The sequence below is a fragment of the Lactuca serriola genome, chromosome 1, assembly GCF_051521515.1.
Source record: "Lactuca serriola cultivar US96UC23 chromosome 1, Lser_US96UC23_V15, whole genome shotgun sequence".
Lineage (NCBI taxonomy): Eukaryota > Viridiplantae > Streptophyta > Magnoliopsida > Asterales > Asteraceae > Lactuca > Lactuca serriola.
In genome coordinates, this window is record NC_136408.1 from 79,678,994 (window position 1) to 79,751,082 (window position 72,089).

Consider the following 72,089-nt stretch of genomic DNA (forward strand, 5'->3'; position numbering starts at 1 on the left):
GAGGGATCTACTGAGTCGGGGTCAAGCCTTGCTACGTTGGGCGTAGCCAGAAGTACGTGGGGCGCCAGATCCCGAAAACCGCTCCAAAATGTCTTAATCATGATGACATGTAATCCAAACATAGATATGACCTCCATAGAACGTCTTAAACAATAAAGTCCATAACTTTAAGCCTTTGCATGGACGAAAAGAGCTTAAACATTAACACCCTAACTTAATCCATACTCAACACCACCAAACTTTTGCATGGCTGGAAAGAGACTATCAAACAATCATTTTTATGAATCTACAAAACCTAAAACGCATGAAAGGACGGCTATTATGCTCTAGAGTACTCCATACTCACAAAGGTCCATGCTTTGGGACAAAAAGCTCATAAAAACTCATCTATGGAGATCTAGAAAGAAACACATCAATGTATAAACTTTATACCTTCAAAAGATGCACAAAGTGACGTCGTTTCTAGATCCACAGGTTTGCAACAAACACCACCTTCTTCACTAGTCTTCTTCTTCAACAAAAGAGCATCAAAAATCACTAACAAACTTCAAATCTTCACACACAAGGCTTAGGCTCGAGATTGTGGTTTGTAAGGAGTGGATGCTGATAAGGAATGCCCAAGGGAGGCATAAGGTGGATTAATTAGGGGGCAAACCCTTAAATCTAGGGTTTTGGAAGCTGAGCTAGTACGCCCCACGTACCAGATGTACGCATCGCATACTAGCATGCATCCCGCAATTCCAGGTCTCTCACAAGTACACTGTGTTTACCTCATGTACGCCCAACATACGGGCTGAAGTAGGAATCTTTTAGCAACAAGGCAGCAATAATGCAAACTTTAAATAGGACAAGGGCTAAAATGAAAATACTTAAAAATCGGATGTTAAAGTTATATATATATATATATATATATATATATATATATATATATATATATATATATATATATATTGTCTAAATAGTATGTTAAATTCTAAACTACAAACTGAAAAAACAATTGTGTGATCGGACAAAAAAAACAAAGACTATGAAAATTCAAAGTACACTTAAAATTCTTCAACCATGTTGAATCAGATGACTTAACTTCAATACTCCCCATTCAGAGATTGTATTTCATTGAATTTACAACCAAAAAATGCATGTAAACTGTCTAAACAGTAGCTTAAACTGTGAACTACAAGATGGAAAAAAAAATCAGGTCTATTGAACAAATAACAAAGACTCTATGGCAGATTAAAATTGACCTAAAATTATGTAAACATGTTGAAAATTTTAAAAAACAAAGCAACAAAATGTAATATGGAATTACCTTAAACTTTAAACTTGTCAAAAACCTTCTCCAGTGGAATGGAATATGGAATTACCTTAAACTTCAAGCTTCAAACTTATTGGATTCCACTTTAAGTTCTTTCATACATTCTTTGAACCTTTGAATCTGTTGTGTGGAGTTCCTAATGTATCTTATGATCCTTTGAATGCATTTAATACTACTTTGGTGTTGATCCAACCCATCCCTAACAATAAGTTTAAAGATGTGGTCCATATACCTGATGTGTAATTGTCCCCCCCCCCAATCGTTCAAGTCTGGTAGTTTTATCATGAGAAATTTGATGACTTTCTTGTTTAAACTAGTATCGTCTACAGTTATCGTTATTACATTATCGATACATCATCCTTGATGACAAGTCAAAAACGTGTGTCCAATGGCTTTTTGCTTATGACTATCTAATGGTTTGAATTTGATAATTCTTTTGTGTATGACCCAATATTCATCAATAAAGTGGGTTATGACCACCATAGAACTCGTGCTTTGATACGAGCTTTCCTAAGTATCGTTGGTCAAGGGATTACTAAAGAATTTAGTAAAGTTAGTATTTTCTTCAAGAAAGTCATCAGCTACTCCTTTTGAATAAATGGTTCTACATGGAAATGTAGGTTCTATACGTTCACATAATACATAAATAATGAATGATTGAAAGCTAGAACATAACACATTGAAACAATAAAAATATGAGTGGTACATTAACATAACACATTGATAGATTAACAATTTTAATATAACACATTGAATTTGATATAATAGAATAGTTGTGTACTTTTATACATCAACATAACACCTTCAAAAAGTAACATAACAAATTAAAAGAATAGCATTTGAGTAGTAGATTAACATTATAAATTCATAGTTAAGCAAAATCGTAAACAATTAACATAGTGGTGCTTAAATTATTTTCTTAGTTGGAGCCCAATTATCCATGATTGATCTTTAATGTCGTTACTTGAAATGAATCATTGGTGGTGAATAGGGGGTGATTGTTGGATTAATCGACCGAGAAGAGATTGACCTAAGGAGAGATCGAGTACATAAGGATTTTTTGTGTTATGTATGTGATAGATCAATTAGGCGTGAACTCATATGATGTGTGTAACGAACTTAGACGAGGAATGAAATACCCAAAAACCTGTTAGGTCCATTATACAAAACCGAAAATTGAACTATATATGCTTATTCAGTCATAACCAGTTCCTGTCTGGTGTCCGGTCCAAACACTAAACCCTAGGACGACTAGCACTCAAATTAATATATATTCATGATAAGTTATTTATATACATTCACATTTTTATATATATTTAATTTTTATATTAACTTTTAACTTTCAGTCTAATATAAGTCAAAAAATTAACTTAAATACATTATGAAATGTAAAATCTTTTAATTTTAATGATACAAATGTTGAGTTGTTAATCCACTATATTTAATTTATTAATTTAAATTTGATTAGATTCATAAATAAACTTGAATTTTTTCTGAACATATTAGTCAGTAAACTCGTTTTAATAATTATAGTTTTCTTTTAAAAGGTAGCTTAATTTATTTTATTTAATTTATCAATAATAATAGTTGAAAAAATAATTAAATTAAAAAATATATCACTTTACATTTTAAAATTTTGGTTAATTTTTTTTTCATAATTAAAAATTTTGGTTGATTTATGACATAATTATAATGATCAAAATTAAAAAATAAAAAGTAAAAAAAAATTGGTTACATGAGTTATTATTTAGATTAACTATTATAATAACTAAATTAACATTAAATATATAAAAGATTTACAATTAATATTATAAAAACGCAATCCGAAGGTTAATGTGGTTAGGATCATTTGATTCTAGTATGTCTTTCTGAAAGTCTAAATTAACTAGTTAATGATTATAATAATTAAAAATAGAGAAAATGGCCATAATAGTAATTTTTAAAACATTTTATCACTAAATAGCCAAAAAAAAATGAAAAATAACTCAAACTGCCACAATTTTCGCAATAACCATCTGTCATTTTTTTTGGTCGTTCACTACTAAAAAGTGCCATTTGACTTCTAAGAAAAACATAAGCATGTATTGTCTTAGTCGCAGAAGAGTATCTGGGAAACAGTTCAACACACCACTAGTCGACTACTAAGTGAAGTTGATTTTATGTCAAAATAACATGCTACATATTTACATATTTTCTGATTTTTTTTCACAAACTCAACAGTTTAAAACGCATAACTAATGAGAACGAAATTAAGTTTCTTTCTATATACGTCTCAGTAAAAATGTGATCGACTTATTACCGTTTCTCATTCAAGAGGTAGAAGATTTCTTTGAATTACAGCTTGGTAGAAGGGTTTACGTGGCACAAGAAACTCAACAAGAAACAAGACTATATATGTTCATCTGCTCATGAAAGGGTATACTTTATCATTTGACACCAAGGGTATAGATTATGGTAAATAAGTGATATACCAGAGAACATCACTGAAAATGGAGCTTTCTTTGCAGACCATCGTTCCTGTTGCTTCATTGTCTATGCAAAGATCATAACCCTTATCAAATCTCTCTCTCAGACCCATAAAATTATGATTCTTTTTTACTTCTTCCCCATTTTTTAACCTTGTTTTTCAGCAAATATACAAATTCATCATCATTTTGTGTTTGCATACGAATTCTTACTACTTTGTTATACTATCTCTTTACTGCAACTGGAATCTGATTTCTTTTTATGTGGAAGTTAAGGCTATATCTACTCTCAAAGTCTCGAAGAGGGATTAAGATTTATCTTTCTTCTCTCTCATATGCTAATTTTTGATGAAACTGAGATTATAATAATATAAAATGACTGTTACCCTCATTGAATTAACCCGCAAAACTGAAATTAATTGAGGAGGTCATCAACCGTTTTAACTCAAAATTAGGCTCCATATACCCGGAATATTTTTCCTGGCTCTCTGGGAACCGAGGAGCTTGGACACTGGGGTCATTTTTTTTGTCTTTTCCTTGTCATGGCAAAGCTGTTAACTTAATAAGGAAGCTTCGTATAACACTAAAAAAGTAATGAATTTAGTCGTCTTTTTGGGATTGATTGCATGTGACATAGGGACGAATAGCACTCCACTGATTTAAAATATGAACACTTCTTATGAAATTGGCCTAACATCACAGCAACACAATACCAAATTGATTGCGACATTCTTTTTCAAGGTTTGTTTAAGAAAATACCCAACAATTTTTGTAGGTTTTTATTTAAATTGAGATGTGGACATGAGAGGGGGGATTCATATTTGGAGGCATAAACAATTATTTCCCACTCTTTAAAATTTTGTTAACAAGCATTTTCATAAACTTTAATAAACCCCCACCCCAACACACCCACACACAAAAAATAAATAAATAAATAAATTCTAAACATAGCACTTTAAATATATGTGGAGTCCAATATAGTCTCTCCAAAAAAGTTTTATGGAGAGAAAAGGGACTCCAACATATATACTCATTTATATTAACATATCACACCGATGTGAGATACACTAACACGCACTTGTTGTCACAAGTTTTTTACCGCTACCATTAGATCAACCATTAATAATGTCGCAAAGACACCTTATGTTGATCCCTCTTAGAGGCGATTTATCCATCGGATCGGGAAAAATATGTCTTTCTACCATTTAAATGTGAGTTGTCTTCCTATTATAAAACCTAAGTTCGCATACAACCTAAAGGATCTATGTTCTCACTATAATATATAAACTACAATTTTTATTTAAGAAGCCTAAAGTATATTGCTATTTTCGATTTAGGAGGAGTGATAATAGAAAACATACCATTTAGTTTACTTTTGTAAATAAACTACTAATCCTTCTTTGTAGAAGGTATAATTTTCGGCTTTACGGGTTTCTTAGAAGAGTGAATTTCAAAATCCCTAAGCCATGGGTGTTTATAGGGCTTAAGGAGGTGCATAAAAGATCGTTTTCCTTTTGGCTGACTCTAACCGTTTCCTTTCCCCCAAGCAATCCTAAGCTTCCTAGAAGTAAAGCTCCATTGACCGCTCTAGAATTTTTCCCTCTCCTATGGAGGTTTTAGAATCAGTCAATGTTCAACTTTTGGACATTGATGCTTTTAGTCCGTCTGCTTTTAATTAATCTGATTAATCCCATAATTAATTTCAATTAATTTCTGATTAATTCTTAATTAAATAATATAAATTCTAATTAATATATTTTTCTCAAAACATATTAATAAGTTATTTATTTTGATTTCTAATTAATTTATTAATTATATAATAAATTAACAAATCATCTTTTTCTCTAAAAGACATTCCAGTCAATTACTAGGTTTAAGGGCAACCCAAAAAGACTTTTCTGATTATTCAAATTTATAATAATTTAGTTAATGACTTAGACACCTAATCCAATAGTATCCTCCTTGGATCAGTCTATAACTAAATTACAACTTCCAAATTAAATAGCAAAATGTGCTTTCTAAAACAACTTTCGAACTTTGATCTAATCAAACATTGGTCCTATGATAAGTGATCAAATATTCCTCCGTTCAACTAGATATCGTATCGACATGAGATATGGATTAGAATCAATCTCATTGTCGAAAATATTGTTTCATGATTTCTAATTTGTAATGTCGACATAAGACTTCTAATTAAACACATCAATTTACTCCTGGTTGGACCCAACACTATAAGTCAGCACCAAATCACCGAGGGTCCCAAATATATATCTTTTCCCGTTAAGGAAAAAGGAACGAATAAACTTTGATTTATAACATCAAGCTACTAATGTGTTTTCGCAACACCAATGCACAACCGATTTGTAAATTACAACTCATATATCTCTGTTTCAAGATTAGAAGATATTATCGTCTCAAAATTACTTATGATATAATCCATGAACTAATTCTCTAAGCATGGGTTTATCCAATACTTAAATCTCCATTTATAATTACTAATGAATGTCGTAGCAATACAATTGCTATGTCTAACTCCCTTAGACAATCTACAATCCAATTCATGAGAGTCTTAATTCACTACTTACTTCCCAAAGTATGAGTGACTGTGGAATTTGAATAATTAAATTATTCAGGAAGTAAAACATGCAAAACGAAACACAATAATAAACAATTGACAAAGGTAGTAACAGACTCAAAAATAATCTTTATTATTTAATCACCAAAAATCAATTACATTTATTTAGTTACAAGTTACAAACTACTCATTTAACTACTAAAAACTAATATCATCTCTCAAACCAATGCTTCTAGCATGTCGATTATGCTTGACCCTACTTAGAGCCTTCATCAAAGGATTTGCAGGATTCTCTTCTGATGATACCCTCTTCGCAATGAGGTAACCTTCCTCTACTCTATGTCTGATATAAAGGTACTTTATGTCGATATGTATTGACTTGCCATGGCCTCTTGGTTCTTTAGTGAAATCAACTGAACCTTATTATCGAAGAAAAGTTCCATTGGCTCTTGAATGGTTGGAATTACTCGAAGATCTCCGATAAATTTTTTCAACCAATCCGCTTCCTTTGATGCTTCACTTGCTGCTATGTACTCTGATTCGCAAGTAGAATCAACCAATGTATATTGCTTGGAACTTTTCCATGTAACCGCTCCACCATTTAATATGAACACCCACCCAGATTGAGAACGAAAGTTGTCTCTATCTATTTGAAATTTGGCATCACTATACCTAGTAACTCTCAACGTATCACTGCCTCCAAATACTAGAATCATATCCTTTGTCCTTCACAGATACTTGAGAATGTTCTTTTTTGTTGTACAGTGAGCTCTTTCGGTATTTCTGTGATAGCGACTAACCATTTTTAAAGCAAAGGACACATCAAGGCGAGTACATGTCATAGCGTACATGATCGATCCTACAGCCGAAGCATAAGGTACTCAACTCAATCAGCTATCTCTTCATCTGTACTGGAGCTTTGAGTCTTACTCAATTTGGCATTGCTCTAAATAGGTAGCTCTCCTTTCTTGGAATTTCCCATACTAAACCTTTTTAGTACATTGTCCAAGTATGCACTTTGACTAAGTCCAATTACTCATTTCTTTCTATCTCTCTAAATTCTTATCTCGAGAATATAGACAACTTCTCCTAAATCCTTCATAGCGAAACACTTTTCAACCTAAGATTTTACTTCTTGCAAGGTTGGAACGTAGTTTCCTATAAGTGGTATGTCATCAACATACAATACTAGAAAAGTTACTATACTCCCATTATCCTCGACATATATACATGACTCATCTTCACTTCTAATGAAACCAAACTCTTTTACTTTCTCATGGAAGCAAAGATTCCAGGCGCGAGATGCTTGTTTCAATCCATAGATGGATGTCTCAATCTTATACACACTATTGGGAAACTTTGCATCAACAAAACCCTCTGACTGACACATATAAACATCTTCAACCAACTTCCCATTAAGGAAAGCGGTTTTGACATCCATTGGCCAAATATCATAATCATGAAAGGAAGCTATGGAAAGCATTATCCTAATAGATTTTACCTCACCACTGGTGAGAAGGTCTCGTCATAGTCAATCCTTGGGGTTTGAGTAAAGCCCTTCGCAATCAGTCGTGCCTTGAATGTGTGCACATTTCCATCCATGTTGCTCTTTTCTTGAAGATCCATTTTCAACCAACAGTCTTTCGACTAGGTTCTTGATCTAAGAAATTCCAAACTTGTTTGTCATACATGGACTTGATATCGATGTCCATTTCCTCTTTCCACTTTGAAGCCACATGTCCTGCCATCACTTCCTTGTAGTTAGCAGACTCATTCAAATTTACCAGCGTTTGATCACTGATAAACATACCACCATATGACGTTATATGGAAACCATAGAACGTTGGTGGCATGCTAACTCTACTATAACGACAAAGAGGTAATGAATTGTCAACTAACTAAACTATAATTTCTTCCTCTGTTTGAGTGCTAGTGTTATCTAAGGCTCCTTCATTGGTTGACTCTTGAATCTCTTCAGACTAATTGTGCTCCCACTGTCCTCTTTACATATGACCTCTCTCTCACAAAAGACTCCTCTTCATGCTACAAAGACCACGTTTTCACTAGGTCTATAGAACAAGTATTCAAAAGACTTTTGTGGGTAGCCAATGAAAATACACTTCTCACTTCTGGCTTCTAGCTTGTCATGATTCTCTCATCTAACAAAAGCCTCACAACCCCAGACTTTAATATGTTCTAACGAGGGAACTTTCTGTGTCTACATCTCGTGAGGTGTTTTGGCAACCTTCTTAGTAGGGACTAGACTGAGGATATGGGCGGTTGTGTCTAAGGAACACCCTCAGAAGGAGATGGGAATAGTGGCTCGAATCATCATGTAACAAACCATGTCCAACAAGGTTTGATTGCGTCTCTCAGCCACACCATTAAGTTGTAGTGTCCTTGGAGGAGTCAATCATGAAACTATTCAACATTCCTTCAAGTAGTCGTGGAACTTGATACTAAGATACTCTCCCCCCCCTCTATTAGATTAGAGCATGCTGATATTCCTGCCTAATTGATTCTCTACTACATGTTTAAACTCTTTGAACTTTTCAAAGGTTTCTTATTTATGTTTGATCAAGTAGATGTAGCCATGTCTACTATAATCATCTGTAAATGTTAGAAAATATCGATAAGCATCTTTTGTGGTGGATCGGAAGGGTCCAAACACATCTGTGTGTATGAGGTCCAACAATCCTTCACCTCTTTCACAAGATCCAGTGAAAGGTGATTTTGTTATCTAGCCCAAAAGACAAGATTCACATTCATCATCTAGCCTTAGGTCAAATAATTCTAACACTCCATCCTTTTGGAGTTAGGAAATGCGTTTCTAGTTAATATGCCCAAGATGACAATGCTACAAGCATGCCTTGTCTAAGCCATTAGATGAATCAATATGAAATACACTATAGCCTAAGCTCTCAACACAATTCATTGTTTCATACACACCATTTCAAGGTAAAGATTCAAATATAAATACACCATTTTTATAAACTAAAATTAAACTAGTCAAATCATTAAACAAATAAAGAAAAACTTGTCAGAACAATGCATGAAATGAAATAATGTAACACTGCAAATTTTCAAATAAAATTTTCATTTAAAATCGCATATAATCTCATACTGTATTTCACATAATCTCATTGATTTAATTTACAAAATCACAACTCCATAATTGTTTGATTAAAATCCAGGATCTTCAAAACATAACTCTTTCACTGTTGTGTGTACAAACAAGCCGGTGCCTTCCCGTGATCCTGAGAAAACCTGAAACACATAAAAAATAACATGGTAAGCATGAAGCTTAGTGAGTTCCCCAATGTACCACATACACATACTAGCCACCTTAGGCTACAAGACCTTCCGATCACTATGTCTTAGTGGGATCTTCTGATCCCATAATCCTGGTAGACCTTATGGTCCTACCATACTGACCTTCCGGTCCAACTCATACAACATATACACATCATATCAAATCATATAACTCATACAAGCACATAACACCCCCCCCCCCCGGTCACACATAGTTACCATTCCAGGTAAAGTATAGTGAGAAGATTCACCTAATGGCTAGTAAGTAATAGACAGCACTCGAAAATCCTGGACTAGCCTCCGCCTACACATTAGACAAGCATCTTGATCATTATTCACCTTATTACTCATTTACTCCTTAAGTCCTATTTTCCCCTTTTTACCCTTGGGATGGGAAAAAGTCTATTTTACCCCTTTGTGGTCCCTCCTGCCCCTTATTGACTCACCCAGGAAATCAAAAGAAAGCCAGACCGAGTCAACATCCAAGATTGACCTGATTCGCCGAGTGCACACCTGTCACTCGCCGAGTCCACTCGTGTTCTCCGCGTTCTTCCTAGGGTTCACTCAACTCACTGAGTTGAATCCCAACTCGATGAGTTAACACTGGGTCAAGGCTACAAGCTCAAACCTGTTGGATAAGGTGTCTAAGTCCATAACTTTATTTGGTATATACTTGACCCGACCCGGCATGGTCCATTTGGGTTGCACTTCACCCGAACTATTAATGGTTAAACGTTTGAAAATTGTATGTTTATGATTTGTTAATATATTATAAGTTATAATATGTTAATATGAAATCATATTATTTAATTAGTATTGATCATAAATTAATTTAGAATTAATTTGGTGATAAAAAAGGTGACTAATTAAATATGGGCTCTTGTATTTATATAAGTGTGGGCTAATACTCATTTGGAATGGGCTTGGCATGCATGGGAGTCCCTGGAGCTTTTAACCCATGGATCCTTGGAAAGGAAGAGTCATGGGTATTAGGGTTTACATGGATTTAACCCTAATCCTCAACACTATATAAAGGAGCATGTGATGCTTGAAATGGAACTAGTTGTGTGTGAAAAAGGTGGTGTCCGATTTCCATAAGAAAACATACACTCTTATAAGGTTTTTCCAAGTTTGTGGTGATTTGTGATTTCCATTTGAGGCATCCACATTATTGGTGCTAGGCTCTCAAACTCCAAGGAATGAACTCACAATTGAAAGACATGTAATTCTTCTAGCCATTATGCTTAATGTTCCCCATGCCATGTTAGATATTGTATGAACCTTGGAAAAACAAAGTTACATGTATTCATAGTAAAACATAGATCCAAGGTTTTAGGGTTGCATGAAAACCTTAGGAGTGTTAGATTGCTCAAAACCCAACAGCGGTATCAGAGCCTAGGATTGTTTTCTTGAATACTTGATGCAAACTGTTGAAAAGTCACAAGATTGAGCTGTATGGGTAGTGGACTCGCCGAGTCCATGGGGGAACTCGATGAGTCTAAGCACAAATTCATCCTACTCGTCGAGTAGGTTCGTGCACTCGATGAGTAGGAGACACAGAATGCATTTTTTCGACTTTTGCTATTGGAAATGGACTAGAAACATTACCCTAAACGGTTTTGATGTTTTAAAACCTGCTTTAAATGGTTTAATGGTTGTTCTAATCCATTTAAAATGACTAATATCAAAATTCCATGTTTATATGTGTTCATATGTTCTTGAAATTTTTATTTGAGGATTCATGTTGTTATGAGTTATTGTTAGATCATAGGAATTACTTGCTAAATTGTTTAATGATTAATTCTTGATCAATTATGTGTTTTAATGGAATCCATAATTTGTCCTCAAGTTATGGATTTCCAAAGGTCACCCTTTTAATGAACATTTAAACACATAAGTTACATAAAAATGAAGATTCTTCACTGTTATAACCCTTCACTCATAAGTTATGAAATGAAAAGTTTTGAAGAGTTTCAAAACTTGCCCTCAAGTTTTGGAATTTGTAAAGACACACACACTTTAAATTCCAACCCTTAAGATTTTAAAAGTTAAAATTCAACCCTTATACTATTATAAGATTAATGGTTAATATTTATATATATGTATAAGATCAAGTCGTTTTACCGTTAGTAGGCCTCATTCACGAAGTCGGTCTATAAGGGGGGTATAAGGTTACTGCCTATAAAATGGCAACTTAATGGGTGTCTACTCTCACCCACCGCTTCCTTGATCAGTGGAGGGTTGTTTGCCGAACGGGTAGGACAATGACTTTAGTTCTCATTAAAAGTATAATGATTATTAACTAAATGTTTTAGTAATTCCCAATCTTAGTTACTTTAGGAAAATATGAAAATGGTGCTAACCCATGAAATTCACACTTTGTACCTTACCAAGTCGTTGGTGGAGCGTGTGTGGTTAACCGGAACACTAACTTGGACTAGTAAGGACAACAAAGGGTGACTTAATGTTTATCATAGATTTGTGGAGCATGTGTGGTTAACTGGCACATCGATTAGGTAATAATATTAAGGGTACCAAGTGAATTTGCATGGTTATTCACACCTTGTTTTGTGATCCTCGGCATTCTAGTCACAAAACTTGAAGGGCACACTTGAGATTGAAACATGCCATTGAAAACTTCAATGAATCTCAAAAGAATCTAGGAATTTCAAACCAATTAAACCTAATAATTCATTTCGTTTTTCATGGTGGAAATTGGTGAATCTTCATTCACCTACCTTCAAATATGTTATAGCTTAGATTATGGCATACCTCTTAGAAGTTATAATATATTGCGTTGGGTCCTAGCCTTAATATTACATTTGGGTGTCTTATTAAGGACTCTAAATATCTAATCTAAACTTGTCTTTCTTCTTTTCAGATGTCTTCCAACAATGCTTCGGGTTCTAACCATACTAGCTCCTTCTCTCTCATGAACCATTGTGGGAGAGTCATCTTTGATGGTTCCAACTTTATTGATTGGATCCAGAACATCAGGATGGTCACTCGTTTCAAGTACAAGGAATATGTCCTCGACAAGGAGCTTAAGGATATTGAGCCGACTGCAATTCCTGAGGAGGTCGCTGCATATGAGGCATATAAAAGAGATGCTACAAAAGTGGCATGCATCATGATGGTCACTATGAAAACCGAGCTCCAAAAGTCCTACAAGGACTACTATCCTTTTGAGATGCACCAGGATTTGATGGACCGCTACCATCAGAGTGCTCGTCAAGAACGATATGAAATTATCTCCTCCATGATAACAACCCAAATGAAGGATGGTGAACCCATCACGGGCCACATGCAGAAAATGCAAAGGTATGTGGACCGTTTGCAGAAATTGAATGTGAACTTCCCTGACAAGTTGTCAGTTGACATCATTTTGCACTCCTTACCTTAGTGTTATGGTCAATTATGCATGACATACCACATGAACAAGGAAGAAGTCACACTCAGCAAGCTTCAAGGACTTCTAAAGACTGTCGAAAGTGGTCTTAAAGGTATGTCGGTTGTTACTACTCCTACTCCTAAAGCTACCCCTGTTTTGGCTATTGGGCAAGGCAAAGGGAAGAAGAGGAAGACCCGTTCGAAGGGTACCAAGGGAAAGTCTCTTGATGGCTCCTCATTGAGTGGAACCAAAGGTGGTTCTACTACTCCTTCTGCCATCCCTAAGGATGTTGAATGCTACTATTGCCAGAATGAGGGGCACTGGAAGCGAAACTACCCAATGTACTTGCAGGATGTCAAGGATGGGAAAGTGAAACCATCCCATGCAGGTATTTACACTATATTGTCTAATAACTCACCATATTATAATTCTTGGGTTCTTGATACAGGTTGTGGTATTCACATATGTTGTGCTTTGTAGGGCCTAAGAAGAAGTGAGGGTGTGGAACACGGAAAGATAAACTTAATCATGGGGAATAAGAAGGTTTCATCTGTTACCAAGATTGGAGTTTATACTGTGTTGCTAGATAGTGGGATAAAGTTAGATTTGAATAAATGTGTTTACTCTTCTGAAATAGCAAGGAATATTATTTCTTTTCATGGTTTGTACAAACAAGGGTTTACCTTTTCTTTTGATAATGAAATTGGTAGTATTAATGCTTTCTTTAATAATGTTCTTTATTTTAAAGCATTACATTGTGATGGTGTGTATGGAACTGTGACGGTTGTAGATAACCTAGGAAATAATGTGCTGTGTATTGATTCTTCTAGTAGCTTGGATAAAGCATCATTGTGGTATTGTCGTCTTGGACATGTAAACAAGAAACACATAAGCCAGCTCTAAAAGCATGGAGTTTTGGAGTCATTTAACCTAAAGTCAGATGATAGTTGTGAATCTTGTTTGCTTGGAAAAATGATAAATCACCCTTCACTGGTTCTTGTGAAAGGGGTGAGGGTTTGCTGGACCTTATACATACTGATGTATATGGACCCTTCAAAACCGCCACAAGGGATGCTAATCGCTACTACCTGACTTTTACTGATGATTATAGTAGATATGGTTATGTCTACTTAATCAAACATAAGTCAGAAACTTTTGATAGGTTTAAAGAGTTTAAACAGGAAGTAGAAAATCAATTGGGCAGGAACGTTATGATGCTTCGATCCGATCGAGGTGGTGAGTATCTTAGCACAGAGTTCATCGACTATCTTAAGGAGTGTGGGATTGTCTCACAATTGACACCTCCCAGGACACCACAACTGAATGGTGTGGCTGAGAGGTGTAATCGGACTTTGTTGGACATGGTTCACTCTATGATGAGTCGAGCTTCGCTACCAATCTCTTTTTGGGGGTATGCCTTAGAGACTTCGCCCATATCCTTAATCTAGTCCCTACAAAGAAGGTTGCCAAAACACCTCATGAGATGTGGACTGGGAAAGTTCCCAACTTGGACCACATCAAGATTTGGGGTTGCAAGGCTTTTGTGAGATGCGAGACTCATGATAAGCTCGAACCTCGAAGTGAGAGGTGTATTTTCATCGGCAACCCACAGAAATGCTTTTGTTACCTCTTCTATAGACCCAGTGAGAATGTGGTCTTTATAGCAAGGAGAGGAGTCTTTTGTGAAAGAGAGTTCATGAGCCAAGGAAACAGTGGGAGGAAAATTGACCTTGAAGAACTTCAAGATTCAAGTGGTGAAGGAACCTCAAATCCTAGCAATCTACCTGAGGAGGAAACTCCTGTTGATTCGACTGACGAGTCTGTACCTCTGAGGCGTTCCACGAGAGTTAGGAATGCACATTAGCATTACTATGGTTTCCATATTACTGCGGAAGGTGATACACTTATCAGTGATAGTACATTGATAAATATGGATGATCCTAACAGCTACATGGAAGCCATGGCAGGCCGTGAGGTTGCTAAATGGAAGGAGGCTATGGACAATAAGATACAGTCCATGTATGGCAATCAAGTTTGGAACTTGGTTGACAATGTACCAAGTCGTAAGACAATTGGGTGCAAATGGATCTTCAAGAAGAAGACCGACATGGATGATAATTTACACACTTATAAGGCACGACTGGTTGCAAAGGGTTTTTCTCAAACTCCGGGAGTTGATTATGATGAGACCTTTTCACCGGTAGCAAAGATTAAATCTATTAGGGTGATGTTATCCATTGTTGCCTTTCATGACTATGAAATATGGAAAATGGATGTCAAAACCGCTTTCCTTAATGGGAAGTTGGCTGAGGATGTTTACATGAGTCAGCCAGAGGGTTTTGTCAATACAAATCACCCGAATAGAGTGTGTAAGCCTGAGAAATCCATCTATGGATTGAAACAAGCAACTTGTAGATGGAATCTATGTTTCGATGAGAAATTCAAAGAGTTTGGTTTTTCAAGAAGCGAAGATGAGTCTTGTGTTTATGTCAGAGCTAGTGGGAGTATAGTTAGCTTCTTGGTGTTGTATGTGGATGACATACTGCTCATAGGAAACGACATCCCAACTTTGCAGGAAGTGAAGTCCTTGCTTGGGAAGTGTTTTTCTATGAAGGACCTTGGAGACGCTGCCTATATCCTAGGGATAAGGATATTAAGAGACAGGAGTAAAAACACTAATTGGAATTAGTCAGAATACCTACTTGGATAAGGTGTTGAAAAGGTTCAACATGCAGAATTCCAAGAAAGGAGAATTACCGATCCAAAGCAATGCCAAACTGAGCAAGACTCAGAGCCCGAGTACACAGGCTGAGATAGTTGAGATGAGTTGATTGCCATATGCTTCTGCTGTTGGATCGATCATGTTTGCTATGACTTGTACCCGTCCTGATGTGGCCTTTGCTTTGTGCATGGTCAGCAGATATCAGGGGAACCCTGGCAAGGCTCATTGGACTGTGGTAAAGAATATTCTCAAGTACCTACGAAGGACTAAGGATTGGATTCTTACCCTTGGTGGGAGTGATGACTTGAGAGTAGTAGGGTATAGTGATGCTAGTTTCCAGACTGATAGGGATAACTTCCGCTCTCAGTCGGGCTGGGTCTTTACCCTTAATGGAGGGGCAACTAATTGGAAGAGTTACAAGCAGGAGACGGTAGCTAATTCGACTTGTGAATCAGAGTACATAGCAGCGAGTGAAGCGGCAAAGGAGGCGATATGGCTGAAGAACTTCATCGGAGACCTTGGAGTTGTACCAGCTACTAAGGAGCCTATGGAGATTTTCTGTGACAGCAATAGTGCGGTTGCCGTATCCAAGAAACCGAGAGATCATGGCAGATCTACACATATTGACAAAATATATCACTTCAGAAGACACAAGATAGAAGAAGGACTCCTCGTGAAAAAGAGGGTATCGTCAGAAGAGAATCTTGTAGATCCCCTTACAAAGGGACTGACGAGGGTTAGACACTTACAGCATGCGAAACATATAGGGCTGAAGGATGATATTAGTTTTATGGATTAGATAGCTATTTATGAAAGTTGTAAAATGTAATCGACATTTGATGATGAATGAAAGGTGTATTTATTTATGAGTAAGGAGTTACTGTCTTTTTCAATTATTTACTATTGCTTCAGCTTTGCATCTTTTGACTTGCAGAATAAATTACTTTATTCAAACTTCCACAGTCGGTCATACGTCGGAAGTAGGTATGAATTAAGACTGTCATGAATTGGGCTTGTAGATGACTAAAGGTGTTTAGCCATAGCAATGGTTGCAACAACATTCATGAGTGCTCATAAGTTATTAGTATTGGAATAAACCCACGCTCACTTGCATCACTTCATGGAATTTATCTCGAGTGATCGTGAGACGGTAATATCATATAAGTCTTCAAACCTAGAGATATGACTTGTTGCCTATGAGTTGGTTATACATTGATTGTACGTAAACGCATTGGTAACTCGATGTTATAAAACGTTCCTTTGTGTATAATTCAACAAGTAGTAGAACGAGCATATGAGTCGAAGTTTATCTGTTCCTTCTTGGATTAGAAGAGATATCTGGGCCCCTCGATAATTTTGTATTGACCCTTGTACTGGGCCTGGTCAGAACTAAGTTGATGTGTTCAATTAAGTTCTATGTTAAACAAATTGGGAAATTGAGAAACAAATTGCTGGACAATAAGTAATACATTGTTCCATGTATTTGTCCAGCTGATATCTAGAACAGAGGATTACATGATCACTTATCTAAAATGGCGCTTCATAATTCAACAGAGTTTTGAGAGCTACGATTGTCAGTTGGTTCCTGAAGTAATATAGGCAAATATAGTTATTAGAATTGTCGGTTGGTTCCTGAAGTAATCTAGGTTTCACTAATTGAACATGCAATAATTCCAAGACTTTCATGGCTAGATCTAAGAACAAAACATATGAAAAGAGATCTAGAATAATACCTTGAGTTACTTGCTTGAAACCTTCTTCTTCTTGGAGCTAAGAGTCACAAATGTCACTCCTCTAATGACTTACAAACACCAACTAGCAAGAAGGTGACTTGAGAGATATGAGGAAGAGGGAAATTGGCTCTAGGGTTTCTCCAATCACAATGGTGGAAGATTTCCTCAACCCTATGGGTCTATTTATACTGTGAGCTCCTAGGGTTTCACCCTTAAACCCTAATTGGATAACTTAGCCTCAAAGCAATCCAAATCTCTTCCTGGATAAGCCCTTGGACAATTTCTAGGTGATTGATATCCCTAAAATCGTCCAACCCTATATCCATAAGGATTATCAGCTCAAAATACAACTTTCATACATTTGACAGTTTATACCCCTTTATTCAATTAATCTCTTTAAGTCACCAAATTAATTCCTAATTAATTTATGACTTATATTAATTAAATAATATTATTCTTTTAATATATTATTCTTATAATATATTAATCATAATATCTCTTCTCTCTAAATCACCCTGTCAAGTTGCTATGGTGAAGGCAACCCAAAAGGACCATGCACAATCAGGTCAAGTACTTACCAAATATAGTTACAGCCTTAGACACTAATCCAACAGTCTCCTACTTGGATAAGTCTAGTAACTATAAACGCAAACACAATCCAATTAGCAATCGTAGCTCTCAAAGACGTTGTCAGCTCTGATCTTATCAGTAACCTGTCCTATAGATAAGGGATCGTACAGCCCTCTATTTTGATATCGTGCAGACGATTTCATGAGACATAGTCATTCTCATCATCCAACAACTTTTTCTTGATCTCAGATTTATTTGACATAGAACTTAATTGAACACATCAATTCAGTCCTGATCGGGCCCGGCACATAAGTCAAATCAAATCAACAAGCGGCCGTGATATCGCTTTTACCTTCTTAAATAAAACTAACAGATAAACTTCGACTTATATGCATTTACTTATCAACTAACCAACTATACACAACAATGCGTTTTATGACATCAATTTACTGATGCGGTTTCGCATTATCAATGTACAACCAATTAGTAAATAATAAACCATATATCTAGGTTTTAAGACCATATGATATTATCGTCTTGCGATCACTCCAAAGTGATTCCACCAAGCGTGGGTTTATTCCAATGCTCAAAACTTATTCATAAGCACTCATGAACGTTGCAGCAACCCTTTGCTATGTCTAATACCATTTAGACAATCTACACACCAATTCATGACAATCTTCATTCATACCTACTTCCAACATATGAACGATTGTGGACTGTTTGAATAATTCGATTATTCTTAATAAACTTAATTATTTTGGAAGTCAAAACATGCAAAGTGAAACAATAGCTAAACAATTAACATAAGACAGTAACAATACTTATAAATAACACTCCTTTATTTAATCATCAAATGTCAATTACATTTATGTATTACACGTTTCTAATACTATCTAATCTAAACTAATATCATCCTTCAGCCCAATACTCCTAGCATGCTACAAGTGTTTAACCCTGCTCAGTCCCTACGTAAGCGGATCTGCTGGGTTATCTTCTGATGATATCCTCTTAACCACGAGGTGTCCTTCTTCTACTCGATGCCTAATAAAGTGATATTTTCTATCGATATGCCGAGATCTACCATGATCCCTCGGTTCCTTGGTCAAGGCAACCGCTCCTTCATTATCACAAAAAATCTCCATGGGCTCCTTAATGGCTGGCACAACTCCAAGATCGCCAATGAAGTTCTTGAACCATATTGCCTCCTTTGACGCTTCGCTCGCTGCAATATACTCTGATTCGCACGTTGAATCAGCTACAGTTTCCTGTTTGGAACTTTTCCAAGTTACCGCTCCTCCATTAAGGGTAAAGACCCATCCCGACTGCGAACGGTAGTTGTCCCTGTCGGTCTAGAAACTAGCGTCACTGTACCCTCGCACCTTTAACTCATCACTCCCTCCGAGGACTAGAAACAATTCCTTGGTCCTCCGAAGGTACTTAAGGATGTTCTTGACCGCAATCCAATGCGCTCTACCAGGATTCCCTTGATATCTACTGACCATGCTCCAAGCGAAGGCCAAATCAGGTCGAGTACAAGTCATAGCATACATGATCGAGCCAACTGCGGAAGCGTAAGGTACTCGGCTCATCTCAACTATCTCAGATTCGATACTCGGACTTTGAGTCTTAGGTTGTGTTTGTTTTTTTAAAAAATCCTCTTCTAACCTCTTAGTGTTGCGCGGCGCAGCACACGCGCAGCACTTTTAAATTCGCAGCAGTTTGATTTTTAGAAGGCTTCGGGCTTAAAAACCTCTTCCCGTCCTCTTCCCCACGCAGCATTGGGCTTACCTCTTCTCAACACTTCTAAACCTAATAACAAAAAAAAAGAAACGGACAAAACCACAGCCGCAAGTCGTTCATTCTTTCTTGGCGTCGAACGTGTTGAAGACCGGAAGAATTTTGCTCGCCGTCGCTGGTCGCCATCGCTGCTGCTGCTAGTCGCCGTCGCTGTTGCTGCTGCTCGCCGCTCCCTGCTGCTGGTGGTCGCCGATTTCACTGCCCATCCTCCATCTGCCTTCGTCTTCAACATCACATCACACAGGTTTGTTTTTTTTTTATTTTTTTGTCCAGATTTCTTAATTGACTTTGAAAGTGTGAAATAAAATTGAAGCTGTGAAATATGATTGAAGAAAGAAGCTGTGAAATAAGCTTTGAAGCTGTGAAATAAAGATGATAATCTCATGATTTTAATGGTTTCATAAGGGCATAATTGACCTTTTTTTTATAGATCCACCATAGAGAGAAGTTTTTGTTTTGTTATAATTCTAGCAGTTAGAGATATTGCAAGCATAAATTGAGTTAAAATTCTGCTTTAGTGCTTTGTTATAATTCTAGGAGTTTGTGTTTTGTTCTTTAATTAGAGCCATGATTTATGTTTAGGTTCATGAATTTTTGTGTTGAATTGTTATGAATGTTGGGTACAATCATAATCCTTGCTGAAATCATATACTTATATTGTGAAATCATAAACTCGTATATTAGTTTATATGCTGAAATCATTAGCTCAAATGGTTTTTTTTAACTTATTTGTTGAATTGTTATCACTTGTATTTCTTGAATGGAGATCAAGTTTATGCTTCTTTTCAAGTTTGTGCTTAAATTGTTGAATATGCTAAACGTATTTGTTGATTATGTTGAAATATGATTAATCTTTTTTGCTAAAGTATGTATTCTATATTTTTTTTGTTATTAGCGATGGGAGATAAACATACATGGACCAATGAGCAAACAAAATGCTTATTGCTCACTTGTATTGAAGAAGTGCAAACCGTGGGTAGAAAAGGTTTGAGTTTGCACAAACAATCATGGTACAAGTTAGGAACAACCATTAAGGAAAAATATGGCGTGGATTTGAGTCAACGACAATTAAAAAACGCCTATGATAACTTTAAAGCCAAATACACAGGATGGTTGTACTTAAAAAATAAAACTGGAAACCTTTACAATCCCCAAACAAATATTTTTAATTTAACAAATGAGGAGTGGGAGGACTTTAAAAAGGTATATATACACACACATATTTATATGTATTTTGTTTATATAGTTGCCAATTCTTATATTACTTTTGTTACATTGATTGCGTTTAGGGACATCCGAAAGCCGCTTCTTTGAAAACCGTCCCATTATTGTTTCCAGAGCTTTGTGCAGAACTCTTTGATGGAAACAGTGCATCCGGTAATCTCAGTTATGCCACATCCCAAACACCATCGGGACATGGATCATCTTCTTTCCATGTCGCACCACTACATCTTATGGACGCCCCTTCTATTAACATAGATGAGGATGATTTCTTTTCCAATCATACTAGTGAGCATTTTACTCAGCATTCACCTTCTGCTGCTTCACCTTCTGCTGCTTCACCTTCTGGTAACCCCAACAAAAGGGCCAAACCCTCAACTCCTAGACCTAGAGCTCCTAGTGCCTCACCTGATCCACCTTCTTCTGCCTCGCCTAAAGCTTCTATTACTGCTGATGATTTAGCATTGGAGATGCAAAAAGCTCTACGTCATTTGACTCAAGGGCCAACAATTCCCCAATGTTTAGAGAAGCTTGAGTTGCTCGAGTTAGACCCAATAGACCCTCTACGATTTGCTGCGTATCACATTTTTGGAGGGACCATGAGTATGAGAGAGATGTGGGTAAATTTGCCTAATGATCCACGAATATTAAGAGGATGGATCGAGATGACAACTACAAGTTTGGGAGTTTTAAAGGATGGAAAGATCGTTCGTTGACTTTATATGTTTGAGTTGTTTAGGTTTTAATTGCATGTTTTGGAACTATATGGTTATGTTTTTTGGTTATTTCTACTTGAATGTTATTTTTAGTATTTGGTACTTGAGATTTATGTTATGTTATTTGGTACTTGAAATTTATGTTATGTTTTTTGGTACTTGAAATTTATGTTATGTTTTTTGGCACTTGAAATTTATTTTATATTTTTTTGTACTTGAGATTTATGTTATGTTTTTATCTTATGTTATGTTATGTTTTGTTGATTAATAGGTTTGTAATGGATCACGACAAAAAGATATTACTCATAATTCTTATGTACTTGTACGTCCGCTACTTTTGGAAGAGAGGTGTCAAACGAGTGCGGGACAACGATTCGGAAATGACGGGACATGAATTTACGTTAGAGTTACTTCACCGTAATCCTCTACAATGTCTTGAAGTGCTACGTATGTCCCGTGAATCATTTGTTCGGCTATGTGCTCATTTTAGAGTACACTACGCGTTAAAGGATAGCAAACATGTGTCGGTTGAGGAGAAGATGGCTATGTTTTTGATGATGATCGGTCATAACCAACGTTATGTGATTATCAAGCGGAGATTTCAACACTCAAAGCAAACAATTCATAAGTTTTTTCATGAAGTGTTGGACAAAATGTTGCTTTTCGCACATGACATTATAGTGCCAACTTCTTTTAATCCGAATCCAAATATTCCGGGACATAATAGGAGGCTACGACGGGTGTTCAAGGGAGCAGTTGGTGCACTTGATGGCACTTTGATACATGCTGTTGTCCCTGCAAACAAACGGGATTTATATAGAAGTAGGGGAAAAGGCGATTGTTACCAAAACGTATTGGCAATATGTGACTTCAACATGATGTTTACGTTTGTTGTGGCCGGTTGGGAAGGGATAGCACACGATTCTAGAATTTTATCAGAAGCATTAGCAAATCCACATGCACCATTCCCGCTCCCACCACCAGGTAAATTTATGGTTATTTAAATAGTTTTATCTTAGCTTGAAAAATAAATGACTTTTTTTTTTTTGCTTTTTTACAGATAAATATTATCTTTGTGATGCCGCCTATGCAAACATTCGAGGTTTTATGGCACCGTACCGTAATGTAAGGTATTGGCTTGGAGATTTCCGTCGAAGACGTGCATTAACGAATAAAGAAAAATTTAACCATGCACATGCAAAACTTCGGAATGTCATTGAGCGGGCTTTTGGTGTCTTGAAAGCACGATTCCCTATATTGAAGAGGATGGCACCATTCTCGTTGGTTACACAACGAAACATAACCCTAGCATGTTTTGCGCTTCATAATTTTATAAGAAGAGAGGGACTACGTGATGAGTTTTTTGCACGATATGATGAACCAAATGTCTCGGTTCGGAATAACAATGCAGTCGTTGATAATGATGAAGATGAGATTCCAACACATGGTACTGCAGCGGACCGTGAATATATGACCCAGTTACGGGATGAAATTGCCGAGCAATTGATGCAAAATATGGAATGAAAATTATTAAAGTTTGGTTCTATGAATTTTATTTAAAAATGTTATTATAAGACTAATTTGGTTGTTTGAATTTTATTTCAATGTTTTAAAACTACTATTATTAAATTTTTGGTATTAAAAAACTATCTTCGGTTTATTAAATTAGTTTATTTTAAATTTTTTAATATCTGCAGCAGTCTGCAGATGTTAAAAAAACAAACATGCTTCTCATTACAGTCTGCAGCACTTTGGTCCACCTCTTCTGCTGCAGAGGACCGCAGAGGTGGTCCGCAGACTTCAGACAGTTTCACTTCGGAAAAACAAACAACACCTTACTAATTTGATATTACTCTGTATCGGTAGTTCTCCCTTCTTCGAGTTTTCCATACTAAAACATTTTAGTACTTTATCTAAGTAAGTATTCTGATTAAGTCCTATTAGTCTTTTACTTCTTTCTCTCACTATCCTTATTCCCAAAATATAGGAAGCCTCTCTGAGGTCCTTCATAGCGAAACACTTCTCGAGCCAGGACTTAACCTCCTGCAGAGTCGGGACGTCGTTTCCTATGAGCAGTATGTCGTCTACATACAAAACGAGAAAGCTAACTATGCTCCCACTGGCTTTGGCATATACACATGATTCATCTTCGCTTCGTACAAATCCAAACTCCTTGACTTTCTCATCAAAGCAAAGATTCCATCTGCGAGACGCTTGATTAAGTCCATAGATGGACTTCTCAAGCTTGCACACTCTATTCGGATGCTTCAGATCGACAAAACCCTCTGGCTGAGCCATGTAAACATCCTCAGCCAACTTCCCATTAAGGAAATCAGTCTTGACATTCATTTGCCATATCTCATAATCATGAAATGCGGCAATAGCTAGCATCACTCTAATAGACTTTATCTTCGCAACTGGTGAGAAGGTCTCATCGTAGTCAACTCCGGGAGTTTGAGTAAAGCCCTTCGCAACCAATCGCGCCTTGTACGTGTGCACATTCCCATCCACGTCGGTCTTCTTCTTGAATATCCATTTGCACCCAACCGTCTTACGTCCGGGCACATTGTCAACCAAATTCCAAACTTGGTTGTCATACATGGACTGAATCTCGCTGTCCATCGCCTCTTTCCACTTCGCAGACTCCGGGCATGCCATGGCTTCCTTATAGCAATTAGGTTCATCTAGATTTATTAGTGTACCATCACTAATATACGTGTCCCCTTCAGTAGTAATATGAAAACCATAAAACCGGGGTTGAACTCTAACTCTTTCGGAACGTCTAAGAGGTAATGACTCGTCAATTGGTTCAACCGGAATTCCTCCTCGGGTTGAGCGCCAGCGGTAGAGGTTCCTTCATCACTTAACTCTTGAATCTCTTCGAGATCAATTTACCTCCTACTGTCTCCTTGGCTTATGAGTTCTCTCTCTCGGAAAACCCCTCTCCTCGCAACGAAGACAACACTGTCACTCGGTCAATAGAAGAGATATCCAAAGGATTTCTGCGGGTAGCCGATGAAAATACATCACTCACTATGAGGTTCGAGCTTGTCATGAGTTTCTCGTCTTACGAAAACTTCACAACCCCAAACTTTGATATGTGCCAACGAGGGAGCTTTCCCTGTCCACATCTCGTGAAGTGTTTTGGCAACATTCTTAGTAGGGACTCGGTTAAGGATATGGGCGGCAGTCTCTAAGGCATACCCCCAAAATAAGATAGGTAGTGAAGCACGAATCATCATAGAACGAACCATGTCCAACAAGGTTCGATTGCGCCTTTCTGCCACACCATTTAACTGCAGTGTCCTAGGTGGCGTCAATTGCGAAGCTATTCCACATTCCTTGAGATAGTCGTGGAATTCAAGACTTAGGTACTCTCCTCCTCGATCGGATCGAAGCATCTTTATCTTCCTGCCCAATTGATTCTCCACTTCATTCTTGAACTCTTTGAACTTTTCAAATGTTTCAGACTTATGCTTGATTAAGTAAGTATACTCATATCTACTATAATCATCGGTGAAAGTCACGTAGAAGCGGTTTTCATCCTTTGTGGTGGATCTAAAGGGCCCACATACATCGGTATGTATGAGATCCAAAAAACCCTCACCCCTATCACAAGTGCCAGTGAAGGGTGACTTGGTTATCTTTCCAAGTAAACAAGATTCGCACGTGTCATCTACCCTACGGTCGAACGACTCCAACACTCCATCCTTTTGGAGTTGGGCTATGCGCTTCTTGTTGACATGTCCAAGACGACAATGCCACAAAGATGCCTTATCCACACTATTGGAAGAATCTATACACAACACATCATTTCCTAGGTTATCTACAACCATAACAGTCTCATAAATTCCATTACAAGTCATTGCTTCAAAGTGTAAAACACCATTTAGATAAGCATAAATAGAACCATTCATATTATTAAATGAATTTCTAAATCCTTGTCTAAACAAACCATGAAATGAAATGATGTTTCTTGCCATATCAGGCGAGTAGCAACAGTTATTTAAATCTAGACCTAATCCATTACTAAGCACTAAAGAATACACTCCAATCTTGGTGACAGGCGATGATCTTCTGTTTCCCATGATTAGATTTATTCTTCCTTGCTCCACATCTCTATTTCTTCTTAGTACCTGCAAATCAGAACAAATGTGGTAACCACATCCTGTATCAAGAACCCAAGAAATAGTGTGAGATGAATTACTAGATTTAATTGTGTATATACCTGCAAAAGATGGCTTGATCTTTCCCTCCTTGATGGCTTGCAGGTCTTCCGGGCAGCTTCTCTTCCAATGCCCTATCTTGTGGTAATGATGGCACTCTGCCTCCTTTGGGTTAGGGTTGGGCTTAGTAGGATCAACTTTGGTCCCACTAGAGGAGGAACCACCTTGGGATTTTCCCTTGCGGTGGCTCTTTGACGGAGCCTTCCTCTTCTTGCCCCTTCCCTGCCCTATAGCCAAAACAGGGGCAGTGGTTGGTGTGGGAGATGGTGCAACAGACTTGTCCTTTAGGTTGCTCTCAGCAGTCCTAAGGAGTCCTTGGAGCTTTCTTAGGGTGACCTCTTCCTTGTTCATGTGGTAGGTCATCCTAAATTGGTTGTAGCATGAAGGCAAGGAATGAAGAACGATGTCGATGGCCAAATCCTCCCCAAAGTTAACATTTAACTTGCGAAGACGATCAACATATCGTTGCATCTTTTGCAAGTGCACAGTCAACGATTCTCCATTTCCCATCTTAGCAGTGATCATATTAGTGATGATATTGTAGCGCTCTTGCCTCGCGCTTTGATGGTACCTCTCCATCAAGTCTTGATGCATTTCATACGGATACATGTCCTCATAGGAGTTTTGGAATTCTTGTTTCATAGTGGCTATCATGATGCAATATACTTTCGTTGCATCACGTTCGTGTGTCTCAAAGACAACCATTTCTTCGGGAGTAGCGATTTCCGGGTTGACCTCCTTGAGCTTTTCGTCGAGGACATACTCTTTGTCCTCATAGCGTGCAATGGTGCGAATGTATCTTATCCATTTGCTAAAGTTGGTACCATCGAAGGTCACCTTTTGGGAAAGACTCATTAAGGTGAATGAGTTGGCAGCAGCGTTGTTTGCGTTCCACATCTACAAATAGAAAGGACAAAGTTTGATTAGAATTTTGGATCCCTAATTAAACACCCAAAATGAAAAATTAGGGCTAGGACCCAACAACACTATTCACATATTAGAAAAGGGATGCCGTAATCTAATCATGCAAATAATTTGGAGGTAAGTGAATGACGATTCACCAATTCTTCACCACGAAAACATAACTTTAAGTTTTATTGAGAATTCCTAGATTTTTAGAGATTCATTGAACCTTTCAATGGCATGTTTAAATCTCGATACGCCCCTCTAGTTTGCGACTGGGATACCGAGTATCAGAAAGCGGGTGTGAATTACCATGCAAATCTACAAGGTGCCTTCAGTGTTACAATCATCTATTCGATGTGCCGGTAAACCACACACGCTCTATCGAAATATGATAAACAATGAATCACCCTTTGCCACCTTTTCTTAGAACCAATTAGTGTGCCGGTAAACCACACACGCTCCATTTACTTCTTAGCAAGGGTGCAAAGTGCAATTTCATGGGATTGCATCAATTCACTTTTCCTAAAGTAACTAAGATTGGGAATTTTATAAAATAGTTTAGTTACTTTATAGATTCATTATACTTATTAATGAGGAGAGATAGTTGCCTTATCCTACCCGTTCGGCTAACGACCCTCCACCGATCAAGCAAGCGGTGGGTGTGAGTGTACACCCATTAAGCGCCATTTTATAGGCAGCAACCTTATACCCACCTTATAGACCGGCTTCGTGAATGAGGCCTACTAACGGTAAGACTAGCATTTTAATCTTACTTATATATTTATTAAGCTTCTAATAATATAATAGTATAGGGTTGAATTTTAAACTTGTAAAACTCTAGGGGGTTGAAATTTAAATTCTTCTAAATTAAACTATTAATCACAAAATTCAAATTTCAAAACTTCGGGATAGAAATTGAACTTTTCAAACAATATGGATCAAATAACAAATAATTCAAATTAAACAATTAATTTCATAATTATCCATATTTGACCTAATCCAATTTTAGCCATTAGATAATTACCAAATATTCTTAAATAGTCCAATATTTATCATATAAATAATCAATATTTAAAAGATTTGAAATTATCTTTATTTATGTCGAGGATAATCATTAAATTAAGTTAAAATTCGGATTTTTACATAATAAAACGATTTAGGTATCAATCCAAGACAAAACAAAAACAAAATCCCGAATTATCCTCTGTCTGACACTCGGACTCGCCAAGTCCAGCTTTGGGACTCGCCGAGTCCAAAAACTGACTCGCCGAGTTGAGTCGACAGAGGGCAAGAAAAAACGATTATCAGCAAGTAAAATAGCTAAGCATCATATTCAATTGAAACCAATCATGGCTCTGATACCACTAATGGGTTTTGGACATAAGAACTTTACCTATGTGCCCATACAACCCTATAGCTTGGATCTAGGTTTCACTAATTGAACATGCAATAATTCCAAGACTTTCACGGCTAGATTTAAGAACAAAACATATGAAAAGAGATCTAGAATAATACCTTCAGTTATTTGCTTGAAACCTTCTTCTTCGAGCTAAGAGTCACAAATGTCACTCCTCTAATGGCTTACAAATACCAACTAGCAAGAAGGTGACTTGAGAGATATGAGGAAGAGGGAAATCGGCTCTAGGGTTTCTCCAATCACAATGGTGGCCGATTTCCTCAACCCTATGGGTCTATTTATACTGTGAGCTCCTAGGGTTTCACCCTTAAACCCTAATTGGATAACTTAGCCTCAAAGCAATCCAAATCTCTTCCTGGATAAGCCCTTGGATGATTTCTAGGTGATCCATATCCCTAAAATCGTCCAACCCTATATCCATAAGGATTATTAGCTCAAAATACAACTTTCATACATTTGACAGTTTATACCCTTTTATTCAATTAATCTCTTTAAGTCATCAAATGAATTCCTAATTAATTTATGACTTATATTAATCAAATAATATTATTCTTTTAATATATTATTGTTATAATATATTAATTATAATATCTCTTCTCTCTAAATCACCCTGTCAAGTTGCTATGGTGAAGGCAACCCAAAAGGACCATGCACAATCGGTCAAGTACTTATCAAATATAGTTATAGCCTTAGACACTAATCCAACAAACTGTTGGATAAGGTGTGTCTAAGTCCATACTTTATTTGGTATATACTTGACCCGACTCGACTGTTCCATTTGGGTTGCACTTCACCCGAACTAGTAATGGTTAAACCTTTGAGAATTGTATGTTTATGATTTGTTAATATGTTATAAGTTATAATATGTTAATAAGAAATCATATTATTTAATTAGTATTGATCATAAATAAATTTGATAATTAATTTGGTGATAAAAAAGGTGAGTAATTAAATATGGGCTCTTGTATTTATATAAGTGTGGGCTAATACTCATTTTGAATGGGCTTGTTATGCATGGGAGTCCATGGATAGTGCATGGAGCTTTTAACCCATGGATCCTTGGAAAGGAAGAGTCATGGGTATTAGGGTTTACATGGATGTAACCCTAATCCTCCACACTATATAAAGGAGCTTGTGATGCTTGAAATGGCACTAGTTGTGTGCGAAAAAGGTGGTTGCCGATTCCCATAAGCAAGCATACACTCTCATAAGGTTTTTCCAAGTTTGTGGTGATTTGTGATTTCCATTTGAGGCATCCACATTACTGGTGCTAGTCTGTTAAACTCCAAGGAAACAACTCACAGTTGAAAGGTATGTAATTCTTCTAGCCATTATGTTTAATGTTCCCCATGCCATTCTAGATAGGTTATGAACCTTGGAAAATCAAAGTTGCATGTATTCATAGTAAAACATAGATCCAAGGTTTTAGGGTTGCGTGAATAACTTAGGAGTGTTAGATTGCTCAAAACCCAACAAAACCCGCTATGACTCGTCGAGTCACCCCATGGACTCGACAAGTTGGCTCCATCGGGATTCTCATTCAGTCGCCTGAGGTTAGATCTGTAACTCTAACTCATAGATCCAACCTCCTAATACTCAAAAGTCATGTAAAGGTCCGATCTTGATATCAATGCATTGTATAGTACGCTCTATATGCCATTTAGACTCCATTAAAACTTCATTGCTTCAAAACCCCATGGTTGCACAACAATGGCTTCCTACTTTTTGACTCTCTGGACCTTACAAGGTCCGGATCTATGGCATACTCAGAAGAGGGGGGTTTGATGCACCCAAAACCCCACAAAAAAGATATGAGCCCTAACTTCTTATACTCAAGGGATATATTCAATAAATCAGAAAAGGTAAGGACTTCATACCTAAATCTGATGCTGAAGATGGAGATGAAGTAGATCCACATGCTCTCTTCTTGATCCTTGTAACACCCCTGATATTCTTCCCAAGGAATGACCTCAAATGAGCCCTTTTCCCTCTCTTGCTCACCAATGCCTCTAGGGTTTCTCCCAAGTGATGAATGGCCCTGATGGGAGGAAAATATGGAGGCTATAAGTGCCTTTAAATAGGCCCAGGCTCGAGAAAATTAGGGTTTCTTCCAACAGTGCTGACTCGGCGAGTCATCCCTCTGACTCGTCGGGTCCATTCATTTTCCATATCACCCAGTCACGACCCTGCTCGACGAGTTGAGGCACCAACTCGTCGAGTCACCCAAGCAAACTCCTATTTACATATAGAAATGTTATACCTCAAAAATCAGGATGTTACTATTCTCCCCCACTAGAATTAGATTTCGCCCTCGAAATTGCTCCTTAATTACACAAGGAGTGAATCCAATAACCGGAAAGGCACTACCAAATGGATCTCATACCACACTGATATCTTTTTCCATGGACACCTGAATCCACACAGAAATTCCCAAGTCCGTAACAAAACCAACCCTTTTGCCACTAAGATACCCCTTTCTGACATTCCAAAAATCTAGAACTCTAGTGGCCTGACCCGCTGCCAGACCACCCACCCAAGCTATCACCATGTTATTCGCTCCTCGAATCATCAAACCCTGATAACACACTGCTCCTCTGATTCTCATAAGACAAAATCCACAACCAACTACTGATTACTCATACCAACGTATAAAACGATTCGAATCACGCCCCAAGGAATGAAAGGGTTCACCTCCCACCAAGGCTCATCCACTGAACTACCATCTGAACCCATCCGAACAATAAACTTTCAACACCCTGTTCTCCAATACAAGAACAAAAATGATCATACTCGCTCGAAAGTCCTCAAACATCTAAAAATCATAAGCTCCAACTTCTTCCCCAATATTCCATTCAATACTTGAGCACATGGTCAACTCTCGACCCATCAGTTGAACCTCCAAAGTTTACCCAAAGCATGCCCCAGAACGTCTCGCCGACTTCCTTCTCACAACAACTATCTCGGCCCGTTGTGACACACAAGTCACGAAGTTCTCTTTACCCAAAGCGAATGCTACAATCCCAACCGAAGGTCGACTCACCCCCGACCCCTATCGTCTACTGCTCATTAGTTTCATGCGCCTCGAGGTACCACCTGTACCAAAGCACCGACCTACACAGGTCTAAGACATCAACGACAACCAATACCCCTCAACTTGGAACCCGTCTCTGAATCTGGAATATCATCTCGCCTACCCAACGCACCACCAGAGCCAAACTCAAACCTGAGAGTCTAGTCCGCCCCAAAATTGGAACCACTCGTCCCAATGAACCACTCAGCTCATGACCTATGACCCGCAACCCATACGTACATCACTTATCCAATTCCTTCTAACTTGTAATACTGACATCTTATTCAGAATAATACGATTCCCAATCACTGAGGAGACCCCGGTCTTGCCCTTGGTCCGACCACCAGGCCTCCAAAAAACTCAAATATTAGGGCTACTCAAGCCTAAAACTCTTCTGCATCATGCTCTGACTAGTGTATAATACGGCTCCCCATGGTATCATAACATTCCATCTCACTAACTAGTGAATACTATGGCTCCCCGCAGTATCACAACACTCTCTCGCTGCCTAGTGAGTAATACGGATCCGCGTAGCTTGACAACATCCTCTCTCTGACTAGTGAGTACTACGGCTCCCCATAGGATCACAACAACCTCGAGCTGACTAGTGAGTACTACGGCTCTCCGTAGCATCACAACAACCTCTCGCTGACTAGTGAGTACTGCGGCTCCCCACTGCATCACAACAACTTCTCGCTGACTAGTGAGTACTACGGCTCCCCGTAGCATCACAACAACCTCTCGCTGACTAGTGAGTACTACGGCTCCCCATAGCATCACAACAACATCTCGCTGACTAGTGAGTACTGTGGATCCCCGTAGCATCACAACAACCTCTCGCTGTAATCCATTTTCTTAAATAATCTCACTTGATGCCATTAGCCAAAGGGCTCCCACTGGTACCATAGACACTTGATACCCCACTTGCCATCTCAAACTCAAGACCCAAAATAATATGAAATTCAAGGCATTAATCCTGGATGCCTCGGTACACCATCACAGAACCTCACGGTATCTTGCCTCAGCCACTGATCTCCTATTTACAACATCATACTCTGAGACACAACGCATCTTGGCAGAATTCCTTTCAGAATCTCATAACTAATCTTCCTCTAGAACAACTCATAACTTCGGAATGTTCCAACTCTCAATGGAAACCCAGAGGAATTTTCAATGGCTCAGAACACGTTGATGACCATCTGAAACTCCTTCCTCTATTTCTCAAAACCCATGCAAAAAAATACAAATACCGACCCTGAAGTTGGTTGCCCAATCAACTTCTACCCCCTTCCCAGAGTGCACATAACAACCCATACCTTGAACCAGAAATCCTCAACCGCCGAACTATCCTTACGAGCCACCCATCTAGAAATAACCATTACAACCTCGAAGAGTTCCTAACCACCACAAGGTCCTCGAGCAATCGAACACATGCCGTGGAGGCACTCATCATTTCCTAAACACGTACAACCTGTATTATCTCGCTCTGCACCTCGCCTTGACCACCAATAATCCTGGTCTCATGTATCCGCACCGTAGATCACTATATCCAGCCCTCTAACCGCTCATTAAACAAATATCTGATATTCTCAATAAAATACGCGGTTCTCCCCCACTCAGGGCTCGAACCATCACCATTTGGAACACCGTCAATCTATTCCACAGACTGCTCCACCAGGTACGTCATGCTTACTTCTGGAAAGTACCACATAACACCCGATGATCTTCCCGATAGAGGCAAAGCAACTCCAAACATCCTGACTCTCAGATAAAATCCTCAAAAAACTTCCCAACGTGTCATCCAAAATCTCACACTGATACACTACCGGACATCTCAACTGTCCCGTAATAGCCATGAATCATAGTCTGAAAATGATGAACTATCATACTCTTCATGTTCGACTCCCCAACCAATGTCCCATCATGAGAATTATCATGAGAGCAGAGACCTCCCTCCACACTTGATATCCATCATAGAAAATGAGAGCCACCGCCCCCAAAATACACCTCTTGACCACCCGACACTTTTGCTAACATATACCCTACTATTGTCAGATAGGGTATATCCTTGTCCTTGACCATCTCAGTCATCACTGATGACCCACTCATACTATAATATTACCTTGCAGCCGACATACTGCCTAAATACTCATGTGAAAGATCGCAACCCACGCTACCCAACAAGGTTTACCTCCAAACTCAGAAACCGAAATCTTAATACCTCTTTTGTTCCTTACAGGAAATAGAAATAGCACAACTCTTGGTCACAGAAAGTGACATCTCCACTAGCGGTTGATTGCTCAACTCAGACCGCGATCCTCCATAAATGCCATCTCTACTCATCCTTGAGTCTTGCGACTTCGTCTGACATCTCACTCAAAATACCCTGGAATCATCTTGACTTCCCTCGCAAGGGAGGCTTCGTGGAAAATCGTTCAACATGGCCCTCTGACCTCATACTCTATCGCATCCGATCTCCACCTAATCAATCACTACGGAATAACTAGAAAAACATAAGCATTATCTGTTACGAAGCATAGTACTCGAACCACTACATCACTTCTCAATCTGCTACTTAGCATGGTACTTCAACCATGACTTTGCTTCTCAATGTGCTACTTAGCATGGTACTCGAACCATGACATCACTTCTCAATCTGCTACATAGAACCTCCGAAATACCCCTTGTTTCGAGTATGGGTCCTCACCCTTCGGTAGTACGGGCCCATACTACTTGCCACATCTACCCATACTTTCTACACAGACTATCCTAGAGTTTCTAAGTAGCTGCTCATCCTTCTCCGCCACCAATCCCGTCACACGTACTCGCTTCTCAACAAAATGTTCTACTCTGCTAGCGTACTCATCTGACTAAGGTCACTCCCTAGGCTCTTCCTAGGTTCTCACACTTCTCCGCCATCAACTGCTGAGAAACTCATATGATGCCAGTCATCTACCTCTTAAATATCATCACATTCACTTGGTAGCTGAGTCCCATCATCGGGAGTTCTACAAAGCACGAAGCAAGCAACATTCAGGCATCGAATAAACACATAAAACCCACTCTAGGTTACAAATCTATTGCTCTACTCATACTCAATAGGTGTCACCAAACTCAGGAAACTCTACCCCACGCGGGCATCTAGCTACTCTCTCAGTAGGCTCCTCCAATGCTAATCTAGGTGTATCTCCAAGATTACTCCTCTACTTGAAACTTTATCTCTGTAATATTCCTGTTGGATACTCTTACTCAGCACATACAGAAGCACATCACATATAACAACAACTCCTAGGCTAAGGCATCACAAATCAGGCCACTCTACTCCTAAAATATGAAATACGTAGCCCATTCTCTAGCATGCAGAATATCACAAAATATCTCATAGCACAAAATTAGGTATTTTGGGAAACCACCGTTCGGGCTCTGGCTAATTGGAAACACTGCTCCTTCTCGTTTTCTCTTAGAACTCTTGCTTGTTTTAGAAAAATTGTTTCTTTTGAAATTTTTTCTCAAATCCTCAGTTTAAGTCCAGATATACCCGAAGGTGCATCCAAATCCCTCGAACCAAGGCTCTGATACCAACTTGTAACACCGTAAATTTTCAAATAAAATTTTCATTTAAAATCGCATATATTCTCATAACGTATTTCACATAATCTCATTTATTCAATTTACAAAATCACAACTCCATAATTGTTTGATAAAAATCCAGGGTCTTCAAAACATAACTCTTTCACTGGTGTGTATACAATCAAGTCGGTGCCTTCTCGCGATCCTGAGAAAACCTGAAACACATAACACATAACACGGTAAGCATGAAGCTTAGTGAGTTCCCCAAAAATACCACATACACATACTAGACACCTTAGGCTACAAGAGCTTACGGTCACTGTGTCTCAGTGGGATCTTCCAATCCCATAACCCTAGTAGATCTTCCGGTCCTACCATACTAACCTTCCGGTCCTAACCCTATTGACCTTCCAGTCCAATCCTGCTTGACCTGCTGGTCCAACCCTGCTTGACCTTCCAGTCCAACTCATACAACATATACACATCATATCAAATCATATAACTCATACAAGCACATAAGACCCTATGGCCACACATAGTTACCATTCCAGGTAAAGTATAGTGAGATGACTCACCTGATGGCTAGTAGGTAATAGACAGCACTCGAAAATCCCGGACTAGCCTCCGCTTACACATTAGACAAGCATCTCGATCATTATTCACCTTATTACTCATTTACTCCTTAAGTCCTCTTTTCCCCTTTTTACCCTTGGAATGGGTAAAAGTCTATTTTACCCCTCCTTGGTCCCTCGTGCCCCCTTATTGACTTACCCAGGAAGTTAATAGAAAGCCAGACCGAGTCAACAGCTAAGATTGACCTGACTCACCGAGTGCACACCTGTCACTCGCCGAGTCCACTCGTGTTCTCCGCGTTCTTCCTATGGTTCACTCAGCTCACTAAGTTGACTCCCAACTCGATGAGTTAACACTGGGTCAAGGCTACGAGGTCAAACCCGCTATGACTCGTCGAGTCACCCCATGGACTCAGCAAGTTGGATCCATTGGGTTTCTGATTCAGTAACTTGAGGTCAGATCTGTAACTCTAACTCATAGATCTAACCTCCTAATACTCAAAACTCATGTAAATATCCGCTCTTAATATCTATGCATGCTATATTACGCTCTATATGCCATTTAGACTCCATTAAAGCTTCATAGCTTCAAAACCCCATGGTTGTACAACAATGGCTTCCTACTTTCTGACTCTCTGGATTTTATAAGGTCTGGATCTATGGCATACTCAGAAGAGGGGGGTCTGATGCACCCAAAACCCCACAAAAAAGATATGAGCCCTAACTTCTTATACTCAAGGGATCTATTCAATAAATCAGAAAATGTAAGGACTTCATACCTAAATCTGATGTTGAAGATGGAGATGAAGTAGATCCACAGGCTCTCTTCTTGATCCTCGCAACACCCTTGATCTTCTTCCCAAGGAATGAACTCAAATGAGCCCCTTTCCCTCTCTTGATCACCAATGCCTCTAGGGTTTCTCTCAAGTGACGAATGGCACTGATGGGAGGAAAATATGGAGGCTATAAGTGCCTTTAAATAGGCCCAGGCCTAAGAAAATTAGGGTTTCTGCAAATAGTGTTGACTCGGCGAGTCATCCCTTCAAATCGTCGAGTCCATTCTTTTTCCATGTCACCTAGTCGCGACCCTACTCGACGAGTTGAGGCACCACATCGTCGAGTCACCCAAGGAAACTGCTACTTACATATAGAAATGTTATACCTCGAAAATCAGGATGTTACAAATAATGTTTCGTGTCATTTCTAACGAATAGAAACAATTAAACAAATCTAAACTAACATCACTACTAACCATAAGATGATAAGTCCCAATCTTCGTAACAGGAGAAGATTGCATATTTCCCATGATTAGATTCATCCTTCCATGCTTCAGCTCTTCAATTTCTCTTAGTCCTTACAAATCAGAACAAATGTGAAAACCACATCCTATATCAGGGACCCAAGAACAAGTAGATGGTGAGTTATTAGTTTGAATAGTGTATATACCTGTTGATTTTGGCTTCACCTTTCCATCCTTGATATCATTCAGGTACTTGGGGCATTTCCTCTTCCATTGGCCCTTGTCAATACAATAATAAAAAATGGCATCTTTGGGTCACTAACAACTGGAATATCTGAACTAGGCTTTGCCTTTGGGCCATTTCTAGATGAACCAACATACGCCTTGCCCTTCCATTTAGCTTTGGGATCAACCTTTTGTTTTCTTCTCTTTGCTTTGCCCAATGGCGAGAACAGGTGCATGTTGGATTCTTTCCCTTCATTCTCGATTCAAAAGTCTATAACAAGTTGTGGAGTTGGGCCAATTTGGTTTCTGTGTTGTTCAAATGATAGGCCAAAATGAACTGGTCATAACAACTTAGTAAGGAGTTCAAGACCATGTCAATGTCTAACTCCTCATCGAACTACACATTGAGCCTAACAAGTCGTTCTGCGTACCTTTGCATTCTCTACACATGGTTCCACACAAAATCTCCTTCTTTTATTTTGCAAGCCATGAGAGCTTTGACCACTTCATATTTCTCTTGACGAGCTCTCTTGTGGTACTTTTGCACAAGGTTATTTTTCATCTCATAGGTCTAATTGTCCTCATAGAACCTCTGCAATTCAGGGGCCATAGTAGCTACCATGAAGCAAGCAACTTTTTTTGCATCGTTGTAGTGTTTCTTTTAGGAGGCAAGCTGTTTTGGAATAGCAATGGTTTCATCAATTTCAAAATGTTTTTCTTCAGGGACATATTCTTTGCCCTCAAATCAAACAACCATCTTGATATTATGCATCTAATCATTGTAATTGGTGCCATCAAAGGTCACCTTGGACACAATAGAGAATAGGGAGAAATCCGAGTGGTGGGTAGACGACGAAGGAGCAAAAACATCACTAGGAGTAGACATCTATAGAGAAAAGGAATAGTTTTAGATAGATGATAATATAATCCTTAATATTAAACCAATAATACATTTTTGAGGCTAGGACCAAAATATGCAATTCACAATCTACAAGAGGGATGCCATAATCTAATTGTAAATTTTATAAAGGTAGGTAAAAGCAATTTACCAATTTCAATCAAAATGACATTTCTAGATCTTTTGATATACATTGAATCTATCAATGACATGTTTAATCTCATATTATCTCTTGTATTTGTGATTGGGATACCGAGGATCACAAACATGATGTAAATAACCATAAAAATATGCTTGGCACTCTCGATGTCATTCATCATTTCCATGTAATGTGTCGGTTAACCACACACGCTCCATTAACAATGATAATTTTCGAGATGACCATTCATACTCTTTATAGTCTCTATTAGTGTGTCGGTTAACCACACATGCTCCATTAACAACATGTAAATCTTAATGTGTAATTTCATTGATTAACATACTTTTCACATTTCTCCTAAACTAACTAAGAGTAGGAATTGTTTTTTAAAAGAATGGCTTAGTTACTTTAATAAGATTATACTTTGAATGAAGTTATTTTCCTATTAGATCATCTATGCTAATGATCCTCCACCAAACAAGGAAGACGTGGGTGAGAGTGGACACCTATTCAAATACCATTTCACTGGCAGTTTCCTTATACCCCCTATTATAGTTCACCTTCATGAATGAGGCTTACTAGCGATCTAACCGACTTAATCTTGTACATATAGTAATTAACTTTTAATATTATATATAAGGTGTATTTTAAAACCTTTTCTAAAATACAAGGTTTAATTGCAAATTCGAAATTTACAAAAAATTAATTCAATTTAAATTAAACCAATAAGTATTAAAGAATTTAGTTTCCATTAAACAATTAATCAAATAAATTTTAATCCTAATCCGATACCCTCTAATTTTGAAATTAGGGTTTGGGTTTTACCAAATAATAATTATCCAATTTCAAGGCACTTAAAACTAATAGTTATAAAAGCAAGGAAACCCTACCAAAACCCTAGAAATTTCAAAAATGAAGAAGGAGGCCAGGGTTTCTAAAAAACCCTTGGCCAAATTGAAAACCATCAAAAGGGTTTTTGATGTTATTCAATTTTGTGCAAGATCACAGAGAACGATCGCTCTTATACCACCAATGGGTTTTATTGGTAACAAAAATCATATTCTTTGTGGAAAACCTAAAACTCTAAGTTTGCATACACCCTAAAGGATCTATGTTCTCACTATGATATGCAAACTACAATTTGAATTTAAAAACCCTAAAGTATATTGCTATTTTAGATTTAGGAGAAAGGATAATAGAAAACATACCATTTAATTTACTTTTGTAGTTAAACTAGTAATCCTTCTTTGTAGATCTTCAGAAAGTTAGCACCTGAAATCTTGTGCCTCTGATTGCTCACACCCAAACCCTAGCAGTTGGAGGCTATTGAAGTGAGAGGAGTCAAAGGTATAATTTTTGGTTCTAATGGTTTCTTAGAAGAGTGAATTTTGAAATCCCTAAGCTTCCTAGAACTCTAACCCTTAAGTTACTGTTAGAACAAAGTTCTTTTAGGATCGTATGCTTAATGTGATAACACCTCAGAAGTGCTCGACAAAGAACTTCAATCTGTAGAGGTGTTTAGGGTTACAAGAAACAACGTAATTAATCACCGTTATGAATATACGCATACATGCATACATATATATACTATAACCCTAACAGCTAATCTAGATAACAACGAAACTAATCTAGATAGACACAGATGGACAGGCCCAATCCGGATACAAAATATATGGCCCAAGACGCAACACAAACAGACTCAACAATCTCCCCCTTTGCGTCTTTGGAGCCGAAACCTCATTCCTTTTTAACAACTGGAGGCGTCTTCACAGTTTTGAACACCTTCGGTATAATGGCTATCATATGATGGCGAAAAGTAATATACCAACGAAGCATGTCAGTAAAGTTCTTCTTATCAGCCGCTGAGTTCTGCTTGCATCGGTGTATGATATTGATGATATGCTCCAAACAGTCTGTTGAAAACAGATGCTTATCAGCTAGAGCAAACAGAAACTTGAGTCCTTCTCCTTTTGTGAACATGACAGTTAGATTTGCTGAATCTATCTGTCCCAATTTCATCATGTTTACATCACCAGGTTTAGGTGTCGGCTTCACAGTCGGCTTTTTATTCATTACCTTTGCTATTTCCTGATCCATAGTTGCAAGCTCATGGATATAGGAAGCCAACATTCCCTTAAGATGATCTAAAATCGGCTCATACTCCCTAGGATCAGAGAGCATAATGTTGTATAGCAGAATCCAATCATGAGGATTGAGGTTAGGAAGATCTGCTAAAGAGATTATAGACACCGTGTTTGCTGAACCACGAGTGATTTTGAAATTGACATTTACGAATCTCCCATCAGGTGAAGGTTTCAGTACCTTAACTTTTATAATCTTCTGTGCACTCCAAGTTAAGTACTGCAGTTGACCATACTTCAAGTAAAAATTGATCAATTCCCTGTCAACCTTCGGGTGTGGATGTGGAAACTCAACAGTCACCTCAAAGCAGTGAAACGTAAAAGCTTTTCTGGTAATAGGCATGTCAAACTGCAAGTCTTTAGATTTATCACAATCAAACGAAGCAATTGGTTCCAACCAATAAACAGAAGGAAACTCAATCGCTTGATTGATAAGTGTGTCTCTGTTCCAATCAGGAAACAAAGCCTTCTTGCATTGCAAGACATCCTCTTCTTCCTTGTTTCTCTTTTCCTGCGCCTCTGCTTCACTAACCACTTTCATCGTTTCATCAAGCTCTCTGTTTCTTTTCTTTCGTATTAGAGCATCGGCTATAGTTTCTTCAACATCATTCTCACTGTCATCATTAATCCCTTTCTGCTTTGATTGAGAACCAGAACCCGAAGCTAAATTAACCTTCGGTTCTGTTGTGACTTTCGGTTGTTCATCTTCTGTCTTCACAATCGGTCTCGGTTTAACAAAATAACGAGCGCTACACTCTCCCCCTTGTTTTGGAGGTACAACCCCCTCCAAAACATCTTTCATTTCACTTAAAATGGCAATGGTAGGAAGGAGTTTGGATTGAAGATGATTCCGAATAGTCAGAGTTAAGATCGGATCATGCGCTTCAAGCAAATTAGTCAGCAAATCTTTTATATATCCTACACAACTTTTATAAACAGCCCTCTGAGTTTTCAACAAGGAAATTTCTTTCTCTGCCTGGGCCAGCTGCACTTTCTGAACATCAATTGTTGCTTGCTTTTTAGCCAAATCCTCCTTCAAGGCACTCTCTGTTGCAAGATTAGCAGCCAGAGCATCAAAACGAGAATCCACTGAGTTTAAGAAAGAAGTGGTTTCTGTTTTAAGCTCAGAGCGTACAGCCTCAAACTTAGTAGTTTCATCGTGAAGAGACTTAGAAAAGGAGTCCACAGAGTATTGATAGTGTGCTGCATGGGTATCAGCATGAGACTTTAACGACTCAAGAAAAATCTGAGTTGTATGAACAATCTCAGAAACGTCTTGGTGGCTTGCTTACAGGTGGAGGTAGACTCATTAACTGCCTTTGTAGAATTATCAATTGCTAGAGTATACTGCTCAATAGTTGTCTCCAGAAATGCTTTAAGAACAACACCACCATAGGCTTTGCTGTCGGCAAGCAAACGATCCAACTTCTCATGAATTCCCTGTATTTGTTGACTTGTGACAAGAGCATCAGTCTCATCATCGGTTGGAAGTCGGTAAGGACTGTAGTAAATCGAGTCAAATTCCTCATCTTCTCCCCAGAGAGTAGCACCAGAATCAGAGGATGGGGTTGGTGAAGGTAGTTTGGTAGCGATTGGAGTTTCAGTCACAGTAGTAGCCCCTGTATCAGATAAATTGACTTCCACGGTGGATTTGGGAATGGTAGTGGTTATTGATTCGGTTATAAGTGGAGAAGATAAGGGTATAGTAGAAATAGGAACTGAAGTAATTGGTGGTGGAGTTGTCAAAGTTGTTGCTTGAGTGGTAAGGGGTGTAGTAACAGTGGGAACAGAAAGTGGAACAGTCTGTTTCGATGATGGGGTTGGAGTTGGAACTCTGTTGTGATTTGGAGATTCTGGTGGAGTAGGAGATCGTGGAGGAGTGGGCTCTCAGGGTGAGACATGACTAACCTCTTCTTCCTCACTTCGCTCATCTGCATGATCTGTGCTTGGAGGAGTGTTCCCTTTAGGTGTGCGAGCCATCTTCTTTATCTTCTTCGGTTTCGGTTGAGAAGTATCGCCTTCACCAGACTTGCGTTTAGAGGACTTGAACTTACGTTCCTCAGGATCCTCTTTCTTTGAAACCCTCTTTCCTCTGTTGGTAGGCTTTTCTAGTGCATCCAAAGCTGTTTGCTGCTCTGGAGACAGAACTCTTGATCCGATAGGAGGAAGTTTCCTATAGTCAGCTAAGATAATGCTCTTTTCTGCAACGCCACGATACATAGTTTCAGGAATCATTCCATAATGAGGAAACCTGAGCGGATCAGAGAGAATTATCTTCTTTGTATGGAATGTGGCAATAGAAGCAAGTAGAGCATCCTGCATGATCGGAATCTCTAAAGAATTAATTGCCTTCCTTGTAATCAGGGTCCAAAAACGCCCACATGAAACTTTAGAATGCCGTGTCGATGTATTGAGACTCTGCACCACCTGAGACCAGATTATAGAGCCATAATCAAGATTGATCCCGTTGTAGAGGCTGTAAAGAATGGCGAGAAAACCCTTGCTAGTAGTATCGGAACCACCACATCGTTCTGCCAAACCCTTAATCAGTAGAGTGAGCAAGCCATTCCACTGAGAGGGTAAACAAGATTTCTTCACTTTGGTGATGGTAGTTAGCACATCGGTATACCCCATCTCGTACATCATTGAAAATAGATGATATGTGGTGATGAAGTCTAGCGAGATGACAGAAGAATCTACTGCAAGATTCAAAATCGAACAAAACTTCACCTTTGAAACGGAAGCCTTCTGGTCGTGGATGGTAAAATAGATACGATCTTTGTTTTTGTCATAAGTCGCCGTGGAATAAACCTGTGATAACAGCGACATTGGGACTGCTTCAACCTGGGTTAGGGCTAAAACCAGGGGGAATATTTTAAACATTCCACAACCTGCAGCATATATGAGTCATATAAGAACGGATTAAGTTCAATGATCATATTTTAGTTAGGTTTAATGGTGAGCAAGGATGATGATGCCGTCTGTTCATGTACTGAAGAGGAAGTCGCCATTGATGAATGAAGAAGATGATGAACACTGTTTACTCTTCGTTTGAGAGACTTGAATGTTGGTAAGTTTGAGAGAATTGAATGTTGGTAAAAGACAAATAAGATGTTCAACCCTTTATATACCATTTCCTGGAGAGAGAAAACCGTGATGATTATGAAGAGATCACTAAACGTCGCCTGAAAAAATGCGATGTGACAGGGTGGTTACTCCCAGATATACGTCAGCACGTATGGCTTTAGAAACCGTTCAAATTCACGCGCCTAAATCTTATCTTCAATCGTCGTTTAAAATTCCACAATAGCCCCTCGTTTGGTTACAATTAATAACCCAAAACTCAAACCAAACAGTAACCAGAATGTTGGAAAATAAAAATTGTCGTGCAGAAGTGTGACAAAGATAAAGAAACAAATCAAATGTGTATGGGATGTGAGTGATGTCTTATAATTAGACAGAAAGCAGAGGATTCCGGGCAAGAATCACTTCCTTCAAAGTAAAGAGAGACTTGAAGTGCTTGTGTGGTTTCCCGAAAAATACAATCAACTGTTTGTTAATAAACATTGAAAGGCTTCTTTTAATCATAGGCTTAGGGTGGCTTATCTTCAACCAAACTTCGAGTTTCAACATATAACCGAACGTTGGAAGAAGTACCTGTGAGACCGATGTGGTCTGTAGAACAGGTAGGTGGGTTTTATTGTTTTAGTGACTATAAAGAAATCAGAAATCTCAAAAAAAAAATAAACTGGATCTCTTTGGGAAGAAATGCCTTGGTAGTAGACAATTTCATAAAAGATCACACAAAAATAAAAAGAGAGATTTCTTCAGGTAACCAGTAACTTCTTGAATGTATAATTCACCGTCAATTCATTTTTGGTGTTGGATATTGCGTTTCACTCAGCACGTGGTAAACATATCTAAGATCACAAACACAAATGTTGTGTAACCATAAACCTCAGTGGTAAAGACCGAGAGTCTCAAGGGTTATGTTGGTGAACCGAAAGTAGATGGAGAATATAAGGAGGTGGCTAAAGAACCGAATGTACCTTCTACTAGATAATCATGACAAAGCAGAGAAACTCTTTACTCATATGAGAAGAGTAAGGTAGCTCTAGACCGAGTAATATAAATTAGCCTGATTTGGAAGAAACGATAGGTGTTAATTGAATCATTAAGGCTTGCTCAAGATCGTAGAGGCTTAAGACAACATGCAACAGCATGCTTCTAGGGACCCTTAACTAGTTCATTTTGAAATTGAATCTTACCATCCTTAGATCCACAGTCGATTATATGGGTATTTGTGTCACCTATGAAAAGTAAAGAAACACATCAAACAAGCCAAACAGACAAACATACGAGACAAATAAAAAATAAGAAAAATAAAACTGAAAGATAATTTTTTTTTTTTAATTGTTGAAATTTTCTGAAAAAGAATAAAAACAGAAAGAGAATATTTTTGGAATTTTTGAAATTTTATGAAAAAGAATAAAAACAGAAAGATAAAATATTTTTGGAATTTTCTAAAAAAGAATAAAAACAGAAAGATAAAATAATTAAGTTTAAATGAGTGATGCGAAATAGATCGAGCGTTCGGTTCATTTCGGTTCTAGAAAATTACGGAGCCGAGATAGACCGAGCTGTCTGTCCATTTCGGTTCCCTAAAAGTCTAGAGCCGAAATAGACCGAGTGGTCTGTCCATTTCAGTTGTCTAATTTTAATGAGAGTCTTGAGGATTCGGTACCGACTCTCCTTCCATCATGCCCAAGCCTTGTAAGATTTTGTTAAAGGTTGCTTCTGGTAAGGCTTTAGTAAAGATGTCAGCCAGTTGATCAGTAGATCGTACAAAGTGTACTTCCACGTTCCCATCTTCTACATGATCCTTGATGAAATGATACCGAAGTGTAATGTGCTTGGTTTTTGAGTGTTGTACTGGATTATGACAAATCCTAATTGCACTTTCGGAGTCGCAATAGAGAGGAATCTTCTTCATACTTAGCCCATAATCTCTTAGTTGACTTTGAATCCAAACCACTTGGGACGTGCACGATGCTGCAGCAATATATTCAGCTTCGGCTGTGGATAACGAAACACAGGTTTGTTTCTTGGACTGCCAACTAACAAGTTTCCTGTCAAGAAATTGGCATCCACCTGTAGTACTCTTTCTGTCCAGTCCACATCCTCCTAGATCAGCATCACAGAAGGCTTGGATGAAGAATCCAGATCTTGCAGGATACCAGAGACCGAGAGATGAAGTTTTCTTCAGATATCGAAAAATGTTCTTCACAGCAAGCATGTGAGGTTCTCTTGGATTGGCTTGAAACCTGGCACAGTAACAAATAGAAAAGATAATATCTGGCCTACTAGTTGTTAGATACATAAGGGACCCGATCATTTGACGATAAAGTGTTATATCCACAGCAGGTTTCTCCAAAGATGGGGTTAGCTTAGTGCCAAATGCCATAGGAACCTTCACTTTTGAGTCACCCTTCATTCCAAATTTTGCCAGTAAGTTCTTGGTGTATGCTTCCTGGTTTATAAAGATACCTTCTGGTCCCTGTCTAATATTCAAACCAAGGAAAAAGTTAATTGGACCCATTGTGCTCATTTCAAATTTAGTCTCCATCAACTTCCTGAATTCAGCTGTTAAGCTAGGATTCGTGGAGCCGAAGATGATATCATCAACATAAATCTGAACAATCATCAAATGTTCGCCTTCCTTCTTACAAAAGAAGGTTGCGTCAACCGAACCTTGTTTAAATTTTGACATTTTCAAGAAGCGAGTTAGCGTTTCATACCAGGCTCTCGGTGCTTGTTTTAGCCCATAGACAGCTTTATCCAGGACATAGCAATGATCAGGGTATTTTTCATTCACAAAACCAGGCGGTTGTTTAACATAAACGGTTTCTTCTAATTCTCCATTTAAGAAAGCATATTTGACATCCATTTGGAAAACTTCGAAGTTCTTGTGAGCAGCATATGCAAGAAAGATTCTGACAGATTCTAAGCTTGCTACTAGAGCAAAGGTTTCTTCATAATCTATCCCTTCTTCTTGACAATAACCTTTTACAACCAACCGAGCCTTGTTACGAATGACATTCCCTTCTTTGTCCAACGGGTGCATGACAGGTTGCGAGTCGCACAAAGCTGTCAGAAAAGTTATGCTGATCGGCGTCGTTCAGATCTCGAGTTTCATGTGGGGGATTTTGTATTGCTGAAGGTGTCACCATGGAAGGGTTTCATTTAGTTTCAGAAGAGGAGCAAGTTGAGGCCCCGATTTATTAGTCCGTTTAGGATTTATGCCCGAGTTGGCTGGATTGCTTATTGGTTGGATCTACTAGATGAGCTCAATAAGATCCACAACACCTTCCATGTGTCTCAGCTTCGGAAGTGTGTTGCTGATGAGGCCGCAGTCATTTCCTTGGATAATATTCAGGTTGATGGGATCCTGATTTATGTGTAGAAGTCCATTACGGTTCTGGACAGAAAAACAAAAGCCCTATGGAACAAAAAAGTGAAGCTAATAAAGGTACAGTGGTAGCACCAGAAGGGCTCATAATGGACATAAGACATCGAGGAAGAGATGAAGGAACACTACCCGGGATTGTTCAAGGCATCGGACTTCGAGGACAAAGTCTGATTCAAGTGGGGGAGATTTGTAACACTTAGTTCTGGTATGACCTTATTCCCCTAAATTGTTGATTTTTCCTGTTGCACTCGGCAAGTTGAAAGCTTCAACTCGGCGTGTTAAGTGGAGTTTGGCCGCGGGAATTAATGAAAAAAATGGGCGAGTTGAGGTGCCTCAACTTGGCGAGTCGGCGAATGGGAAGGAAACCCTAATTTTTAGGTGGTTTACCCTATTAAAGGCCTCAGGTCTCTTGGTTGGCCTCCTTACCAACCTCCTCTGTCTAGAAAACCCTAAAAGCGTGTATGATCATCCTTGTGAGTGTCTGAGCTTGTGGAGGGCCTTAAGTGTTGATATTTTGCACGCTTTTGTAGAAGCATTGAAGTTGAAGGTGTATAGCTTGGAGGGAAGACTTAGATCCATAATCTCCCCACTCATTGTAGTCTTTTTGGAGGTATCAAGTTTATATCTTGCTTTGTTATTGTTTAGATCTTTTTTGGGGTTTTATCTTGAGTTTGGGCTCATGGTTGAGTTGTCCATGAAGTTGAGTGTTCCAGGGGTTGTCATGTTAGATCTGGCCGTTTTATGACCTCATTTGGCTTAAAGTTGCAAGCTTTACTAGGTCATAGGTCCCATTTATGCAATATGTCCTTTATTAATCCCATATTGAGCCCTATGGTTTCTTTTTAGCATGCATGGACGTAAAGTTGGAAACTTTACATGATTTTTTACCCTTTGGAGGTCAGATCTACATTTTGGGACTTTGTGTTTGGAGTTTAAAGGCTTAATGGGTCAAGCCTCTCCCAAGTGAGTCTAGGGTTTGGGTTTGACTCATTTTGATGGTTCCTAAGGGTAAAGTTGGAAACTTTACCCTTCTAAACATCATTTTGAAGGAGATCTGAGAATTAGAGTTCCTAGATTCGATGGAAACAACTTAATGCATTAAGTTGTTGTATTTCTAGCTAACTCGGCAAGTTCATTAGTGAACTCGGCGAGTTGATAGGATTTTTCCCGATCCATGTAGTTAATGGATAAACGTGACGAGTTGAAGGACAACTCGGCCTGTTGGGTCAACACGGGCCGTTGACTTTGACTATCGTTCAGTATTTGAGGTGAGTCTTCTCACTACACTCATGTGTTGAAGGCACCAAGGCTGGCCCATTAATTTATATGAAATGTTTAGTCATGGAATATGTAATGGTTGCTATTGGATCTATATGTGAATTATGTGAAGACCATGGGAGGATCCCATGGCACTTGGCAAGACCATGGGAGGAGCCCATGGCTCGGGGATATAAGACACGAGGGTAGCCCATGGCATTCCAAATAAAGACCATGGAGGGTGTCCATGGCAAATTTATATGTACGTGTACATGGAATTATGGGATTATATATTTCATGTGTTTTGGGAAACTCACTAAGCGTGTGCTTATAGTTTTGTTGGATGTTTCAGGTACTTCTAGCTCTAAGGGCAAGGGTCCGACTTGATGGCGCAACGTGCACTCTCCAACATTTTTCCCCACTAGTTATTATGGACACTCTGATCCTTTTGAATAATATGTTGATTTATTGGATTTTTGGTAACAATTTATGATGGGAATTTCTAATTATTAAACATGGATAGTTAATATTTAAATGAAAATTTTTACTTGAAATTTTGGCTGTTACAAAATGAAGTAAAAATCTCTAGTGGATGGGTAATTTGAATTTGAATGGGTCGATTTCTATCCATTGGAATGAGTCCAATCACCCTTCCACCTCTCTGTTATTCTTGTATAGATAGAATACAACTTTTCAATCTCATCTTACTCTTAGCTTTTCTTCTGGAAGTTCATCGGGTATCATTAAAGATACTATCTATGTTCATTTTCTCCTTCCTAGATTTTTTTCTTCTAAAAATGGCCAAGAAAAGGAGCTCGCTCTCGTGAAAATGCCATAGCTATTCCTGATGATGACTTCAAGGACCATAAATATTATCTTACGTGGAAAATACTTTTAATGATGATGACATTGAGAAGTCGGTTGGAACTTTTCCTATCGGTACCATCTTTAGGTATTTGATGCTAGGATCCAACCTAACTTTGTCTGTCCCTCTTAGGTTTGTTTTCCCGAATATCCTTTTACCCTAGGAATTTCCTACCCCTTCTCTAGTATCATTTCTGAATTTTTTGAGATCACTAAAATCTCATATATTCAAATTATGTCAGCGGTTTGGAGGATCCTCTACTGGATCGATCATTTAAACCTCTCTAGGGATCTTGCCATCGGCTTAAATGAGCTAGCCTACGTCAATGATCTTACAAATTTTGGGAACTCTCGCTTCCTGTTGAAGGTCAAAACCAGTTAACCATCCCTTGTGTTGAAGTCCAAGCATAATGGTGGTGCTTGGAAAGGGAGATATTTCTTCGTGAAATGCGACTCGATTCCTGATGGTAATCTTTTATCACAATCTTGGATTAAAAAGGGTACGGTTTCCTTTTTTTTGAATTGAGAAACCTGAAATTCACACTTAGTATTTTGTTTAATGTTTTGTAACCTTCAAGTTTGATGAGCTAGTTCCTCCTGCTGAAGATACCGAGGATAGAATCAAGAGTTTCCTAATTCTGTTTGAGTCAGAGAGGTCATTTAGGCTTGGTCATTTCAATCATCAAGAAATTTCTTCTATAACTGTCTCCATGTCAAAGGGTAAGGATCCTTCCTCTATTTTTTGTTGAGGAACCTGACTTCTTACGACGCTTTTTATTTTGCTTAGGATTCAAAGTTACACGCTCTGGTGCTCACTTCACTCCTGTTGATCATGATTCAGCTATGTCTATTGGTCAACTGGTGGTAAAGAAGGAGAAGGCTTCATCATATTTCCCTTTCAAAAGAACCCCTATAGATCTAATGGTGAATACTCCAGGATCTAAAAAGAGAAAAACTGATGGGACCATTGAATTAAGCTTAGAGAATCTCAGGGTTAAGGACGCACTTCGGACTCTGGTTTCCTTTTCTCAGGCTGTGAGTACCAACATCATTTTTCTTTTCTTGTGTAAAGAGCAGGTAGAGAAAAATGAGGAGCACAAGTCAGAGATGGTGGAGGTGATCGTCGAGGTAAAGGCCAGCGCTGCTCTGGCTGTTTGGGAGGCCAATATCAAACTAGCCGAAGATGCGGCCTATGTAGGATCCTAGAATCTGGCTGGGTGGCGAGTGGTTTTATCCAAATTAAAGGGTGATCTTGCCAACATCAATGAGGATCCTGAAGGGCTGCAACCAAAGGCGAATAAGGAGGAGAACACCCCAGGCGATGATGACCAAACTACGGTCTAGGCATGTTAGATAAGAATATTTTGCATGATTTTATATAATACAATGTTTGTATCTTATGGAATCGATGTACCACTTCTTTGCTTATGTACAGTTGTTTCGTACTTTTCTTCTTGCATGGTTATTTTTTCTTGATATGATTGTAGGATTTTTGAGGATCCTTACATAGTCAGGATGCTGAAAACTTCAAACTTTTCTAGATCCGATTGGTCTGAAACGATTAGTCATCAAATTGGGATTTTGAAATAATTAATATCTTTTTTAGGATAATAAACCTTTTGAAAAATAACGTTAAAGGTTAGATAGAACCTGTTTATCTGTTGTTTGAAGTTATGATTCCCGTGAAGCTTCCGTATGGAAGGATCCTCGCTTTAAAAGTTCATCAAGAAGGATCCTTGGTTGGCTTAAATCAGTGAGCTTTTGGGATGATTGCATCTTAGGAATCAATTGGAGATAAATCTAGCTTGTTAAATAACTGAAGAAACTCTTGTTTGTAATATGGTAATGCTATAAGTCTTGAATATGATCGGGGAGTGTCCCAACATATCAATGTTTTACTTCTTAGTAACTTATTGGGGAAAATCCCAATTCATGGTAATATGTTAGTGTAAATTTCTGGGGAAAATCTCAAATTGTATGACAACCTGAAAATGTTATAAACCTTAAGCTATTTTCTGGGGAAGATCCTAAATCGTATGATAATATGAAAATGTTAACCTGATGTATTTTCTAGGGAAGATCCCAACTTGAGATAACATGTCAATGTTATTAACCATAGATTCAAACTTTAGGATCTTGACTTGTGTTCAGAAATAAGAGGGTTGCCATGTCGTTGGAGCATGAAATGATCCCCTTACTCACATCCCATGGTAATATTTTATGCTTCCAAGAGAGGTGTAGAAACGTTAAATTGTATGAAATAGGTAATTACCTCTTCGAACCTTGGAAGGGATTAAGTACCCTTAGCCATAGGAGATTTGATCGGTCTATGTTCGTAGTTACCTATTGCAATCATGAAGACTATGTATCTACTAGGATCCTCGAATGTTAGGATCATCAAATGTCAGGAACCCTACCTGTTAGGATCCTTGAATGTTAGGATCTTTGATTTGTTGCGAGAAGAAAACGTTACCTTGTGTAACGCCTCTCCGATGCTTAAGTCAGTATTGGTTTTCACAATAATAAAAAAATATGATAAGAGTATAGGGTAGAGAGAATGTACCTCGAGTTTGTTTGAAAATGATCGTCATAACTTACATAAAGTATGTTTCTTGGTTTTGGGTGGATATCCAATATGCCTTATTTCTTACTTTTGAATCAATGAGATAAGGTCCTTCTCATTTATGTGCCAATTTACCTTCACTAGGATCCTTGGTATTTTGGAACGTTTTCCTAAGCACGGAGTCACCTACCTGGAATCTTCTGAATTTGATGTTCTTGTTATTTGCTTTGGTGATCCTCTGTTGATGAGTAGCAATACGGATCTTGGCAAGATCCTTGAGGTCATCAATAGTATCAAGATCTTGGGCTAGGATCCTATCGTTGTTCTCATGATCTTGCAGTTAATATCTTGTTGTTGAGATTATCACCTCAGTAGGGATCACAACTTCCGTCCCAAACACCGAAGAGTATGGAGTTTAGTCAATGGCTGCCTTTGAAGTGGTCCTATCAGCCCATAGGATGAGAGGAAGTTCAGGTGCCCATCTTCCTTTCTTCTTATCCAACCTTTTCTTTAGATTGTTGACTATGATCTTCTTGTTGGATTCAGCTTGGCCATTAGCTTGAGGTTGAACAGGAGTGGAAATTATCATTTTATTCCCTCAACTAGTACAAAAGTCTCTAGTCCTTTTGCTTATGAACTGGGATCCATTATCGCATATGATCTCTGCAGGGATCCCGAATCTAGTTAGGATATTACGCTTGATAAATGAGACCACTTCCTTGTCTCATACTTGCATAAAGGCTTCAACCTTTATCCATTTTAAGAAGCATTCCATCATCACTATCATGAATACCTTTCCACCAAGAGCTTTTACCAGCTTGCTAACTATATGCATTCCCTATTTCATGAATGGCTAAGGGGAAATGATAGGATGCAATGGTTCTACAAGTTGATGTAGGATGTTGTTGTATCTCTGGAATGCATCACAATTTTGGGCATGTAAGAGAGCATCCTTTTTCATTTTTTGTGAATATAATCCAATCCTTAATGCTTTGGAGAATATCTGCCCCCAATATGGTTGCCACAATCTCCTGCATGTATATCTTTTAGGATTTCTGCTGCTTCATGATCTTCTGAGCGTCTAAGGTATGGACCTTCCATGGATTTCTTGTACAGTCTTCCTTGGATAAACACAAATTGTGAGACCCTCACGTTGAAGGTTTTCTTGCTTTTTTCCACTTTGGGGATTGTGCCATTTTGGAGATATTCCACTATGGCTGGATCCAAGATTTGGAGTGTTGCATAGGATGCTGAATGTTAAGACTATGACGAGCTGGATCCTAGCAAAATAGTTGAGGGACAGGATCCTCATCGGTTGTTTGTCCATGGTGATTGGGATCATCTGGTGTATTGTAGGGTTCTTCTATCGCTCAGAGTAGTATATGGGTTATAGGGATCCTAACTTTTGGTGGGATCTTAATGGAAGATCCTAGGTTAGCTAGTATGTCTGCCTCAACATTTTCTTCTCCGGGGACTTGATTTAGGCTGCAAGTTTCGAATTCGGAGGCCAGATTTTTAAGGATTTGTAGATATAGTGCTAGTTTTTCGCCTTTCACTGCATAGGATCCATTAAAATGATTAGTTAATAAGAAGGAATCAACAAATACCTGAAGATCCTTAGCCAGTTGTAATCCCTTGATTAATGCTTCATATTCAGCCTTGTTATTGGTTGCATCCAATTCGTAGCTAACCGCCTGGTGTATGATGCCCCCCTGTGGCAATTTTAGTATGATCCTTAGGCTTGTTTCTCTAAAGTTTAAGGATACATCAGTGAAGAGTGTCCATGTTCCCATACTTTCTTCTTTTTGGAGTTCTTTGCTCTCCAACTCTGCTTCACGTTGTATATCATCACCAGAATCATCCATAAAGTTTGCTAATGCTGCATACTTTATAGCAGATCTTAGTTTATAATTTATGTCATATGTGCTTACTTTTACAGACCACTTTGCCATCCTACCTGACATCTTTGGTTTTCGCATAACATTCTTGATATGGTAGTTAGTTCTCACATGTATAGTGTGTGTTTCAAAATAGTGCCTTAATTTTTTGAAAGTAGTTACTAATGTAAGTATTATTTTTTCAAGATGGGAATGCCTGGTCATGGGATCCAGGAGACTTTTACTTGCATAGTATATTGGATGTTGGAGTTTTTCCAATTTTCTAAGAACAAGAGGAACTCGATGAGCCGCATAGGTGCACTCGACGTGTTCAGTCAACATGGACAGTTGACTTGAGAGTTGACCTTCGTTGACTTTTAGGGTTGGTCAACTGTGGACCTTGGAGACCATGAAGGGGTAAAATGGTCTTTTCACCCTTTTGATATTTAGTGGAGGAGTTAGCTTAGCATCTCAGAGTGGTTATTATAAATTTCTTATTAGAGAAAATTATATTATGTAGGCAGAGTCTAGACTGTTTGTGGGGTACTAGATCTACTTGCTTACTTCAAAGGTGAGTCTTCTCACTATACTTACCTGAGTGGTAATACTGTGCGACCAGAGGATCTTATGTGCTTACATTGAGTAGGTGATATCATGCATTAGTCTCTATGATTTATGTTGTATATTATCTTGTGTTTTATTGGTTAGGACTGGGGGGTCCAACCCGAGTTGTGAGACCGGAGGGTCTTCACTGAGACACATGACCAGAGGGTCCTTATCAAGATATAGTCATGAGAGACTAACTATTGTGTGTGGTATTTTGGGGAACTCACTAAGCTTCATGCTTACCGTGTTGTGTGTTATGTGTTTCAGGTACTTTCTCAGGATCGCGGGAAGGTGTTGGCTTGATTGTACACACCTGTTCGAGATTATGTTTGAGGATTTTGGGATATTATTAGTTGTTTTGTGGATTTCTGGTTTTTGAAAAATGATACATTGTGGTTTTTGAGAAAATGTGATATTGAGTCTTATATGATTTAAAAATGAAAAATTTGTTAGAAAACTTACGACGTTACATCAGCTCACAGCAAAAGAGGCCAGGGTGGCACCTGACGTCATTACCGGCATGTATTCTATTATTTTTTTTGTTAATTATTTCAAGTATACTTATACTTGTATATCTGATAGGTACCTTCTTAGTGAACTCTTTGTATCCCAGTCCTTTAGTAGAGATTTTGTTATGCCTATTGGGGAGTCAGAGTGTCCGTTGTGAGTGTCCATCGCCAATGAACACGGGGTTGCGGCTTCGAGTGTTTTTTAGGGATATACTTTGGAGATATTTGGGGTGTCATACCTAATTGACTTGATTCCCATCCCTATAGGGTATATGTGCATGATAGTAGGGATGGATTGATTAAGCAGATTTGGTGACATGATTGATTGCGAGAGGCAGTGGGTAATAGTTTAATCCCCAAAGGGGGGAGAACAAACTATTTATAGAGGGGGTACCAAGGTCGGTTAAACATTTTGTTATGCTGACATGACTTGATAGTATCTACAACATGGGTGTTTGGGTTACCTCGCGTATGTGGTTGAAACTCGAGCAAAGGGGAGAGTTTCACTTTTAGATGTGCTAGTGGTCATAGAGTTTACAGATGTATTTCAGGAGGATTTACCTGGTGTGCCTCCCATGAGGCAGGTGGTGTTCAGGATCAATATGATCCCCGATGTGGCGCCAATTTTCAAGGTTTCGTATCGTCTCGCACCACCCGAGATGTAGGAGTTGTCCTCTCAGCTTTAGGAGCTGTTGGGCAATCAGTTTATCAGACATGACAGTTCACCCTGGGGAGCACCTATTCTGGTTGAGAAGAAGAAGGATAGATCTCATTGTATGTGCATAGACTACCAGGAATTGAACAAGTTGACATGGAAGAATCGTTAGCCACTCCTTAGGATTTATGATCTCTTCGATCAGTTGTAGGGTACATCTTGGTTTTCCAAGATTGATATATCAGTTCGGGTTACCATCAGATGAGAGTCAAGGAGGAGGACGTGGAGAAGACAGTGTTACGGACTCGTTATGATCATTACGAGTTAGTAGTGATGAATTTTAGGCTCACCAACCCACCTACAAGTTCATGGATTTGATGAACCGGGTATGCAGGCCGATTTTTGACCGGCCAGTTATTGTTTTCATTGATGATATTTTGGTAGAATCCAAGACTAGGGAGCAACATGAGGAGTATCTTCGAGAGTTACTGGTAGTATTGAGACAGGAAAAGCTTTATGCCAAGTTTTCCAAGTGTGAGTTTTGGTTACGAGAAGTTCTCCAAGTTCTCCAAGTGGCCATGAATGAAGATGGAGATTGCATTGTACGTCGAGAGATTCTTGACTTGTATGATGGTCAAGGTAGAGCACCAGAGGCCGCATGACAAGTTGTAGCCCTAGGAGGTTCCCATGTGGAAATGGGAATAGATCATTATGGATATCATCACCAAGTAGCCTAGCGCAACCAAGGGATTTGATGCGATTTGGGTTATCATGGATCAGTTGACAAAGAGTGCCCATTTTCTCGCTATTCGGGAGAGTTCTTCGGCTGAGAAGTTGGTCGACGTGTATTTCTGCGAGATAGTTACTCGTTGCAGTGTACCGCTCTTTATTGTATCTAACTATGATCTTCAGTTTACTTCCCGGTTTTGGCAGAATTTTCATGAGGAGTTGGGTACTAGACTGTAAGTTTGCATTTGTAATTTTCTATTTAATTTATAAAGTTCAATGCATTGTAGGAAAAGAATGATAGAGTTTTATGAAATATAGAAAAATGATATGGAAATCCGTTGAACTGTATGAATTTAATGCATTGTGGAGATCCTTATTGTTTTTATATTAATTATCGATTTATTATAATATTCATAATTTTTTGCTTATATATAAAAATATTATATTTAATGACCTACTCCTAAAATCAATGGACCATCCTTGCCGAGTCATGTGTATGTTAGTTGTCATATTACTTCATCCTTGTTAGTTATATGTTGGGTATGATGTTACTATGTTTTAAATCTTCATTACCCATTGTTGACATACATGTTGAGGTAGTTAGGAGTCTAGGACACTTTCATGAAAGTTGGTAGAGTTTATGATGATATAGCTATGGAAGACACTTATTTGTATGTGTATTAGAGTTTGGTGGTTGAAGCAACACCCATGTACGCTACTTAGAGCATCCACAATGAAAGTAATATAAGAGTTGTATGAGGTGGTGACTAGGATCGAATAAGATTTGAATAGAGTGTATGTGATGACATAGAGTAGAGTTGAATGAAGTAGTTGAATGGTTCAATAGAAGTAATAAATTGGTGATTATGATTGAATATGTGTTTAATGGGTTGTGAGGTAGTGTTGGATAGATGTCTAATGGATGATGTGACAATCCATTGAACCATATAGAGTTTAGTGGATTGTGGATGCCTTTATTTTAACTTGTAGTTATTAGGCCATCTCCAATGGGAGTTGAATATAGAGTTGGATAGTGAGTTGAATCCCATTAAACTCAAAATATTCATTGTGAGTGAATGACATGACATTCAATACAATGGGGAGTTTAATCCCCGTTGAACTATACACTTTCTGACCTCACACACACATATAATCTGTAGAATGTATATGTGTAAATTCATTGAATTTATATTAGTTTAATGGAATATAGAATTCAATGATAAACTTATATAATGAGTGGAATATATATGTGTCAATCCATTCAACTCATATGAGTTCAATGCATTGGAGATTATATTGCTGAGCCTTTACTAAATATTGTGATGTCTTGTTAATGTTTAAAGAAATATTAATGATCTCAACTATTATCGACGAATTTTACAAATTAGTTAAAACAAAGCTAATTAATTAGAGCAATACAACTATTGATCATTTTTTTTATTTAACTATTTAGCTAAATATATAAAATAACGTTTTTAATTCACAAAACTCATGTCTATTTTGTAAAAGTCAACTTTCCAAATCTTCCTGAATGTCTATAAATACTCTCTCACACCTCCTCCCAATAAGCACACCTACAGCTTACAGTTTCTTAGCTTATCGTATATATAGATCCGTTTTCTTTACGTTTCTAATTCCCCATATTTTTGGAGTTCAAAAACCAACAATGGCTTCCCCTGCAACTATCCCGGAGCATCAAGAAGTCATATCCATCGACAATGAAAACACCACCACCACTCAGCGGACCTTCGCTCTGCCTGTAGATTCAGAAAACAAAGCCACAAAGATGAAGGTCTTCTCCGTAGCACAACCCCACATGCGAGCCTTCCATCTCTCATGGCTTTCCTTCTGCACTTGCGTTATCTCCACCTTCGCCGCCGCCCCACTTGTTCCCATCATCCGTGACAACCTCAACCTCACCCGCTCCGACATCTCAAATGCTGGAATCGCCTCCGTCTCCGGCAGCATCCTCTCACGCCTCGCCATGGGAGTGATCTGCGACCTTGTGGGTCCCAGGTACGGTTGTTCGGTGATCAACATTCTTGCTGCTCCGGTGGTTTTCAGCGTCTGCTTTGTGTCAGACGCTGGTGGTTACGTAGCGGTGAGGTTCATGATTGGGTTCTCACTGGCGACATTCGTTTCTTGCCAGTATTGGACGAGTGTGATGTTCAATGGGAAGATTATTGGGGTGGTGAACGGGGTTTCTGCCGGGTGGGGTGATCTCGGAGGTGGGCTTACTCAGCTCCTCATGCCGGTGCTCTTCCATGTGATCACCGGGATGCTCGGAACTACGCCGTTTACCGCATGGAGGATCGCTTTCTTTATTCCTGGATGGTTTCATTTGATTGCTGGAGCTCTTGTATTGGCTTATGGCCAAGACTTGCCTGATGGTAACTTTGCTCAAATTTATAAGGAGGGTCGGGTTGCAAAAGATAAATTCTCCAAGGTGACATGACTAATTAATCTGTTAACACTTAACAATCTTAATATCATATCAATTGATCTTAATATTATCAATATACGCTACATTTCAAGAAAACTAATTATTAAAGCGATATACGTGTCAAACTTTACAGAATATATACCATCAAACAATATTATAACGACACGTATTTCTTCTGATTCACCCAATGACTTATATTTTCTATAATTACTGCAGGTATTCCGAAATGCAATCTCGAATTATAGGACATGGATCTTTTTCTTGATCTACGGATATTCTATGGGCATACAGTTGTGCTTGAATAATGTCATCTCTGAATACTTCTATGATAGGTAATTAAATAATCATGATATTCAGTTACTTTTCTCATCACAAATTCATCGTAAAATCTTTATGATCACTAGCTAACAAACGACTACATTGTTCTAATGTTAAATAGGTTTGGTTTAAAGCTTCACACAGCCGGAGTTGTGGCAGCCAGTTTCGGGATTGCTAACTTCTTTACACGTCCGTTTGGTGGATATGCTTCTGACCTATCGGCTCGAAAATTCGGAATGAGAGGCAGATTATGGACATTATGGATAACACAAACCCTAGGAGGCGTTTTCTGTATATGGTTAGGTCTATCCAACTCTCTACCTATCGCCATCTTGTCGATGATGCTTATGGCCATGGGAGCACAAGCAGCTTGTGGAGCAACTTACGGCATCATTCCCTTTGTTTCCCGACGCTCTCTCGGCATTCTATCTGGTTTAACCGGAGCCGGTGGCAACGTTGGTGGTGGTTTGACACAGCTAATATTTTTCTCCGGTGTAAGATTTTCCACAGCATGGGGGTTAACATGGATGGGAGTGATGACAGTGGTTTTAACGATTCCGGTGGCTTTTATACATTTCCCACAATGGGGGAGCATGTTTTTTCCGGCGTCTAAGAACGAGAAGTACAATGAAGAGTATTACTATAGCTTGGAGTACAGTGAGGAGGAGAGAGAAAAGGGTTTGCACATCGGAAGCATGAAGTTCGCCGAGAACAGCCGGGCGGAGCGTGGGAAGAGATCGGTGGTTGCGCTTACTCAAACCCCGCCGAATACCACGCCAAACAACCACGTTTAAAGGGATCTTGGAGAAATGAATAAAGAAAGCAAGGGTTAAGTAAAGAAAAAGACAAAATAACTATATAAAAAGTGGACATTTCAGCATGAATCACACCGTGGTGGTATACGCAGACGTACATATATATTATGCCGTACTTGTTGGAGCCTTTGCTTATCCGTAAATTTCTCTGAATTTTGTATGATATTTGTTTTGATTGTATTAGTAAAGTAATTTTTTTTTATATCAATACATTGTTACTATAATACGTTTTCTTTTTGAAAAATGTTTTGAACCTATACGGGTATCTTTGATTTTATTGGTGTCAAATAGAAGTAAAGGCACAAATATAGGTTGGACGTATATATTGGGTTCATTAAGTGCCTTGAACTTGCCTTAATATATTGTCTTGATTTACTTGATTTTTCTCAATTATTTTCCTGTTTTGTGTGACCTCTCTAGCATCTTGTTAGGAGGTTGAGTGTTTTAATAATACTATGTAGTTCTGAAGAAACTCTAATCAATTTGATTAAAATGGTGTAAAAGATATATTCTAAACTTTAAACTATATCTCTAATTTATTACATCATTTTAAGCACAAAATATAATATTCTAGGTATATCATTTGGTGGAGCTTAGGGACGTAAACGAGTCGAGCCGAGTCGAGTACTGCTAAGCTCGAAGCTCGACTTAGGATGTCAAAAAGTCTCGGGGGACCCCGATCCCGCGGGGGCCCCGTCCCGTATGGGGGCATTTGTTGAAAAAAATCGGGGACGGGGGCGGGGGCAAGGTTAACCCCCGTTTTAATTTCGGGGGCGGGGGTTGGGAGTCCCGTCCCGAAACCCCCGTGGGGGCCCGTTAATAAATTATATAAATTGACATATGTTAATTATATAAGTATAATAAACAACGAAATGATTTTTACGTACAAAAATTCAACAAAAACATGTTTTTAAGTTGTTTGTAACATGTAAAGTTATGTTATAAATATCTATTTGTTATCCAAAAAATAGTTTCTTTTAGCCCAAACAAGAACTTATTTTAGCCCAAAATCAATCGGAGGCGGGGGTCAGAAGGGGAATTCGGGGGCGGGGGCGGGGGTGGAAAGGATGGAGATTTCGGGGGCGGGGGCGAGGGCGGGGGAACGGGAAAATTTTGGGTGCGGGGGCGGGGGATGCAATCCCCGTCCCGTTTGCCCCCGTTGACATCCCTAGCTCGACTCGCCTAAAATACTCGAGTTCGAAGCTCGACTCGAACTCGCATCGAGCTTAGATTTGAAGCTCAGACTCGACTCGCGAAATACTTGATATTATCGAGCTTGGCTCGCGAGCTCGGTTGGGTTCGGTTCGACAAAAAAAAAAGAGTTAAAATCATCTCAAATTAAAAACATTTCATATGCTTTTACTTTCTTCAAAATAACAAAAAATTCACACTAAACCATCTAATATCAATATAGCACCAACCATCCACGTGATTCCATTTTTCATACACCCAAAACACAAAAAAGAAACATTTTGAAAAGTTTTAAAATGCAACTTAATTCCATACTCCCTAATGAGCGTATAAAAGTTAAAAGTGTTGAAATATTTAATAATTTAAAAGTATATAAAGGGTAAAAATTTAATTTTATAAATACTCAATTAAGCTCGCGAGCTTACTGAGTCGGGTATTTAACTACTCGAGCTTGGCTCGATAAGGTACTCGAGTAGCTCGACCTCAAGCTCGACTCGATTAAAGTCGAGTCGAATTCGAGTATTTTCCGAGTTAGACTCCAGTTTCTCGTGAGCTGTCTCGTCTCATTTACACACCTAATGGAGCTAGGATCAGAGTAAAAAGACATTACAAAAAAATTCCGCTTAAAATACTCAATTAACACTAATTGTCACATTTTATTCTAAAAATTTGATTTTATCTGGTAGCCACTGAGATGTCACATGGCTAGGTAATTCTGATGTGGCAGCATCTTAAAAAAATGAGAAAAATAAGGACAAAGCATGGATCGAACTCATGCATTTTCCGCATGTACATGTGTTTACTGCTGAGACATAGACATAATTAATTATTAACACCTAATTTGCATTTATTTTACACCAAAACATTATATACGATGTTAATAAACTAAAGTAAAAAAATAGAAGCAAGAATTGAACTTCAGCCTACTATATATTAGAAATTTTGTACACCGTTTCTCTAAAGGAATACATGTGATTGTAATCAGGCTTGATTTTATTTATAATATGTATATAGGGTAGCAACACAATATAAAAAAAATTAAAAATTTTACGTTTTTAGACGAAATTTGAGGGGTCACAGGGGCTACCCGTGCACCCATGTGAATCTGTCTATGCCTAATATAATTATGTTGCATTAATTTTATAAATAATATTATAAAAAAAATAATAATATATTTTTAATTGTGTTTTATTGGATTTATAGACTATAATATATGTGTTTTATGTGTTTTATGCAAATATGAGTCACATATTTTTATATTATGGAAAGATATTGATAAACTGAAAACTGAAGTATCTATTTGTGCTAATGAAGCTATAACATTATTTGGTTTTTAATGTATACCATATCATTAAATTTGGTCACCAACGTCAAATTATGTTGGTTAGGACTTAGGACAACTTATTGTTTTAATGTTGGATTAGTGATAGCTCTTAACGGATCAAAAGAAACTCAAGGGAAATACTAAAAGGAGAAAAAAAAATCTCCCTTTTTATCTCAAAAACATATATTATCCAAAAGTAATATATAAAAGGACTCAAAAGAACACACTAGAAAACGGACTCAAAAGAACATACTAGGAGAAACGAAAAATTGCACTAGCTACGTATCTTGGGGCCAAGAAGACCTCGATGAAATGATCAAAGCTGTGATTTTTTGTAAAATGTTTTGATGTTGTCATCTTTTTCATGGGTGGATCAAGTCTTTGCCAAGATGCGCAGTTCATAAATGACTAAACTTCAATTAGAAAACCAAAAAACCCCTCGTGAAAAAACTAGAAAAACCAAATGATTTATTTATTTATTTATTTATTTTTGAACAGCGGGAATTTTATTAAAAAAACTAGCTACAAGCTCGAAAAAGAGACATTACAACATCTTACAGGCTTTAATAGGATTATGAAGCCAATTAATCCATCATATCTTAGCTTTACTAAATCTATTAGATGTCCCAAAAAAAAAATACCTTTGAACCAAATAATTTATTTGACTTCTCTTTTTTATTCATAACCAATTAAGTGAAGATCTGTAATTTTTATGTGGAAATTCTTTTACTTCAAAAACAAAGAAACCTTTTTATAATAATAATAATAATAATAATAATAATAATAATAATAATAATAATAATAATAATAATATAGTTCAATTTTACATGTAGTATATATATAATTATAAAGGTACCTTTCATTATGAGCAATATAATTAGCTAGGAATCTTCTTAATTGTGCATTAACTATGATAAATATTATTTGATGTTCCCCAATTTTTCTGCATATTTCTAATATCAATCAATTAAATCAACTTTATTTTGTTTCTTAATATTTTTATACCAAATACACCCATCACTACCGATCACAAAAATACCCTTCTCTATTAATTTAATTCTTTTTTACTTTAATTATATTTATTATTATTTTTTATAAATTATATGATATTCACCCCTTACTAGTCGATATCTATATTTACAAACTAATCATATCTTTAAGCCATTTGAAAAAAATCATTTTTTCTTAAACTAGCCGACTTATCCTAAACACTACATTATAGACCCGAATTTGACCGGGTCATGGACATGGCGAATAGTATACCACCATAGATGTGACCATAGTCTTTCTTTATGATCAATGAGCCTTAAATTTAGCACCTTTCCCTTTTCTTATCATCCCCAACCCTTATCCCTCTCCCTCCATTACTTGTTTGCATCATTGGCGTCATTCGTTACCATAACTACTATAAGCACGGAAAATAGGTAACAAACAAAAGGGTGAAGCGTCATCCACATAATAGGGATATTCTAGGTTACACCAACAACATACCTCCTAGGATTAACACCCATATGTAGCAACTTTGTTTCCATATTTACAAACTTGGAAACAACATTAACAACTCAACCCACACTCGTGACTAAGCAATTCCAAAAAAGTTAATTGTACATAGATTGCACAAAATGCCAACATAACACTAAAGTGGCATGCTAACACCATATTTCATAAGAGAAAAACCATCACATACACCTTTATTGGTTACCAAAGCATTTAAGCTGTATATTAGTAGAGGAAGTCAATATACTCAAGGGCATCACAACAAAATCAACACATGCAAGACCTATCACTGTTCCTGGAAAAAAATGCTAATTTATAACCTACCATAAGGCACTCATATGCTACACTTTAATTAAAAACTATGATCACACGACATATATGGATGACCATGTAGAAACTTACCATGCACACATGCAATCTTTAATGTTAGACTACAAATTTTGGTGTATACATTTCTAGACAACATTGGAAGGCGATGAACGAGGTTAGTTTAAATCCTAGCAACCGATTACATCCACAATTGGAAAAAATGGATGGGAGAATTCACAAGCCATTTCATAAGGGAATGCAAGCTTTACTAGGTCAATCACACAATACTAGGATGTTATCAAAGGGAAGGAAAAAGTTATCCCTTAATACCTAACCTAATTCAAGTCCGCCGGTCTCTAATATCATTGTGGAGATGATAATATGGTCATATGAGCTTTTACACATGGTTTGTAACGAAGTGTTCTGTTTAGATATTTGAGGGAGAAAAAAACAACCATGAGACAAGAGCTACATAGAGAATAATGATGTTGACTCACCAGTCCGACACATAGAACTTAAAACAACATAAATCTTACCATGTACAAGGACTTGTAGGATACCAGGGAAATAGGAAGGAGAGAAACTATAGACGCCCCCACAAAAACAAAACATGATAATACATTTAACACCAAGTTTCAGATAAATATCACTTTGAGTTTTGGCAATTCAAGTCTTAAATAATATGTTTTGTGGTGACTAGGACGTGGCAAAGGATGCACCACGACGTGGTCAAGGTCAAATGAATTTGGTCCCCACGACGTGGCATGATGTTAGCCACGACATGGTGACAGCCAAGTCATAAAACCCTAATTTTTGGGCTTTAAGCCTTATTTAAGGGATGTGATGACTAGGGTTTGCACACCTTCAGCCTTCATTACATCCCTTTCGACCTAGAAGCACTCATAGCCACCATTGTTAAGTTTTGATGTTTTGTGAGAAGAAGAAGAAGAAGAAGAAGAAGAAGAAGAAGGTATCCATTGTGTGAAGATCCAACAAGCAAGCCTTAAAATTTTCAAACTAACCAAAATCATAATTGTTTACATTGTAATTTTCAAACACGTTTGACATCAGAGTTTTTCCCAAAATCACAAAAACATAACATGAGAAGGTGCACGATCAAGCCTTTTCCTTCCCACGATTATCTGAGGTACCTGAAACATAACCCAAACTTGTAAGCCCAACGCTTAGTAAGTTTCCCCAAAATACCACCACAACACATAATCATAGATATTACAGCAATAACATGCATATAGAAGCTTCAGCATGTCTGGACCGCCGCAATTTGCCTTCAGCCTGTATGGACTGTTCTTCGGGCCTTCGGCCTGATTGGACCACTTCACAGGCCTTTAGTTTATCCGGGTCGCCCTAGGTTTGTTGGCCTTCTGCACACAGCAGGACCACCTCAACCCAACCAACCATCATATATCCACATATAACATGATAAAACATAGCTAGCATATACATGCCGTCATACATGCCTAGCAGATCACTATAGCATAACAAGCATACAATAAACCAGGATAACAATACAAAAGGGACAGCATTGGTACCTTCAACCCAAGAGTATAGTGAGGACAACTCACCTCACTATGACGAATCACACTAGAAAGCTCCAGCTGATGGCGCACTAAATCCCCGAACTATCACAACCAATAAACATCCAATTAATAATTGGATTACCATTCTTGACTAATAACCTATTCCTATGGTAAATGGCCACTTTACCCTTTCCCTTAATTGGACCAAGACCCAGGCCCAATTCTTGATCCAAAAGCCCAAGGTTATTTAAGACCCTTAATTGGCTCATAACACTCTTGCTCAGATAGTCCAATAAGGGCCCAAGCATCTAAGCCCAAAAGGTGCCCCTAAACTTGAAGACCAAAATCTAAAGTCCAACAGAAGGCGTATGCGGGGCGTACTCTTTCGGTACGTGGGGCGTACATCGAGCATCACATTGACCTACAACAGGGTGGCTGACTGAGTACGTAGGGCGTACTCCCCCTTACATGGGTCGTACCCTCGCAGATCCAAAAGTCTCATTTTGTGCTTAATGGCTTAAGCACTTAATCTCAAACTACAAATCCATGGTCCAAATGCACCCTAGATCCATAAAGTCTCCAACTTTATGACTTTACACATCCAAAAGTTCTTAATACAAGGTATTAATCGATTAAGACCCTTGAACCAAATGCATGGGGCACTTCTAGCCATTAGGACCTCATTTTATGACTAATGACCCCTCCAAGGGTCTGAAAGGACGACTCAAAACATCCAGGGCATGCCATGCTATAGATGGAGCATTTGGGACCAAAAAGAAACATAAAAAGGCCCAAACATGAGATCTAAAAAAGAAACTATAAAGGTATGAGCTTTATATCTTTAGATGGTGGAAAAGAGAGCCAAACTTCCAGATCCACTCCTTGACTCAAGCTTCCAAGCTTCTTGATGCACTTCTCTTTCCTCTAAAACACCAAGAACACACTTTAGGACTCTCAATCTCACTCTAGGAGGCTAGGGTTTTGCGAAAAAGGATATAAGGCTTTGGAGGCTGAAAAGGTGGGGATAAATGAGCCATAAGGAGGCTTAAATACCCCATAAACCGTAAAACATTGGGTTTCCATCAGACAATAGTACGCCCAACGTACTAGGGTGTGCCCTAGTATGCTCAGTGTACCTATGTGTATGCTTAGCGTACTACTCCTGGCCCCAAGTTTACAAATTTTCCAATAGGGCTTCCCATGACTACATCCGTCCAATCCTAGGGCCAACAATAACATACATTAAAACCAAGGGATGAATTTGGAAATACCTGAATTCTCAGGATGTTACAACTCTCCCGCACTTGAACTACACTTCGTCCTTAAAGTCTACTGCAACAAACAAACCCGGATAATGCTCCCGTATCTCATCCTCCGGCTCACAGGTCTACTTAGAGCCCCTCCGTTGCTAACATAGTTCCTTTACCAAAGGCAATTACTTGCTATACAAAACATTTACCTTCCTATCTAGAATAGCTATGGGCCTCTTGACATAATTCAGGTGCTCATCAGCCTGAATATCATCCAAGGACACCACTACATCCTCATCTAGTACGCACTTTCGCAACTATAGAACACGAAAACACTACAAATAAAATTACATTTAGTGGCAGAATCTTTTAGTGGCATATTTGCATTTGTGCCACTGTATTAGGTTTTTACTAAAACATATTTATATTTTTATATGTTGCTGTATGATATTGAAAATTCTAATTTACAGCGCTACTTATTTCCTTCTAATTTTTTGCCTGCTTCTTACTCCCCCCAACAATCAAAACTAAAAGTTTTGCTTCGACACTTTTGTTCTCCTAGTTCAAATCTCAAACCGCATTTGAAAATTTCAGATTCTATGAAAACAAAATCCCTTCTTGTTTTTAAAACCCTCATCGCTCCTACATCTCATCTCGTCGGTGATTGCAACTTAAATGTCAGACATTTCACCGGTTAAAGCTCATTGCAGACTAAATCCATCTCGATATGTCGTCACGAATTGAAGCTCCGCATAGCTTATCATCGATTTTATCTTGTTCTTTATCCCATAGCGAATAGGTATGACACCCGACTCTAATTGACTACCTAGTTTCTTCGTTTTCTGTTTCTCCTTTTTGTGGTTCCCAACTATATTGTATTCCTACAACAACGTATTATTATTCTTCATTTTTTTGTAGTGTCTTCTCATTTTTTCCCCAGATTCAACTAATTCCCAGCTTTTTATTTTGATATAACTTCCTCAATTCGTTCTTAAAATGAATCTAACATGTTTAATGTTTCCCGTTTGAGTATTTATCAGGGTTTTATGGAAGCATTTCGCTTATACTAGCGTACACCAAATGGATTTTTCACTTTTTTGTTTGATTACAGCACTTGGAAGAGTGTAATTTGACGCAAATTCTCCTGGTACCTTTTAGTTGCTATTGGTTTTTGTACTCGGTGGATTCATTGTTCCAAAGGGTATGTTTCCTAGTTATTGACTCTTTTACTTGACTTCCATACTTTAGAGGTGAAAATATGTTAATTTCTTGATAGATTGTATGATGAATTGAAAATATATATCCTTCAGAAGGTTAATAACTATTTATGTAGCAGACTTGAAAGTTATATATGCGAATATCTTGCCTATCTAGAGATGCACAACAAATGCTTGACGAAATGCTTGAAACAAACACCACTTTTTTTTCTAGAAAGTTAGCCTTTTTGAGTATATATGTAGCTTTTTTTTCATTAAAAGGAAGATCATAATTCTAGCAATTGTTGCCTTTAGGAGATGTGTTGAATAATGAGACTTGAAAGATTCAAAAGTGACAACTTAAATCTCTAAGAAAAAATATGTCAACTTGACTGTACAACAAAAAATATGTCAACTTCACACGTACAGGGGCAAATATGTCCTATTGATGAGAAATTTGTCTAATTTTATTTGTTGTAATGATAACCACAATAAGTTGCTATAATTAACTCTTTTTTTTATCTTATTTCTAAGATGGCCAATATCATTTAGTTTTCGTTATGTGATATTGAAGAAAAGCAAAATAGTTGAAGCTATTTCAAAATTCTAAATCTTAAATATATGTTGTTAAAATCATATGTAACATTGGTGTGCATTTGGTTTAATTTCTAACCTTTGTGCATTTTTTTTATGTGAATCGGTACTTCCATTTTGATGTCCAGGTGGATTGGATGGTGTTTTTATGTTGAAGGTCCTGATTTCTATCTTTTATATATCCATTACTTCCAATAAATGTTTTTTTGCTTATTATTTGTTAGTTATATGTATTTATAAGATACGTATTACATTAGTTGTGACATTGGTTTAACTTAAGTTTTTTATGTGTTTTGACAATTAAATAATTTTTTTTGGAAGGACCGAATAAATGCAAAGCAATATTTACAAATTTTGTACAGCCGGTTATTATACACCTTAACTATTATTCATTAGTTTTTATATGCTTTGACTATATTCTTGATTCATCATTTTGGTTGCAGGAATTGTCAATTTTTTTTCAAAGCATGCTAAGGAAGGGAAGGTAGGCATTTTTAGTAATTTTGCAAGTGTTGTTTTTATATCATGTAAATAAGTCACTCTTCTTTTTATGTCATGTTTACTGGTTATACTTCTATATGTTTTTATGATATATTATGGTTACATGATAAGCAGAGAAGTTAGTTGTTTTCGATGGAATTTATCACCAAGAGTCCCAAATAGCGTCAAAACCCTTTTCCGTCCTCGGCAACTTGGTGATAAAGTCCATCGAAATCAGCTCCCATTTCCACATGGGAACCTCCAGAGCTGCATTGCCATGCGGCCTCTGATGCTCAACCTTGACCATCCGGAAGGTCATGTTGGATTAATGTCTAAGTCCATAACTATAATTGGTAAGACTTGACCCGACCCGGCACGGTCCATTTGGGTTGCATGGCATCATGCACTTGGATAGACTAAAATGAGAGAAATAACACTTAAGGTTTATTAATATATTATAAGTTCTAATATATTAATAAGATTATTTAATTAGTATTGATCAATAATTAATTTAGAATTAATTATGTGATCAAAAGAAGACTAATTAAATATATGGGTTGATTGTGTAAATCATCCATACTTATATAGTGGGCTAATGCTCCATGGATTATCAAGTTAGGCTAAAACCCATTGGATGCTCCATGGTGTATTTGAACCCATGGATCCATGGAAATGGATAGCCATGACAATTAGGGTTTACCCTAATTGTAACACACTATATAATGATCTCTTTCTTGGGAAAATTGGCGACTATGATATGCATGGATGGCAAGCCGATTCTTGAAGTGTTCTAATTTCTCTCTAAGTTATTCCAAGTGCTTATGGTGTTGTGTGAACCATTTGAGGTGTCACACTTGGGGCACTAGGCACTCAAGCTTCATGAAGACAAGCACCAACAAAAGGTATGTTATTCTAACTTGTGTTATTCAAAGTTTTGTATGCTAGAATAGAACAATACCTTGGAAAGTTGATATTTGCATGTATAATAGAGAAAACATAGATCCAAGGTATTTAGGGTTGCATGTACACTTAGGAGTATTAGATTGCTCAAAACCCAACAAGTCAAGCACCTCTCCACATAAAAGGCGATCTCTCTCTTCATACACGGCCACTAATAGTTCAATCTTAGATCCCGATACATATTGGTAACCCCGGGAGGATAGAAAAGCGATACTTATGAGCCTCCTCCAACACAATTTTTCTGATCCCACCAGACATAGGAACCCATACTCGACCACAACGGGTCAACAATCTACGACTGTCAAGAACAAATCTGGTGATCTCGCCTGTGATCCTCTCTATCTTCCAGTTCTCTTCCCGAACACCCTCAGCCTGAGCCTACCTAATCAATCCCAGAATTAGGGAATCCACTGATATCCTCATACACGATTCCCCATCGAAAGACCCAGCTGACTTGTGGCTCAAAGAATCCGCCACCACATTCGTTTTACCAGGATGGTAAAAGGATATCACAATCATAATCCTTGACTACATCCAGCCACCTGCGCTGCCTCATGTTTATGTTCGGCTGATCCATAATGTTCCTCAAACTCTTGTGATCCGTGTAAATGGTACAGCGGACCCCATAAAGATAATGCCTCCAAATCTTAAGGGCAAAAATCACAGCCTGCAACTCAAGATCATGTGTGGGTTATCATGTCTCGTGTGGCTTCAGCTGCCACGAAGCATATGCTATCACCATCCTCTTTGCATGAGGACCGCCCCCAAATCAGTGATGGAAGCATCATCGAAAACCACTAAATCCTCAATTCCCTCGAGGAGGTTAAAAACTGGGCCCTCACATAATCTCTGCCAAAGGGTCTTGAATGCTTACTGCTGCTTAGGTTCCCACCGGAAATCTACCCCCTTCCTCGTTCGACGAGTGAGGGGTACTGCAATCTTGCAGAAATCCTGAACGAATCTCCGGTAGTACCCTGCCAATCCCAAGAAACTCCTGATACCCGAGGGAGATTTAGGAACCTGCCAATGCATCACGACCTCGATCTTGGCTGGATTGACCAATATCCCCGTCCTGTTAAACAAGGTGTCCAAGGAACTCAACCTCTCGTAACCAAAACTCGCAGTTCGAGAACTTAGCATAAATCCGTTCATGCCTCCAAACCCCCAGAAGCTCGCGAAGATGCTCCTCAAGCTGCTCTTTGGTCTTAGAATATACCAAGATATCATCAATAAATATGACGACTGAACGATCTAGCATTGGCCTGCATGCTCGATTCATCAAATTCACAAATATTGCAGGCACATTGGTAAGCCCAAACGACATCACCACAAACTCATAATGTACGTAGCGAGTCTGGAACGCGGTCTTCTCCACGTCCTCCTCTCTCACACTGACCTGATGACACCCAGATCTCAGATCTATCTTGGAGAACCAAGATGCACCCTGCAACTGATCAAAGAGGTCATTAATCCACAGAAGGGAATAATGGTTCTTCACCGTTAACTTGTTCAACTCCCGGTAATCAATGCACATCCGGTGTGAATCATCCTTCTTTTGGCGAACAAAATCGGCGCTCCCCACACAGAACTACTCGGCCTGACGAACTACTTGCCTAGCAGCTCCGGCAACTGAGATGAAAGCTCCCGCATCTCAGGCGGTGCCAAGTAGTACGACGCCTTGGTGATCGGAGCCGCACCTGGCTCAAGGTCGATCCTGAACTCGACCTACCTCTCAGGGGGCACACCGGGTAACTCCTCCGAGAATACATTTACAAACTCCCACATAACCGGGACATCAGAAACTGAAACCTGACCCCAACACGCATATCCACCACATAAACCAAGTAGCCCACGCATGCATGCTGAATATATTGTCGAGCCCTGGCTGCTAAACAAAACCTTGAACCCATCCTGGTGCCTTCTCCATATATAACTTGTTCTCCCCCACTTGGGGTTCGGACTACCACGCGTTAACCCTCACAATCGATCATAGCACCAAACCAACTCAGCCAATCCATGCCCACAATCACGTAAACATCCCTCATGGGAATAGGGATCAAATCGATAGGAAAAGATACTCTGAAAATCTCCAGAACGCAACCCTAATACACAGAATAAGTAGAAATCCCATGTTCGTTGGTGATAGAAACTCGCAACGGACACTCCAACTCCCCAATGGGCATAACGAACTCCCTACTGAACGACCAAGATATGAAGGAATGACTGGCACCTGAGTCAAACAACACTAAAGCAGGAAAAGAGTTCACTAGGAATTTATTATGCCTAGCATACATACATGTACGCCTAACGTACTAGGGTGCACCCTACTATGCTCAGCGTACATACATGTACGCCCAACGTATATACATGTACGCCCATTTACGCCTAGCATACATACATGTATGCCAAACGTACTAGGGG

The 72,089-nt window shown here is 38.3% G+C and overlaps 4 protein-coding genes across 4 annotated transcripts; 3 read left to right on the forward strand and 1 right to left on the reverse strand.

The window, feature by feature from the left end:
* The first annotated feature begins 20,064 nt into the window (after positions 1 to 20,064).
* On the forward strand, positions 20,065 to 23,399 carry LOC145069592 (uncharacterized). The gene is made up of 3 exons (XM_079016537.1): positions 20,065 to 20,127; positions 22,092 to 22,804; positions 22,881 to 23,399. Exons 2-3 carry the CDS (start codon positions 22,099 to 22,101, stop codon positions 23,342 to 23,344), a joined length of 1,170 nt encoding a protein of 389 aa, XP_078872663.1. The 5' UTR covers positions 20,065 to 20,127; positions 22,092 to 22,098; the 3' UTR covers positions 23,345 to 23,399.
* LOC145095393 (uncharacterized) lies at positions 20,781 to 21,820 on the forward strand. The gene is made up of 2 exons (XM_079033285.1): positions 20,781 to 21,086; positions 21,173 to 21,820. Exons 1-2 carry the CDS (start codon positions 20,781 to 20,783, stop codon positions 21,818 to 21,820), a joined length of 954 nt encoding a protein of 317 aa, XP_078889411.1.
* A 29,348-nt stretch (positions 23,400 to 52,747) lies between the features above and the next one.
* LOC145057643 (uncharacterized) lies at positions 52,748 to 53,329 on the reverse strand. The gene has a single exon (XM_079005515.1). It carries the CDS (start codon positions 53,327 to 53,329, stop codon positions 52,748 to 52,750), a length of 582 nt encoding a protein of 193 aa, XP_078861641.1.
* A 4,010-nt stretch (positions 53,330 to 57,339) lies between these two features.
* LOC145069595 (high affinity nitrate transporter 2.6-like) lies at positions 57,340 to 59,536 on the forward strand. The gene is made up of 3 exons (XM_079016549.1): positions 57,340 to 58,199; positions 58,413 to 58,528; positions 58,636 to 59,536. Exons 1-3 carry the CDS (start codon positions 57,420 to 57,422, stop codon positions 59,306 to 59,308), a joined length of 1,569 nt encoding a protein of 522 aa, XP_078872675.1. The 5' UTR covers positions 57,340 to 57,419; the 3' UTR covers positions 59,309 to 59,536.
* The last annotated feature ends 12,553 nt before the right edge of the window (positions 59,537 to 72,089 follow it).

Bases quoted from the DNA above. Each gene is read 5' to 3' on its own strand.
- LOC145095393 (XM_079033285.1), top strand. From the start codon at position 20,781: ATGGGAGATAAACATACATGGACCAATGAGCAAACAAAATGCTTATTG. The intron at 21,087-21,172 runs GTATATATACAC...GATTGCGTTTAG, and splicing joins AGTGGGAGGACTTTAAAAAG to GGACATCCGAAAGCCGCTTC.
- LOC145069592 (XM_079016537.1), top strand. From the start codon at position 22,099: ATGGATCACGACAAAAAGATATTACTCATAATTCTTATGTACTTGTAC. The intron at 22,805-22,880 runs GTAAATTTATGG...GCTTTTTTACAG, and splicing joins ATTCCCGCTCCCACCACCAG to ATAAATATTATCTTTGTGAT.
- LOC145057643 (XM_079005515.1), bottom strand. From the start codon at position 53,329: ATGGCAAAGTGGTCTGTAAAAGTAAGCACATATGACATAAATTATAAA.
- LOC145069595 (XM_079016549.1), top strand. From the start codon at position 57,420: ATGGCTTCCCCTGCAACTATCCCGGAGCATCAAGAAGTCATATCCATC. The intron at 58,200-58,412 runs GTGACATGACTA...TAATTACTGCAG, and splicing joins CAAAAGATAAATTCTCCAAG to GTATTCCGAAATGCAATCTC. The intron at 58,529-58,635 runs GTAATTAAATAA...AATGTTAAATAG, and splicing joins TCTGAATACTTCTATGATAG to GTTTGGTTTAAAGCTTCACA.